The sequence below is a fragment of the Spermophilus citellus genome (assembly GCF_964194105.1).
Source record: "Spermophilus citellus genome assembly, chromosome: 14".
Lineage (NCBI taxonomy): Eukaryota > Metazoa > Chordata > Mammalia > Rodentia > Sciuridae > Spermophilus > Spermophilus citellus.
The window spans coordinates 18126734-18198822 of record NC_138194.1 but is presented as its reverse complement, the minus strand read 5'-3'; positions in this window follow the sequence as shown (position 1 = coordinate 18198822).

Genomic DNA, 72089 nt, shown 5'->3' with positions numbered 1-72089 from the left:
AGAGCTAGTACAAACCCTGTTTGATTTAGAGTTCCAACTACATGTATCCATATAGGAGAAAACAGAGTGAAACCTAAAAATTAAAACTGTTACTGCCAACGAACGGTTTAAACTAGAAGAACGAAATTTGGTGAGCCAAGTGGGATTGGGGTACTGATCATTACTTGAAAGTGTCATCCAGATTGGGTGAAAAAGTGTGTGCTGAGATTTCAGGAAACTCGTAGTTTTTTGGAAGCTTGGCAACCCCTTTCCATGAAAGTGATTTGCGCCATTCTTTGCTTAGGGCTACATCAATAGGAAACAAACCATAGAGATAGAACTTGGAACTACTTTATTGTGTCAAGTTTCAAAGAGCTAGCACAAACCGTCTTTGATTTAGAGTTCCAACTACATGTATCCATATAGGAGAAAACAGAGTGAAACCTAAAAATTAAAACTGTTACTGCCAACGAACGGTTTAACCTAGAAGAACGAAATTTGGTGACCAAGTGGGATTGGGGTACTGATCATTACCTGAAAGTATCATCAAGTTTGGGTGAAAAAAATGTGTGCTGATATTTCAGGAAACTGGTAGTTTTTTGGAAGCTTGGCAACCCCTTTCCATGAAAGTGATTTGCACCAGTCTCTGCTTAGGGCTACATCAATAGAAAGCAAACCATAGAGATAGAACTTGGAACTACTTTATTGTGTCAAGTTTCAAAGAGCTAGCACAAACCGTCTTTGATTTAGAGTTCCAACTACATGTATCCATATAGGAGAAAACAGAGTGAAACCTAAATATTAAAACCGTTACTGTCAATGAACGGTTTAACCTAGAAGAAAGAAATTTGGTGAGCCAAGTGGGATTGGGGTACTGATCATAACCTGAAAGTGTCATCAAGATTGGGTTGAAAAATGTGTGCTGAGATTTCAGGAAACTCCTAGTTTTTTGGAAGATTGGCAACCCCCTTCCATGAAAGTGATTTGCGCCAGTCTCTGCCTAGGGTACATCAATAGGAAACAAACCATAGAGACATAACTTGGAACTACTTTATTCTCTCAAGTTTCAAAGATCTAGCACAAACCGTGTTTGATTAAGAGTTCCAACTACATGTATCCTTATAGGAGAAAACAGAGTGAAACCTAAAAATTAAAAGTGTTACTGCCAACGAACGGTTTAACCTAGAAGAACAAAATTTGGTGAGCCAAGTGGGATTGGGGTAATGATCAATTCCTGAAAGCGTCATCAAGATTGGGTGAAAAAATGTGTGCTGAGATTTCAGGAAACTCGTAGTTTTTTGGAAGTTTGGTAACCCCATTCCATGAAAGCGATTTGCGCCAGTCTCTGCTTAGGGCTACATCAATCGGAAAGAAAACATACAGATAGAACTAGGAACTATTTTATTGTGTCAAGTTTCAAGGAGCTAGCACAAATCGTGTTTGATTTAGAGTTCCAACTACATGTATCCATATAGGAGAAAACAGAGTGAAACCAAAAAATGAAAAGTGGTACTGCCAACGAATGGTTTAACCTAGAACGAAATTTGGTTAGACAAGTGGGATTGTGGTACTGATCATTACCTGAAAGTGTCATCAAGATTGGGTGAAAAAATGTGTGCTGGGATTTCAGGAAACTCGTAGTTTTTTGGAAGCTTGGCAACCCCTTTCCATGAAAGTGATTTGCGCCAGTCTCTGCCTAGGGTACATCAATAGGAAACAAAACATAGAGACAGAACTTGGAACTACCTTATTCTGTCAAGTTTCAAAGATCTAGCACAAACCGTGTTTGATTAAGAGTTCCAACTACATGTATCCATATAGGAGAAAACAGAGTGAAACCTAAAATTTAAAAGTGTTACTGCCAACGAACGGTTTAACCTAGAAGAACGAAAATTGGTGAGCCAAGTGGGATTGGAGTACTGATCATTACCTGAAAGTGTCATCAAGATTGGGTTGAAAAATGTGTGCTGAGATTTCAGAAAACTCGTCGTTTTTTGGAAGCTTGGCAACCCCTTACCATGAAAGTGATTTGCGCCCGTCTCTGCTTAGGGCTACATCAATAGGAAACAAACCATAGTGATAGAACTTAGAATTACTTTATTGCGTCAAGTTTCAAAGAGCGAGCACAAACCGTGTTTGATTTAGAGTGCCAACTACATGTATCCAGATAGGAGAAACAGAGTGAAACCTAAAAATTAAAACTCTTACTGTCAATGAACGGTTTAACCTAGAAGAATGAAAATTGGTGAGCCAAGTGGGATTGGGGTACTTATCATTACCTGAAAGTGTCATCAAGATTGGGTGAAAAAAAGTGTGCTGATTTCAGGAAAATCGTAGTTTTTTGGAAGCTTGGCAACCCCTTTCCACGAAAGTGATTTGCGCCAGTCTCTGCTTATGACTACATCAATAGGAAACAACCCATAGAGATAGAACTTGGAACTACTTCATTGTGTCAAGTTTCAAAGAGCTAGCACAAACCGTGTTTGATTTAGAGTTCCAACTACATGTATCCACATAGGAGAAAACAGAGTGAAACATAAAATCTAAAACCGTTACTGCCAACGAACGGTTTAACCTAGAAGAATGAAATTTGGTGAGCCAAGTGGGATTGGGGTTACTGATCATTACCTGAAGGTGTCATCGAGATTGGGTGATAAAATGTGTGCTGAGATTTCAGGAAACTCGTCGTTTTTTGGAAGCTTGGCAACCCCTTTCCATGAAAGTGATTTGCGCCAGTCTCTGCTTAGGGCTACATCAATAGGAAGCAAACCATAGAGATAGAACTTGGATTTACTTTATTGTGTCAAGTTTCAAAGAGCTAGCACAAACCGTGTTTGATTAAGAGTTCCAACTACATGTATCCATATAGGAGAAAACAGAGTGAAACCTAAAATTTAAAAGTGTTACTGCCAACGAACGGTTTAACCTAGAAGAATGAAATTTGGTAAGCCAAGTGGGATTGTGGTACTGATCATTACCTGAAAGTGTCACCAAGATTGGGTGAAAAAATGTGTGCTGATATTTCAGGAAACTCGTAGTTTTTTGAAGTTTGGCAACCCATTTCCATGAAAGTGATTTGCGCCAGTCTCTGCCTAGGGTACATCAATAGGAAACAAACCATAGAGACATAACTTGGAACTACTTTATTCTCTCAAGTTTCAAAGATCTAGCACAAACCATGTATGATTAAGAGTTCCAACTACATGTATCCATATAGGAGAAAACAGAGTGAAACCTAAAAATTAAAAGTGTTACTGCCAACGAACGGTTTAACCTAGAAGAACAAAATTTGGTGAGCCAAGTGGGATTGGGGTAATGATCAATTCCTGAAAGCGTCATCAAGATTGGGTGAAAAAATGTGTGCTGAGATTTCAGGAAACTCGTAGTTTTTTGGAAGTTTGGTAACCCCATTCCATGAAAGCGATTTGCGCCAGTCTCTGCTTAGGGCTACATCAATCGGAAAGAAAACATAGAGATAGAACTAGGAACTATTTTATTGTGTCAAGTTTCAAGGAGCTAGCACAAATCGTGTTTGATTTAGAGTTCCAACTACATGTATCCATATAGGAGAAAACAGAGTGAAACCAAAAAATGAAAAGTGGTACTGCCAACGAATGGTTTAACCTAGAACGAAATTGGGTTAGACAAGTGGGATTGTGGTACTGATCATTACCTGAAAGTGTCATCAAGATTGGGTGAAAAAATGTGTGCTGGGATTTCAGGAAATTCGTAGTTTTTTGGAAGCTTGGCAACCCCTTTCCATGAAAGTGATTTGCGCCAGTCTCTGCCTAGGGTACATCAATAGGAAACAAAACATAGAGACAGAACTTGGAACTACCTTATTCTGTCAAGTTTCAAAGATCTAGCACAAACCGTGTTTGATTAAGAGTTCCAACTACATGTATCCATATAGGAGAAAACAGAGTGAAACCTAAAAATTAAAAGTGTTACTGCCAACGAACGGTTTAACCTAGAAGAACGAAAATTCTTGAGCCAAGTGGGATTGGAGTACTGATCATTACCTGAAAGTGTCATCAAGATTGGGTTGAAAAATGTGTGCTGAGATTTCAGAAAACTCGTCGTTTTTTGGAAGCTTGGCAACCCCTTACCATGAAAGTGATTTGCGCCCGTCTCTGCTTAGGGCTACATCAATAGGAAACAAACCATAGTGATAGAACTTAGAATTACTTTATTGCGTCAAGTTTCAAAGAGCGAGCACAAACCGTGTTTGATTTAGAGTGCCAACTACATGTATCCAGATAGGAGAAACAGAGTGAAACCTAAAAATTAAAACTCTTACTGTCAATGAACGGTTTAACCTAGAAGAATGAAAATTGGTGAGCCAAGTGGGATTGGGGCACTTATCATTACCTGAAAGTGTCATCAAGATTGGGTGAAAAAAAGTGTGCTGATTTCAGGAAAATCGTAGTTTTTTGGAAGCTTGGCAACCCCTTTCCACGAAAGTGATTTGCGCCAGTCTCTGCTTATGACTACATCAATAGGAAACAACCCATAGAGATAGAACTTGGAACTACTTCATTGTGTCAAGTTTCAAAGAGCTAGCACAAACCGTGTTTGATTTAGAGTTCCAACTACATGTATCCACATAGGAGAAAACAGAGTGAAACATAAAATCTAAAACCGTTACTGCCAACGAACGGTTTAACCTACAAGAATGAAATTTGGTAAGCCAAGTGGGATTGTGGTACTGATCATTACCTGAAAGTGTCACCAAGATTGGGTGAAAAAATGTGTGCTGATATTTCAGGAAACTCGTAGTTTTTTGAAGTTTGGCAACCCATTTCCATGAAAGTGATTTGCGCCAATCTCTGCCTAGGGTACATCAATAGGAAACAATCCATAGAGACAGAACTTGGAACTACTTTATTCTGTCAAGTTTCAAAAATCTAGCACAAACCGTGTTTGATTAAGAGTTCAAACTACATGTATCCATATAGGAGAAAACAGAGTGAAACCTAAAAATTAAAACTGTTACTGCCAACGAACGGTTTAACCTAGAAGAACGAAAATTGGTGAGCCAAGTGGGATTTGGGTACTGATCATTACCTGAAAGTGTCATCAAGATTGGGTGAAAAAATGTGTGCTGATTTCCGGAAACTCGTCGTTTTTTGGAAGCATGGAAACCCCTTTCAATTGAAGTGATTTGCGCCAGTATCTGCTTAGGGCTACATCAATAGGAAACAAACCATAGAGATAGAACTTGGAACTACTTCATTCTGTCAAGTTTCAAAGAGCTAGCACAAACCGTGTTTGATTTAGAGTTCCAACTTCATGTATCCATATAGGAGAAAACAGAGTTTAACCTAAAAATTAAAACTGTTACTGCCAACGAACGGTTTAACTTAGAAGAACGAAATTTGGTGAGCCAAGTGGGATTGGGGTAATAATAATTACCTGAAAGTGTCATCAAGATTGGGTGAAAAAATGTGTGCTGATTTCAGGAAAATCGTCCTTTTTTGGAAGCTTGGCAACCCCTTTCAATGGAAGTGATTTGCGCCAGTCTCTGCTTAGGGATACATCAATAGGAAACAAACCATAGAGATAGAACTTTGAACTACTTCATTGTGTCAAGTTTCAAAGAGCTAGCAAACCTGTTTGATTTAGAGTTCCAACTACATGTATCCTTATAGGAGAAAACAGAGTGAAACCTAAAAATTAAAACTGTTACTGCCAACGAACGGTTTAACCTAGAAGAACGAAAATTGGTGAGCCAAGTGGGATTGGAGTACTGATCATTACCTGAAAGTGTCATCAAGATTGGGCTGAAAAATGTGTGCTGAGATTTCAGAAAACTCGTCGTTTTTTGGAAGCTTGGCAACCCCTTACCATGAAAGTGATTTGCGCCAGTCTCTGCTTAGGGCTACATCAATAGGAAACAAACCATTGTGATAGAACTTGATTTACTTTATTGTGTCAAGTTTCAAAGAGCTAGCACAAACCGTGTTTGATTTAGAGTTCCAAATATATGTATCCATATAGGAGAAAACAGAGTGAAACCTAAAAATTAAAACTGTTACTGCCAACGAACGGTTTAACCTAGAAGAACGAAAATTGGTGAGCCAAGTGGTATTGGAGTACTGATCATTACCTGAAAGTGTCATCAAGATTGGGTTGAAAAATGTGTGCTGAGATTTCAGGAAACTCCTAGTTTTTTGGAAGATTGGCAACCCTCTTCCATGAAAGTGATTTGCGCCAGTCTCTGCCTAGGGTACATCAATAGGAAACAAACCATAGAGACAGAACTTGGAACTACTTTATTCTCTCAAGTTTCAAAGATCTAGCACAAACCGTGTTTGATTAAGAGTTCCAACTACATGTATCCATATAGGAGAAAACAGAGTGAAACCTAAAATTTAAAAGTGTTACTGCCAACGAACGGTTTAACCTAGAAGAATGAAATTTGGTAAGCCAAGTGGGATTGTGGTACTGATCATTACCTGAAAGTGTCACCAAGATTGGGTGAAAAAATGTGTGCTGATATTTCAGGAAACTCGTAGTTTTTTGAAGTTTGGCAACCCATTTCCATGAAAGTGATTTGCGCCAGTCTCTGCTTAGGGCTACATATATCGGAAAGAAAACATAGAGATAGAACTAGGAACTATTTTATTGTGTCAAGTTTCAAGGAGCTAGCACAAATCGTGTTTGATTTACAGTTCCAACTACATGTATCCATATAGGAGAAAACAGAGTGAAACCAAAAAATTAGAAGTGTTACTGCCAACGAATGGTTTAACCTAGAACGAAATTTGGTTAGCCAAGTGGGATTGTGGTACTGATCATTAGCTGAAAGTGTCATCAAGATTGGGTGAAAAAATGTGTGCTGGGATTTCAGGAAACTCGTAGTTTTTTGGAAGTTGGCAACCACTTTCCATGAAAGTGATTTGCACCAGTCTCTGCTTAGGGCTACATCAATAGGAAACAAACCATAGAGACAGAACTTGGAAGCACTTTATTGTGTCAAGTTTCAAAGAGCTAGCACAAACCGTGTTTGATTTAGAGTTCCAACTACATGTATCCATATAGGAGAAAACACAGTGAAACATAAAATCTAAAACCCTTACTGCCAACGAACGGTTTAACTTAGAAGAACGAAATTTGGTGAGCCAAGTGGGATTGGGGTGCTGATCATTACCTGAAAGTGTCATCAAGATTGGGTGAAAAAATGTGTGCTGATATTTCAGGAAACTCGTAGTTTTTTGGAAGCTTGGCAACAACTTTCAATGGAATTGATTTGCGCCAGTCTCTGCTTAGGGCTACATCAATAGGAAACAAACCATAGAGATAGAACTTGGAACTACTTCATTGTGTCAAGTTTCAAAGAGCTAGCACAAACCGTGTTTGATTTAGAGTTCCAACTACATTATTCCATATAGGAGAAAACAGAGTGAAACCTAAAAATTAAACTGTTACTACCAACGAACGATTTTACCTAGAAGAACAAAATTTGGTGAGCCAAGTGGGATTGGGGTACTGATCAATTCCTGAAAGTGTCATCAAGATTGGGTGAAAAAATGTGTGCTGAGATTTCAGGAAACTCGTAGTTTTTTGGAAGTTTGGTAACCCCTTTCCAGGAAAGTGATTTGCGCCAGTCTCTGCTGAAGGCTACATCAATAAGAAACAAACCATAGAGATAGAACATGGAACTACTTTATTGTTTCAAGTTTCAAAGAGCTAGAACAAACCGTGTTGATTTAGTGTTCCAACTACATGTATCCATATAGGAGAAAACAGAGTGATACCTAAAAATTAAAACTGTTACTGACAAAGAACGGTATAACCTAGAAGAATGAAATTTGGTGAGCCAAGTGGGATTGGGGTACTGATCATTACCTGAAAGTGTCATCAAGATTGAGTTGAAAAATATGTGCTGTGATTTCAGGAAACTCCTACTTTTTTGGAAGCTTGGCAACCCCTTTCCTTGAAACTATTTGCGCCAGTCTTTGCTTAGGGCTACATCAATAGGAAACAAACCATGGAGATAGAACTTGGAACTACTTTATTGTGTCAAGTTTCAAAGAGCTAGCACAAACCTTGTTTGATTTAGAGTTCCAACTACATTTATCCATATAGGAGAAAACAGAGTGAAACCTAAAAATTAAAACTGTTACTGCCAACGAACGGTTTAACCTAGAAGAACGAAATTTGGTGTGCCAAGTGGGATTAGGCTACTGATCATCACCTGAAAGTGTCATCAAGATTGGGTTGAAAAATATGTGCTGAGATTTCAGGAAACTCGTAGTTTTTTGGAAGTTTGTTATCCCCTTTCCATGAAAGTGATTTCGACAGTCTCTGCTTAGGGCTACATCAATAGGAATCAAACCATAGAGATAGAACTAGGAACTATTTTATTGTGTCAAGTTTCAAGGAGCTAGCACAAATCGTGTTTGATTTAGAGTTCCAACTAAATGTATCCATATAGGAGAAAACAGAGTGAAACCTAAATATTAAAACCATTACTGCCAACGAACGGTTGAACCTAGAAGAAGGAAATTTGGTGATCCAAGTAGGATTGGGGTACTGATCATTACCTGAAAGTGTCATCAAGATTGGGTGAAAAAATGTGTGCTGATTTCAGGAAACTCGTCGTTTTTTGGAAGCTTGGCAACCCCTTACCATGAAAGTGATTTGCGCCAGTCTCTGCTTAGGGCTACATCAATAGGAAACAAACTATAGTGATAGAACTTGGAATTACTTTATTGTGTCAAGTTTCAAAGAGCTAGCACAACCGTCTTTGATTTAGAGTTCCATCTACATGTATCCATATAGGAGAAAACAGAGTGAAACCTAAAAATTTAAACTGTTACTGCCAACGATCGGTTTAACCTAGAAGAACGAAATTTGTTGAGCCTAGTGGGATTGGGGTACTGATCATTACCTGAAGGTGTCATCAAGATTGGGTGATAAAATGTGTGCTGATATTTCAGGAAACTCGTAGTTTTTTGGAAGCTTGGCAACCCCTTTCCATGAAAGTGATTTGCGCCAGTCTCTGCTTAGGGCTACATCAATAGAAAACAAACCATAGAGATAGAACTTGGAACTACTTTATTGTGTCAAGTTTCAAAGAGCTAGCTCAAACCGTGTTTGATTTAGAGTTCCAACTACATGTATCCATATAGGAGAAAACAGAGTGAAACCTAAAAATTAAAACTGTTACTGCCAACGAACGGTTTAACTTAGAAGAACAAAATTTGGTGAGCCAAGTGGGATTGGGGTAATGATCATTACCTGGAAGTGTCATCAAGATTGGGTGAGAAAATGTGTGCTGATTTCAGGAAACTCCTCGTTTTTTGGAATCTTGGCAACCCCTTTCAATGGAAGTGATTTGTGCCAGTCTCTGCTTAGGGCTACATCAATAGGAAACAAACCATAGAGATAGAACTTGGAACTACTTCATTGTGTCAAGTTTCAAAGAGCTAGCACAAACAGTCTTATATTTAGAGTTCCATCTACATGTATCCATATAGGAGAAAACAGAGTGAAACCTAAAAATTAAAACTGTTACTGCCAACGAACGGTTTAACGTAGAAGAACGAAATTTGGTGAGCCAAGTGGGATTGGTGTACTGATCATTACCTGAAAGTGTCATGAAGATTGGGTGAAAAAATGTGTGCTGAGTTTTCAGGAAACTCGTAGTTTTTTGGAAGCTTGGCAACCAATTTTCATGAAAGTGATTTGCGCCAGTCTCTGCTTAGGGCTTCATCAATAGGAAGCAAACCATAGTGATAGAACTTGGAACTACTTTATTGTGTCAAGTTTCAAAGAGCTAGCACAAACCGTGTTTGATTTCGAGTTCCAACTACATGTATCCATAGGAGAAAACAGAGTGAAACCTCAAAATTAAAACTGTTACTCCCAACGAATGGTTTAATCTAGAAGAATGAAATTTGGTGAGCCAAGTGGGATTGGGGTACTGATCATTACCTGAAAGTGTCATCCAGATTGGGTGAAAACATGTGTGCTGAGATTTCAGGAAACTCGTAGTTTTTTGGAAGCTTGGCAACCCATTTCCATGGAAGTGATTTGCTACGGTCTCTGCTTAGGGCTACATCAATAAGAAACAAACCATAGTGATAAAACTTGGAACTATTATATTGTGTCAAGTTTCAAAGAGCTAGCACAAACCGTGTTTGGTTTAGAGTTCCAACTACATGTATCCATATAGGAGAAAGCAGAGTGAAACCTAAAATTTAAAACTGTTACTGCCAACGAACGTTTTAACCTAGAAGAACGAAATTTGGTGAGCCAAGTGGGATTGGGGTACTGATCATTACCTGAAAGTGTCATGAAGATTGGGTGAAAAAATGTGTGCTGAGATTTCAGGAAACTCGTAGTTTTTTGGAAGCTTGGCAACCCCTTTCCATGAAAGTGATTTGCACCAGTCTGTGCTTAGGGCCACATCAATAGGAAACAAACCATAGAGATAGAACTTGGAACTAATTTATTGTGTCAATTTTCAAATAGCTAGCACAAACCGTGCTTGATTTGGAGTTCCAACTACATTTATCCATATAGGAGAAAACAGAGTGAAACCTAAAAATTAAAACTGTTACTGCCAACGAACGGTTTAACCTAGAAGAACGAAATTTGGTGAGCCAAGTGGGATCGGGGTACTGATCATTACCTGAAAGTGTCATCCAGATTGGGTGAAAAAATGTGTGCTGAGATTTCAGGAAACTCGTTGTTTTTTGGAAGCTTGGCAACCCATTTCCTTGAAAGTGATTTGCGTAAGTCTCTGCTTAGCGCTACATCAATAGGAAACAAACCATAGAGATGAAACATGGAACTAATTTATTGTGTCAAGTTTCAAAGAGCTAGCACAAACCGTGTTTGATTTAGAGTTCCATCTACATTTATCCTTATTGGAGAAAACAGAGTGAAACCTAAAAATTAAAACTCTTACTGCCAACAAACGGTTTTACCTAGAAGAACGAAACTTGGTGAGCCAAGTGGGATTCGGGTACTGATCCTTACCTGAAAGTGTCATCCAGATTGGGTGAAAAAATGTGTGCTGAGATTTCAGGAAACTCGTAGTTTTTTGGAAGCTTGGCAACCCCTTTCCATGTACGTGATTTGCGTCTGTCTCTGCGTAGGGCTACATCAATAGGAAACAACCATAGTGATAAAACTTGGAACTATTATATTGTGTCCAGTTTCAAAGAGCTAGCACAAACCGTGTTTGGTTTAGAGTTCCAACTACATGTATCCATATAGGAGAAAGCAGAGTGAAACCTAAAATTTAAAACTGTTACTGCCAACGAACGGTTTAACCTAGAAGAACGAAATTTGGTGAGCCAAGTGGGATTGGGGTACTGATCATTACCTGTAAGTGTCATGAAGATTGGGTGAAAAAATGTGTGCTGAGATTTCAGGAAACTCGTAGTTTTTTGGAAGCTTGTCAACCCCTTTCCATGAAAGTGATTTGCGCCAGTCTCTGCCTAGGGCCACAACAATAGGAAACAAACCATAGAGATAGAACTTGGAACTAATTTATTGTGTCACGTTTCAAAGAGCTAGCACAAACCATGTTTGATTTAGAGTTCCAACTACATGTATCCGTATAGGCAAAAACAGAGTGAAACTAAAAATTAAAACTGTTACTGCCAACGAACGGTTTAACCTAAAAGAACGAAATTTGGTGAGCCAAGTGGGATTGGGGTACTGATCATTACATGAAAGTGTTATCAATACTGGATGAAAAAATGTGTGCTGAGATTTCAGGAAACTCGTAGTTTTTTGGAAGCTTGGCAACCCCTTTCCATGAAAGTGATTTGCGCCCGTCTCTGCTTAGGGCTACATCAATAGGAAACAAACCGTAGTGATAGAACTTGGAACTACTTTATTATGTCAAGTTTCAAAGAGCTATCACAAACCGTGTTTGATTTAGAGTTCCAACTACATGTATCCATATAGGAGAAACCAGAGTGAAACCTAAAAATTAAAACTCTTACTGCCAACGAACGGTTTAGCCTAGAAGAATGAAATTTGGTGAGCCAAGTGGGATTGCGGTTCTGATCATTACCTGAAAGTGTCATCAAGATTCGGTGAAAAAATGTGTGCTGAGTTTCAGGAAACTCGTTTTTTGATAGCTTGGCAACCCCTTTCCATGAAAGTGATTTGCCCCAGTCTCTGCTTAGGGCTACATCAATAGGAAACAAACCATAGTGATAGAACTTGGAACTACTATATTGTGTCAAGTTTCAAAGAGCTAGCACAAACCGTTTTTGATTTAGAGTTCCAACTACATGTATCCATATAGTAGAAAACAGAGTGAAAACTAAAAATTAATACTGTTACTGCCAATGAACGGTTTAACCTAGAAGAACGAAATTCGGTGAGCCAAGTTGGATTGTGGTACTGATCATTACCAGAACGTGTCATCAAGATTGGGTGAAAAAAATGTGTGATGAGATTTCAGGAAACTCGTAGTTTTTTGGAAGTTTGGGAACCCCTTTCCATGAAAGTGATTTGCGCCGGTCTCTGCTTAGGGCTACATCAATAGGAAACAAACCATAGTGATAGAACTTGGAACTACTTTATTGTGTAAAGTTTCAAAGAGCTAGCACAAACCGTGTTTGATTTAGAGTTCCAACTACATGTATCCATATAGGAGAAAACAGAGTGAAACCGAAAAATTAAAACTGTTACTGCCAATGAACAGTTTAACCTAAGAGAACGAAATTTGGTGAGCCAAGTGGGATTGGGGTACTGATCATTACCTGAAAGTGTCATCAAGATTGGGTGAAAAAATGTGTGCTGAGGTTTCAGGAAACTCGTAGTTTTTTAGAAGTCTGGCAACCCATTTCCATGAAAGTGATTTGAGCCATTCTCTGCTTAGGGCTACATCAATAGAAAACAAACCATAGAGATACTACTTGGAACTACTTTATTGTGTAAAGTTTCAAAGAGCTAGCACAAACCGTGTTTGATTTAGAGTTCCAACTACATGTATCCATATAGGCGAAAACAGAGTGAAACCTAAAAATTAACACAGTTACTGCCAACGAACGGTTTAATGTAGAAGAACGAAATTTGGTGAGCCAAGTAAGATTGAGGTACTGATCATTACCTGAAAGTATCATCAAGATTGGGTGAAAAAATGTGTGCTGAGATTTCAGGAAATTCGTAGTTTTTTGGAAGCTTGGCAACCCCTATACATGCAAGTGATTTTCGCTAGTCTCTGCTTAGGGCTACATAAATAGGAAGCAAACCATAGAGATGGAACTTGGAACTACTTTATTGTGTCAAGTTTCAAAGAGATAGCACAAACCGTGTTTGATTTAGAATTCCAACTACATGTATCCATATAGGAGAAAAAAGAGTGAAACCTAAAAATTAAAACTCTTACTGCCAACGAACGGTTTAAACTAGAAGAATAAAATATGGTGAGCCAAGTGGGATTGGGGTACTGATCATTCCCTGAAAGTGTCATCAAGATTGGTTGAAAAAATGTGTGCTGAGATTTCAGGAAACTCGTAGTTTTTTGGAAGCTTGGCAACCCTTTTCATGAAAGTGATTTGCGCCAGTCTCTGCTTAGGGATACATCAATAGGAAACAAACCATAGAGATGGAACTTGGAACTACTTTATTGTTTCAAGTTTCAAAGAGCTAGCACAAACTGTGTTTGATTTAGAGTTCCAACTACATATATCCATATCGGAGAAAACAGAGTGAAACCTAAAAATTAAAACTGTTACTGCCAATGAACAGTTTAACCTAAGGGAAGGAAATTTGGTGAGCCAAGTGGGATTGGGGTAATGATCATTACCTGAATGTGTCATCAAGATTGGGTGAAAAAATTTGTGCTGAGATTTCAGGAGACTCGTAGTTTTTTGGAAGCTTGGCAACCCCTTTCTATGAAACTGATTTGCGCCAGTCTCTGCTTAGGGATACATCAATAGGAAACAAACCTTAGATATAGGACTTGGAACTACATTATTGTGTCAAGTTTCAAAGAGCTAGCACAAACCGTGTTTGATTTAGAGTTCCAACTACATGTATCCATATAGGAGAAACCAGAGTGAAACCTAAAAATTAACACTCTTACTGCCAATGAATGGTTTAACCTAGAAGAATGAAATATGGTGAGCCAAGTGGGATTGCGGTTCTGATCATTACCTGAAAGTGTTATCAAGATTGGCTGATAAAATGTGTGCTGAGATTCAGTAAACTCGTAGTTTTTTGATAGCTTGGCAACCCCTTTCCATGAAAGTGATTTGCGCACGTCTCTGCTTAGGGCTACATCAATAGGAAACAAACCATAGAGAGGGAACTTGGAACTACTTTATTATGTCAAGTTTCAAAGAGCTAGCACAAACCGTGTTTGATTTAGAGTTCCAAATACATGTATCCATAATGGAGAAAACGGATTGAAACCTAAAAATTAAAACTGTTACTGCGAAAAATGCTTTAACCTAGAAGAACGAAATATGGTGAGCCAAGTGGGATTGGGGTTCTGATCATTACCTGAAAGTGTCATCAAGATTGGGTGAAAAAATGTGTGCTGAGATTTCAGGAAACTCATAGTTTTATGGAAGCTTGGCAACCCCTTTCTTGAAAGTGATTTGCGCCAGTCTCTGCTTAGGGATACATCAATAGGAAACAAACCATAGAGATAGAACTTAGAACTACTTTATTGTGGCAAGTTTCAAAGAGCTAGCTAAAACAGTGTTTGACTTAGAGTTCCAATGTCATGTATCCATATAGGAGAAAACAGATTGTAACCTAAAAATTAAAACTGTTACTGCCAACGAACGGTTTAACCTAGAAGAACGAAATTTGGTGAGCCAAGTGGGATTGGGGTACTGATTATTACCTGAAAGTGTCATCTAGATTGGGTAAAAAATGTGTGCTGAGATTTCAGGAAACTCGTAGTTTTTTGGAAGCTTTGCAAACCCTTTCTATGAAAGTGATTTTCGCCGGTCTCTGCTTAGGGCTACATCAATAGGAAACAAACCATAGAGACAGAACTTGGAACTACTTTATTGTGTCAAGTTTCAAAGAGCTAGCATAAACCGTCTTTGATTTAGGTTCTAACTACATGTATCCATATAGGAGAAAACAGAGTGAAACTTAAAAATTAAAAGTGTTACTGCCAACGAACAGTGTAACCTAAGAGAACGAAATTTGGTGAGCCAAGTGGATTTCGGGTACTGATCATTACCTGAAAGTGTCATCAATACTGGGTTGAAAAACGTGTGCTGAGATTTGAGAAAACTCGTAGTTTTTTGGAAGCTTGGCAACCCCTTTCCATGAAAGTGATTTGCGCACGTCTCTGCTTAGGGCTACATCAATAGGAAAGAAACCATAGAGAGGGAACTTGGAACTACTTTATTGTGTCAAGTTTCAAAGAGCTAGCACAAACCGTGTTTGATTTAGAGTTCCAAATACATGTATCCATATAGGAGAAAACAGAGTGAAACCTAAAAATTAAAACTGTTACTGCCAACGAACGGTTTAACCAAGAAGAACGAAATTTGGTCAGCCTAGTGGGATTGAGGTACTGATCATTGCCTGAACGTGTCATCAAGATTAGGTGAAAAAAATGTGTGCTGAGATTTCAGGAAACTCGTAGTTTTTTGGAAGCTTGGCAACCCCTTTCCATGAAAGTGATTTGCGCCCGTCTCTGCTTAGGGCTACATCAATAGGAAACAAACCATAGTGATAGAACTTGGAACTACTTTATTGTGTCAAGTTTCAAAGAGCTAGCATAAACCGTCTTTGATTTAGAGTTCCAATTACATGTATCCATATAGGAAAAAACATAGTGAAACCTAAAAATTTAAACTGTTACGGCCAACGAACGGTTTAACCTAGAAGAACGAAATTTGGTGAGCCAAGTGGGATTGGGGTACTGATCATTACCTGAAAGTGTCATCAAGATTGGGCTGAAAAATGTGTGCTGAGATTTCAGAAAACTCGTCGTTTTTTGGAAGCTTGGCAACCCCTTACCATGAAAGTGATTTGCGCCAGTCTCTGCTTAGGGCTACATCAATAGGAAACAAACCATTGTGATAGAACTTGATTTACTTTATTGTGTCAAGTTTCAAAGAGCTAGCACAAACCGTGTTTGATTTAGAGTTCCAAATATATGTATCCATATAGGAGAAAACAGAGTGAAACCTAAAAATTAAAACTGTTACTGCCAACGAACGGTTTAACCTAGAAGAACGAAAATTGGTGAGCCAAGTGGTATTGGAGTACTGATCATTACCTGAAAGTGTCATCAAGATTGGGTTGAAAAATGTGTGCTGAGATTTCAGGAAACTCCTAGTTTTTTGGAAGATTGGCAACCCCCTTCCATGAAAGTGATTTGCGCCAGTCTCTGCCTAGGGTACATCAATAGGAAACAAACCATAGAGACAGAACTTGGAACTACTTTATTCTCTCAAGTTTCAAAGATCTAGCACAAACCGTGTTTGATTAAGAGTTCCAACTACATGTATCCATATAGGAGAAAACAGAGTGAAACCTAAAATTTAAAAGTGTTACTGCCAACGAACGGTTTAACCTAGAAGAATGAAATTTGGTAAGCCAAGTGGGATTGTGGTACTGATCATTACCTGAAAGTGTCACCAAGATTGGGTGAAAAAATGTGTGCTGATATTTCAGGAAACTCGTAGTTTTTTGAAGTTTGGCAACCCATTTCCATGAAAGTGATTTGCGCCAGTCTCTGCTTAGGGCTACATATATCGGAAAGAAAACATAGAGATAGAACTAGGAACTATTTTATTGTGTCAAGTTTCAAGGAGCTAGCACAAATCGTGTTTGATTTACAGTTCCAACTACATGTATCCATATAGGAGAAAACAGAGTGAAACCAAAAAATTAGAAGTGTTACTGCCAACGAATGGTTTAACCTAGAACGAAATTTGGTTAGCCAAGTGGGATTGTGGTACTGATCATTAGCTGAAAGTGTCATCAAGATTGGGTGAAAAAATGTGTGCTGGGATTTCAGGAAACTCGTAGTTTTTTGGAAGTTGGCAACCACTTTCCATGAAAGTGATTTGCACCAGTCTCTGCTTAGGGCTACATCAATAGGAAACAAACCATAGAGACAGAACTTGGAAGCACTTTATTGTGTCAAGTTTCAAAGAGCTAGCACAAACCGTGTTTGATTTAGAGTTCCAACTACATGTATCCATATAGGAGAAAACACAGTGAAACATAAAATCTAAAACCCTTACTGCCAACGAACGGTTTAACTTAGAAGAACGAAATTTGGTGAGCCAAGTGGGATTGGGGTGCTGATCATTACCTGAAAGTGTCATCAAGATTGGGTGAAAAAATGTGTGCTGATATTTCAGGAAACTCGTAGTTTTTTGGAAGCTTGGCAACAACTTTCAATGGAATTGATTTGCGCCAGTCTCTGCTTAGGGCTACATCAATAGGAAACAAACCATAGAGATAGAACTTGAAACTACTTCATTGTGTCAAGTTTCAAAGAGCTAGCACAAACCGTGTTTGATTTAGAGTTCCAACTACATTATTCCATATAGGAGAAAACAGAGTGAAACCTAAAAATTAAACTGTTACTACCAACGAACGATTTTACCTAGAAGAACAAAATTTGGTGAGCCAAGTGGGATTGGGGTACTGATCAATTCCTGAAAGTGTCATCAAGATTGGGTGAAAAAATGTGTGCTGAGATTTCAGGAAACTCGTAGTTTTTTGGAAGTTTGGTAACCCCTTTCCAGGAAAGTGATTTGCGCCAGTCTCTGCTGAAGGCTACATCAATAGGAAACAAACCATAGAGATAGAACATGGAACTACTTTATTGTTTCAAGTTTCAAAGAGCTAGAACAAACCGTGTTGGTTTAGTGTTCCAACTACATGTATCCATATAGGAGAAAACAGAGTGATACCTAAAAATTAAAACTGTTACTGACAAAGAACGGTTTAACCTAGAAGAATGAAATTTGGTGAGCCAAGTGGGATTGGGGTACTGATCATTACCTGAAAGTGTCATCAAGATTGAGTTGAAAAATATGTGCTGTGATTTCAGGAAACTCCTACTTTTTTGGAAGCTTGGCAACCCCTTTCCTTGAAACTATTTGCGCCAGTCTTTGCTTAGGGCTACATCAATAGGAAACAAACCATGGAGATAGAACTTGGAACTACTTTATTGTGTCAAGTTTCAAAGAGCTAGCACAAACCTTGTTTGATTTAGAGTTCCAACTACATTTATCCATATAGGAGAAAACAGAGTGAAACCTAAAAATTAAAACTGTTACTGCCAACGAACGGTTTAACCTAGAAGAACGAAATTTGGTGTGCCAAGTGGGATTAGGCTACTGATCATCACCTGAAAGTGTCATCAAGATTGGGTTGAAAAATATGTGCTGAGATTTCAGGAAACTCGTAGTTTTTTGGAAGTTTGTTATCCCCTTTCCATGAAAGTGATTTCGACAGTCTCTGCTTAGGGCTACATCAATAGGAATCAAACCATAGAGATAGAACTAGGAACTATTTTATTGTGTCAAGTTTCAAGGAGCTAGCACAAATCGTGTTTGATTTAGAGTTCCAACAAAATGTATCCATATAGGAGAAAACAGAGTGAAACCTAAATATTAAAACCATTACTGCCAACGAACGGTTGAACCTAGAAGAAGGAAATTTGGTGATCCAAGTAGGATTGGGGTACTGATCATTACCTGAAAGTGTCATCAAGATTGGGTGAAAAAATGTGTGCTGATTTCAGGAAACTCGTCGTTTTTTGGAAGCTTGGCAACCCCTTACCATGAAAGTGATTTGCGCCAGTCTCTGCTTAGGGCTACATCAATAGGAAACAAACTATAGTGATAGAACTTGGAATTACTTTATTGTGTCAAGTTTCAAAGAGCTAGCACAACCGTCTTTGATTTAGAGTTCCATCTACATGTATCCATATAGGAGAAAACAGAGTGAAACCTAAAAATTTAAACTGTTACTGCCAACGATCGGTTTAACCTAGAAGAACGAAATTTGTTGAGCCTAGTGGGATTGGGGTACTGATCATTACCTGAAGGTGTCATCAAGATTGGGTGATAAAATGTGTGCTGAGATTTCAGGAAACTCGTAGTTTTTTGGAAGCTTGGCAACCCCTTTCCATGAAAGTGATTTGCGCCAGTCTCTGCTTAGGGCTACATCAATAGAAAACAAACCATAGAGATAGAACTTGGAACTACATTATTGTGTCAAGTTTCAAAGAGCTAGCTCAAACCGTGTTTGATTTAGAGTTCCAACTACATGTATCCATATAGGAGAAAACAGAGTGAAACCTAAAAATTAAAACTGTTACTGCCAACGAACGGTTTAACTTAGAAGAACAAAATTTGGTGAGCCAAGTGGGATTGGGGTAATGATCATTACCTGGAAGTGTCATCAAGATTGGGTGAGAAAATGTGTGCTGATTTCAGGAAACTCCTCGTTTTTTGGAATCTTGGCAACCCCTTTCAATGGAAGTGATTTGTGCCAGTCTCTGCTTAGGGCTACATCAATAGGAAACAAACCATAGAGATAGAACTTGGAACTACTTCATTGTGTCAAGTTTCAAAGAGCTAGCACAAACAGTCTTATATTTAGAGTTCCATCTACATGTATCCATATAGGAGAAAACAGAGTGAAACCTAAAAATTAAAACTGTTACTGCCAACGAACGGTTTAACGTAGAAGAACGAAATTTGGTGAGCCAAGTGGGATTGGTGTACTGATCATTACCTGAAAGTGTCATGAAGATTGGGTGAAAAAATGTGTGCTGAGTTTTCAGGAAACTCGTAGTTTTTTGGAAGCTTGGCAACCAATTTTCATGAAAGTGATTTGCGCCAGTCTCTGCTTAGGGCTTCATCAATAGGAAGCAAACCATAGTGATAGAACTTGGAACTACTTTATTGTGTCAAGTTTCAAAGAGCTAGCACAAACCGTGTTTGATTTCGAGTTCCAACTACATGTATCCATAGGAGAAAACAGAGTGAAACCTCAAAATTAAAACTGTTACTCCCAACGAATGGTTTAATCTAGAAGAATGAAATTTGGTGAGCCAAGTGGGATTGGGGTACTGATCATTACCTGAAAGTGTCATCCAGATTGGGTGAAAACATGTGTGCTGAGATTTCAGGAAACTCGTAGTTTTCTGGAGCTTGGCAACCCATTTCCATGGAAGTGATTTGCTACGGTCTCTGCTTAGGGCTACATCAATAAGAAACAAACCATAGTGATAAAACTTGGAACTATTATATTGTGTCAAGTTTCAAAGAGCTAGCACAAACCGTGTTTGGTTTAGAGTTCCAACTACATGTATCCATATAGGAGAAAGCAGAGTGAAACCTAAAATTTAAAACTGTTACTGCCAACGAACGGTTTAACCTAGAAGAACGAAATTTGGTGAGCCAAGTGGGATTGGGGTACTGATCATTACCTGAAAGTGTCATGAAGATTGGGTGAAAAAATGTGTGCTGAGATTTCAGGAAACTCGTAGTTTTTTGGAAGCTTGGCAACCCCTTTCCATGAAAGTGATTTGCACCAGTCTGTGCTTAGGGCCACATCAATAGGAAACAAACCATAGAGATAGAACTTGGAACTAATTTATTGTGTCAATTTTCAAATAGCTAGCACAAACCGTGCTTGATTTGGAGTTCCAACTACATTTATCCATATAGGAGAAAACAGAGTGAAACCTAAAAATTAAAACTGTTACTGCCAACGAACGGTTTAACCTAGAAGAACGAAATTTGGTGAGCCAAGTGGGATCGGGGTACTGATCATTACCTGAAAGTGTCATCCAGATTGGGTGAAAAAATGTGTGCTGAGATTTCAGGAAACTCGTTGTTTTTTGGAAGCTTGGCAACCCATTTCCTTGAAAGTGATTTGCGTAAGTCTCTGCTTAGCGCTACATCAATAGGAAACAAACCATAGAGATGAAACATGGAACTAATTTATTGTGTCAAGTTTCAAAGAGCTAGCACAAACCGTGTTTGATTTAGAGTTCCATCTACATTTATCCTTATTGGAGAAAACAGAGTGAAACCTAAAAATTAAAACTCTTACTGCCAACAAACGGTTTTACCTAGAAGAACGAAACTTGGTGAGCCAAGTGGGATTCGGGTACTGATCCTTACCTGAAAGTGTCATCCAGATTGGGTGAAAAAATGTGTGCTGAGATTTCAGGAAACTCGTAGTTTTTTGGAAGCTTGGCAACCCCTTTCCATGTACGTGATTTGCGTCTGTCTCTGCGTAGGGCTACATCAATAGGAAACAACCATAGTGATAAAACTTGGAACTATTATATTGTGTCCAGTTTCAAAGAGCTAGCACAAACCGTGTTTGGTTTAGAGTTCCAACTACATGTATCCATATAGGAGAAAGCAGAGTGAAACCTAAAATTTAAAACTGTTACTGCCAACGAACGGTTTAACCTAGAAGAACGAAATTTGGTGAGCCAAGTGGGATTGGGGTACTGATCATTACCTGTAAGTGTCATGAAGATTGGGTGAAAAAATGTGTGCTGAGATTTCAGGAAACTCGTAGTTTTTTGGAAGCTTGTCAACCCCTTTCCATGAAAGTGATTTGCGCCAGTCTCTGCCTAGGGCCACAACAATAGGAAACAAACCATAGAGATAGAACTTGGAACTAATTTATTGTGTCACGTTTCAAAGAGCTAGCACAAACCATGTTTGATTTAGAGTTCCAACTACATGTATCCGTATAGGCAAAAACAGAGTGAAACTAAAAATTAAAACTGTTACTGCCAACGAACGGTTTAACCTAGAAGAACGAAATTTGGTGAGCCAAGTGGGATTGGGGTACTGATCATTACATGAAAGTGTTATCAATACTGGATGAAAAAATGTGTGCTGAGATTTCAGGAAACTCGTAGTTTTTTGGAAGCTTGGCAACCCCTTTCCATGAAAGTGATTTGCGCCCGTCTCTGCTTAGGGCTACATCAATAGGAAACAAACCGTAGTGATAGAACTTGGAACTACTTTATTATGTCAAGTTTCAAAGAGCTATCACAAACCGTGTTTGATTTAGAGTTCCAACTACATGTATCCATATAGGAGAAACCAGAGTGAAACCTAAAAATTAAAACTCTTACTGCCAACGAACGGTTTAGCCTAGAAGAATGAAATTTGGTGAGCCAAGTGGGATTGCGGTTCTGATCATTACCTGAAAGTGTCATCAAGATTCGGTGAAAAAATGTGTGCTGAGTTTCAGGAAACTCGTTTTTTGATAGCTTGGCAACCCCTTTCCATGAAAGTGATTTGCCCCAGTCTCTGCTTAGGGCTACATCAATAGGAAACAAACCATAGTGATAGAACTTGGAACTACTATATTGTGTCAAGTTTCAAAGAGCTAGCACAAACCGTTTTTGATTTAGAGTTCCAACTACATGTATCCATATAGTAGAAAACAGAGTGAAAACTAAAAATTAATACTGTTACTGCCAACGAACGGTTTAACCTAGAAGAACGAAATTCGGTGAGCCAAGTTGGATTGTGGTACTGATCATTACCAGAACGTGTCATCAAGATTGGGTGAAAAAAATGTGTGATGAGATTTCAGGAAACTCGTAGTTTTTTGGAAGTTTGGGAACCCCTTTCCATGAAAGTGATTTGCGCCGGTCTCTGCTTAGGGCTACATCAATAGGAAACAAACCATAGTGATAGAACTTGGAACTACTTTATTGTGTAAAGTTTCAAAGAGCTAGCACAAACCGTGTTTGATTTAGAGTTCCAACTACATGTATCCATATAGGAGAAAACAGAGTGAAACCGAAAAATTAAAACTGTTACTGCCAATGAACAGTTTAACCTAAGAGAACGAAATTTGGTGAGCCAAGTGGGATTGGGGTACTGATCATTACCTGAAAGTGTCATCAAGATTGGGTGAAAAAATGTGTGCTGAGGTTTCAGGAAACTCGTAGTTTTTTAGAAGTCTGGCAACCCATTTCCATGAAAGTGATTTGAGCCATTCTCTGCTTAGGGCTACATCAATAGAAAACAAACCATAGAGATACTACTTGGAACTACTTTATTGTGTAAAGTTTCAAAGAGCTAGCACAAACCGTGTTTGATTTAGAGTTCCAACTACATGTATCCATATAGGCGAAAACAGAGTGAAACCTAAAAATTAACACAGTTACTGCCAACGAACGGTTTAATGTAGAAGAACGAAATTTGGTGAGCCAAGTAAGATTGAGGTACTGATCATTACCTGAAAGTATCATCAAGATTGGGTGAAAAAATGTGTGCTGAGATTTCAGGAAATTCGTAGTTTTTTGGAAGCTTGGCAACCCCTATACATGCAAGTGATTTTCGCTAGTCTCTGCTTAGGGCTACATAAATAGGAAGCAAACCATAGAGATGGAACTTGGAACTACTTTATTGTGTCAAGTTTCAAAGAGATAGCACAAACCGTGTTTGATTTAGAATTCCAACTACATGTATCCATATAGGAGAAAAAAGAGTGAAACCTAAAAATTAAAACTCTTACTGCCAACGAACGGTTTAAACTAGAAGAATAAAATATGGTGAGCCAAGTGGGATTGGGGTACTGATCATTCCCTGAAAGTGTCATCAAGATTGGTTGAAAAAATGTGTGCTGAGATTTCAGGAAACTCGTAGTTTTTTGGAAGCTTGGCAACCCTTTTCATGAAAGTGATTTGCGCCAGTCTCTGCTTAGGGATACATCAATAGGAAACAAACCATAGAGATGGAACTTGGAACTACTTTATTGTTTCAAGTTTCAAAGAGCTAGCACAAACTGTGTTTGATTTAGAGTTCCAACTACATATATCCATATCGGAGAAAACAGAGTGAAACCTAAAAATTAAAACTGTTACTGCCAATGAACAGTTTAACCTAAGGGAAGGAAATTTGGTGAGCCAAGTGGGATTGGGGTAATGATCATTACCTGAATGTGTCATCAAGATTGGGTGAAAAAATTTGTGCTGAGATTTCAGGAGACTCGTAGTTTTTTGGAAGCTTGGCAACCCCTTTCTATGAAACTGATTTGCGCCAGTCTCTGCTTAGGGATACATCAATAGGAAACAAACCTTAGATATAGGACTTGGAACTACATTATTGTGTCAAGTTTCAAAGAGCTAGCACAAACCGTGTTTGATTTAGAGTTCCAACTACATGTATCCATATAGGAGAAACCAGAGTGAAACCTAAAAATTAACACTCTTACTGCCAATGAATGGTTTAACCTAGAAGAATGAAATATGGTGAGCCAAGTGGGATTGCGGTTCTGATCATTACCTGAAAGTGTTATCAAGATTGGCTGATAAAATGTGTGCTGAGATTCAGTAAACTCGTAGTTTTTTGATAGCTTGGCAACCCCTTTCCATGAAAGTGATTTGCGCATGTCTCTGCTTAGGGCTACATCAATAGGAAACAAACCATAGAGAGGGAACTTGGAACTACTTTATTATGTCAAGTTTCAAAGAGCTAGCACAAACCGTGTTTGATTTAGAGTTCCAAATACATGTATCCATAATGGAGAAAACGGATTGAAACCTAAAAATTAAAACTGTTACTGCGAAAAATGCTTTAACCTAGAAGAACGAAATATGGTGAGCCAAGTGGGATTGGGGTTCTGATCATTACCTGAAAGTGTCATCAAGATTGGGTGAAAAAATGTGTGCTGAGATTTCAGGAAACTCGTAGTTTTATGGAAGCTTGGCAACCCCTTTCCTGAAAGTGATTTGCGCCAGTCTCTGCTTAGGGATACATCAATAGGAAACAAACCATAGAGATAGAACTTAGAACTACTTTATTGTGGCAAGTTTCAAAGAGCTAGCTAAAACAGTGTTTGACTTAGAGTTCCAATGTCATGTATCCATATAGGAGAAAACAGATTGTAACCTAAAAATTAAAACTGTTACTGCCAACGAACGGTTTAACCTAGAAGAACGAAATTTGGTGAGCCAAGTGGGATTGGGGTACTGATTATTACCTGAAAGTGTCATCTAGATTGGGTAAAAAATGTGTGCTGAGATTTCAGGAAACTCGTAGTTTTTTGGAAGCTTTACAAACCCTTTCTATGAAAGTGATTTTCGCCGGTCTCTGCTTAGGGCTACATCAATAGGAAACAAACCATAGAGACAGAACTTGGAACTACTTTATTGTGTCAAGTTTCAAAGAGCTAGCATAAACCGTCTTTGATTTAGGTTCCAACTACATGTATCCATATAGGAGAAAACAGAGTGAAACTTAAAAATTAAAAGTGTTACTGCCAACGAACAGTGTAACCTAAGAGAACGAAATTTGGTGAGCCAAGTGGATTTCGGGTACTGATCATTACCTGAAAGTGTCATCAATACTGGGTGAAAAAACGTGTGCTGAGATTTGAGAAAACTCGTAGTTTTTTGGAAGCTTGGCAACCCCTTTCCATGAAAGTGATTTGCGCACGTCTCTGCTTAGGGCTACATCAATAGGAAAGAAACCATTGAGAGGGAACTTGGAACTACTTTATTGTGTCAAGTTTCAAAGAGCTAGCACAAACCGTGTTTGATTTAGAGTTCCAAATACATGTATCCATATAGGAGAAAACAGAGTGAAACCTAAAAATTAAAACTGTTACTGCCAACGAACGGTTTAACCTAGAAGAACGAAATTTGGTGAGCCAAGTGGGATTGGGGTACTGATTATTACCTGAAAGTGTCATCTAGATTGGGTAAAAAATGTGTGCTGAGATTTCAGGAAACTCGTAGTTTTTTGGAAGCTTTACAAACCCTTTCTATGAAAGTGATTTTCGCCGGTCTCTGCTTAGGGCTACATCAATAGGAAACAAACCATAGAGACAGAACTTGGAACTACTTTATTGTGTCAAGTTTCAAAGAGCTAGCATAAACCGTCTTTGATTTAGGTTCCAACTACATGTATCCATATAGGAGAAAACAGAGTGAAACTTAAAAATTAAAAGTGTTACTGCCAACGAACAGTGTAACCTAAGAGAACGAAATTTGGTGAGCCAAGTGGATTTCGGGTACTGATCATTACCTGAAAGTGTCATCAATACTGGGTGAAAAAACGTGTGCTGAGATTTGAGAAAACTCGTAGTTTTTTGGAAGCTTGGCAACCCCTTTCCATGAAAGTGATTTGCGCACGTCTCTGCTTAGGGCTACATCAATAGGAAAGAAACCATTGAGAGGGAACTTGGAACTACTTTATTGTGTCAAGTTTCAAAGAGCTAGCACAAACCGTGTTTGATTTAGAGTTCCAAATACATGTATCCATATAGGAGAAAACAGAGTGAAACCTAAAAATTAAAACTGTTACTGCCAACGAACGGTTTAACCAAGAAGAACGAAATTTGGTCAGCCTAGTGGGATTGAGGTACTGATCATTGCCTGAACGTGTCATCAAGATTAGGTGAAAAAAATGTGTGCTGAGATTTCAGGAAACTCGTAGTTTTTTGGAAGCTTGGCAACCCCTTTCCATGAAAGTGATTTGCGCCCGTCTCTGCTTAGGGCTACATCAATAGGAAACAAACCATAGTGATAGAACTTGGAACTACTTTATTGTGTCAAGTTTCAAAGAGCTAGCATAAACCGTCTTTGATTTAGAGTTCCAATTACATGTATCCATATAGGAAAAAACATAGTGAAACCTAAAAATTTAAACTGTTACGGCCAACGAACGGTTTAACCTAGAAGAACGAAATTTGGTGAGCCAAGTGGGATTGGGGTACTGATCATTACCTGAAAGTGTCATCAAGATTGGGTAAAAAATGTGTGCTGAGATTTCAGGAAACTCGTAGTTTTCTAGAAGCTTGGCAACCCTTTTCCATGAGAGTGATCTGCACCAGTCTCTCCTTAGGGCTACATCAATAGGAAACAAACCATTAAGATAGGACTTGGAACTACTTTATTTTGTGAAGTTTCAAAGAGCTAGCATAAACCGTCTTTGATTCAGAGTTCCAACTACATGTATCCATATAGGAGAAAACAGAGTGAAACCTAAAAATTAAAACTGTTACTGCCAATGAACGGTTTAACCTAGAAGAACGAAATTTGGTGAGCCAAGTGGGAATGGGGTTCTGATCATTACCTAAAAGTGTCATCAAGATTGGGTGAAAAAATGTGTGCTGAGATTTCAGGAAACTCGTAGTTTTTTGGAAGCTTGGCAACCCCTTTCCATGAAAGTGATTTGCGCCGGTCTCTGCTTAGGGCTACATCAATAGGAAACAAAGCATAGAGATATAACTTGGAACTACTTTATTGTGTCAAGTATCAATGAGCTAGCAAAACCGTGTTTGATTTAGAGTTCTAAATACATGTATCCATATAGGAGAAACCAGAGTGAAACCTAAAAATTAAAACTCTTACTGCCAAAGAACCGTTTAACATTGAAGAACGAAATTTGGTGAGCCAAGTGGGATTGGGGTACTGATCATTACCTGAAAGTGTCATCAAGATTGGGTGAAAAAATGTGTGCTGAGATTTCAGGATACTCGTAGTTTTTTAGAAGCTTTGCAACCCCTTTAAATGAAAGTGATTTGCGCCGGTCTCTGCTTAGGGCTACATCAATAGGAAACAAAGCATAGAGATATAACTTGGAACCACTTTATTGTGTCAAGTATCAATGAGCTAGCAAAAACCGTGTTTGATTAGAGTTCTAAATACATGTATCCATATAGGAGAAACCAGAGTGAAACCTAAAAATTAAAACTCTTACTGCCAAAGAACCGTTTAACATTGAAGAACGAAATTTAGTGAGCCAAGTGGGATTGGGGTACTGATCATTACCTGAAAGTGTCATCAAGATTGGGTGAAAAAATGTGTGCTGAGATTTCAGGAAACTCATAGTTTTTTGGAAGCCAAGCAACCCCTTTCCATGAAAGTGATTTGCGCCAGTCTCTGCTTAGGGCTAGATCAATAGGAAACAAAGCATAGAGAGAGAACTTGGAACTATTTTATTGTGTCAAGTTTCAAAGAGCTAGCATAAACCGTCTTTGATTTAGAGTTCCAAATACATGTATCCATATAGGAGAAACCAGAGTGAAACCTAAAAATTAAAACTCTTACTGCCAACGAATGGTTTAACCTAGAAGAACGAAATATGGTGAGCCAAGTGTGATTGCGGTTCTGATCATTACCTGAAAGTGTCATCAAGATTGGGTGAAAAATCGTGTGCTGAGATTCAGGAAACTCGTAGTTTTTTGATAGCTTGGCAACCCCTTTCCATGTAAGTGATTTGCGCCAGTCTCTGCTTAGGGCTACTTCAATAGGAAACAAACCTTAGAAATAGAACTTGGAACTACTTTATTGTGTCAAGTTTCAAAGAGCTAGCACAAACCGTGTTTGATTTAGAGTTCCAACTACATGTATCCATATAGGAGAAAACAGAGTGAAACCGAAAAATTAACACTGTTACTGCCAATGAACGGTTTAACCTAGAAGAACGAAATTTGGTGAGCCAAGTGGGATTGGGGTACTGATCATTACCTGAAAGTGTCATCAAGATTGGGTGAAAAAATGTGTGCTGAGATTTCAGGAAACTCGTAGTTTTTTGGAAGCTTGGCAACCCCTTTCATGAAAGTGATTTGCGCCAGTCTCTGCTTAGGGTTACATTAATAGGAAACAAACCATAGAGATGGAACTTGGAACTACTTTATTGTTTGAAGTTTCAAAGAGCTAGCACAAACCGTGTTTGATTTAGAGTTCCAACTACATGTATCCATATAGGAGAAAACAGAGTGAAACCTAAATATTAAAACTGTTACTGCCAACGAACAGTTTAACCTAAGAGAACGAAATTTGTTGAGCCAAGTGGGATTGGGGTACTGATCATTACCTGAAAGTGTCATCAATACTGGATGAAAAAACGTGTGCTGAGATTTCAGAAAACTCGTAGTTTTTTGGAAGCTTGGCAACCCCTTTCCATGAAAGTGATTTGCGCCCGTCTCTGCTTAGGGCTACATCAATAGGAAACAAACCATAGTGATAGAACGTGGAACTACTTTATTGTGTCAAGTTTCAAAGAGCTAGCACAAACCGTGTTTGATTTAGAGTTCCAACTACATGTATCCATATAGGTGAAAACAGAGTGAGACCTAAAAATTAAAACTGTTACTGCCAACCAACGGTTTAACCAAGAAGAACGAAATTTGGTGAATCAGGTGGGATTGGGGTACTGATCATTACCTGAACGTGTCATCAAGATTGGGTGAAAAAAATGTGTGCTGAGATTTCAGGAAACTCATAGTTTTTTGGAAGCTTGGCAACCCCTTTCCATGAAAGTGATTTGCGCCCGTCTCTGCTTAGGGCTACATCAATAGGAAACAAACCATAGTGATAGAACTTGGAACTACTTTATTGTGTCAAGTTTCAAAGAGCTAGCATAAACCGTCTTTGATTTAGAGTTCCAATTACATGTATCCATATAGGAAAAAACATAGTGAAACCTAAAAATTTAAACTGTTACGGCCAACGAACGGTTTAACCTAGAAGAATGAAATTTGGTGAGCCAAGTGGGATTGGGGTACTGATCATTACCTGAAAGTGTCATCAAGATTGGGTAAAAAATGTGTGCTGAGATTTCAGGTAACTCGTAGTTTTCTAGAAGCTTGGCAACCCTTTTCCATGAGAGTGATCTGCACCAGTCTCTCCTTAGGGCTACATCAATAGGAAACAAACCATTAAGATAGGACTTGGAACTACTTTATTTTGTCAAGTTTCAAAGAGCTAGCATAAACCGTCTTTGATTCAGAGTTCCAACTACATGTATCCATATAGGAGAAAACAGAGTGAAACCTAAAAATTAAAACTGTTACTGCCAATGAACGGTTTAAACTAGAAGAACGAAATTTGGTGAGCCAAGTGGGAATGGGGTTCTGATCATTACCTAAAAGTGTCATCAATATTGGGTGAAAAAATGTGTGCTGAGATTTCAATAAACTCGTAGTTTTTTGGAAGCTTGGCAACCCCTTTCCATGAAAGTGATTTGCGCCGGTCTCTGCTTAGGGCTACATCAATAGGAAACAAAGCATAGAGATATAACTTGGAACTACTTTATTGTGTCAAGTATCAATGAGCTAGCAAAAACCGTGTTTGATTTAGAGTTCTAAATACATGTATCCATATAGGAGAAACCAGAGTGAAACCTAAAAATTAAAACTCTTACTGCCAAAGAACCGTTTAACATTGAAGAACGAAATTTGGTGAGCCAAGTGGGATTGGGGTACTGATCATTACCTGAAAGTGTCATCAAGATTGGGTGAAAAAATGTGTGCTGAGATTTCAGGAAACTCATAGTTTTTTGGAAGCCTAGCAACCCCTTTCCATGAAAGTGATTTGCGCCAGTCTCTGCTTAGGGCTACATCAATAGGAAACAAAGCATAGAGAGAGAACTTGGAACTACTTTATTGTGTCAAGTTTCAAAGAGCTAGCATACACCGTCTTTGATTTAGAGTTCCAAATACATGTATCCATAATGGAGAAAACAGATTGAAACCTAAAAATTAAAACTGTTACTGTGAACGAATGCTTTAACCTAGAGGAACAAAATAGGGTGAGCAAAATTGGATTGGGGTACTGATCATTACCTGAAAGTGTCATCAAGATTGGGTGAAAAAATGTGTGCTGAGATTTCAGGATACTCGTAGTTTTTTAGAAGCTTTGCAACCCCTTTCCATGAAAGTGATTTGCGCCGGTCTCTGCTTAGGGCTACATCAATAGGAAACAAAGCATAGAGATATAACTTGGAACTACTTTATTGTGTCAAGTATCAAAGAGCTATCACAAACCGTGTTTGATTTAGAGTTCCAAATACATGTATCCATATAGGAGAAACCAGAGTGAAACCTAAAAATTAAAACTCTTACTGCCAACGAATGGTTTAACCTAGAAGAACGAAATATGGTGAGCCAAGTGTGATTGCGGTTCTGATCATTACCTGAAAGTGTCATCAAGATTGGGTGAAAAATCGTGTGCTGAGATTCAGGAAACTCGTAGTTTTTTGATAGCTTGGCAACCCCTTTCCATGTAAGTGATTTGCGCCAGTATCTGCTTAGGGCTACTTCAATAGGAAACAAACCTTAGAAATAGAACTTGGAACTACTTTATTGTGTCAAGTTTCAAAGAGCTAGCACAAACCGTGTTTGATTTAGAGTTCCAAATACATGTATCCATATAGAAGAAAACAGAATGAAACCTAAAAATTAAAACTGTTACTGCCAAAGAACGGTTTAACCAAGAAGAACGAAATTTGGTCAGCCTAGTGGGATTGAGGTACTGATCATTGCCTGAACGTGTCATCAAGATTAGGTGAAAAAAATGTGTGCTGAGATTTCAGGAAACTCGTAGTTTTTTGGAAGCTTGGCAACCCCTTTCCATGAAAGTGATTTGCGCCCGTCTCTGCTTAGGGCTACATCAATAGGAAACAAACCATAGTGATAGAACTTGGAACTACTTTATTGTGTCAAGTTTCAAAGAGCTAGCATAAACCGTCTTTGATTTAGAGTTCCAATTACATGTATCCATATAGGAAAAAACATAGTGAAACCTAAAAATTAAAACTGTTACTGCCAATGAACGGTTTAAACTAGAAGAACGAAATTTGGTGAGCCAAGTGGGATTGGGGTACTGATCATTACCTGAAAGTGTCATCAAGATTGGGTAAAAAATGTGTGCTGAGATTTCAGGTAACTCGTAGTTTTCTAGAAGCTTGGCAACCCTTTTCCATGAGAGTGATCTGCACCAGTCTCTCCTTAGGGCTACATCAATAGGAAACAAACCATTAAGATAGGACTTGGAACTACTTTATTTTGTCAAGTTTCAAAGAGCTAGCATAAACCGTCTTTGATTCAGAGTTCCAACTACATGTATCCATATAGGAGAAAACAGAGTGAAACCTAAAAATTAAAACTGTTACTGCCAATGAACGGTTTAAACTAGAAGAACGAAATTTGGTGAGCCAAGTGGGAATGGGGTTCTGATCAATACCTAAAAGTGTCATCAAGATTGGGTGAAGAAATGTGTGCTGAGATTTCAGGAAACTCGTAGTTTTTTGGAAGCTTGGCAACCCCTTTCCATGAAAGTGATTTGCGCCGGTCTCTGCTTAGGGCTACATCAATAGGAAACAAAGCATAGAGATATAACTTGGAACTACTTTATTGTGTCAAGTATCAATGAGCTAGCAAAAACCGTGTTTGATTTAGAGTTCTAAATACATGTATCCATATAGGAGAAACCAGAGTGAAACCTAAAAATTAAAACTCTTACTGCCAAAGAACCGTTTAACATTGAACAACGAAATTTGGTGAGCCAAGTGGGATTGGGGTACTGATCATTACCTGAAAGTGTCATCAAGATTGGGTGAAAAAATGTGTGCTGAGATTTCAAAAAACTCGTAGTTTTTTAGAAACTTGGCAATCCCTTTCCATGAAAGTGATTTGCGCCAGTCTCTGCTTAGGGCTACATCAATAGGAAACAAAGCATAGAGATGTAACTTGGAACTACTTTATTGTGTCAAGTTTCTAAGAGCTAGCACAAACCGTGTTTGATTTCCAGTTCCAACTACATGTATGCATATAGGAGAAAACAGAGTGAAACCTAAAAATTAAAACTGTTACTGCCGACGAACGGTTTAACATAGAAGAACGAAATTTGGTGAGCCAAGTGGGATTGCGGTTCTGATCATTACCTGAAAGTGTCATCAAAATTGGCTGAAAAAATGTGTGCTGAGATTCAGGAAACTCGTAGTTTTTTGATAGCTTGGCAACCCCTTTCCATGTAAGTGATTTGCGCCAGTCTCTGCTTAGGGCTACATCAATAGGAAACAAACCATAGAGAGATAACTTGGAACTACTTTATTGTGTCAAGTTTCAAAGAGCTAGCATAAACCGTCTTTGATTTAGAGTTCCAAATACATGTATCCATAATGGAGAAAACGGATTGAAACCTAAAAATTAAAACTGTTACTGTGAACGAATGCTTTAACCTAGAGGAACGAAATAGGGTGAGCCAAATGGGATTGGGGTACTGATCATTACCTGAAAGTGTCATCAAGGTTGGGTGAAAAAATGTGTGCTGAGATTTCAGGATACTCGTAGTTTTTTAGAAGCTTTGCAACCCCTTTAAATGAAAGTGATTTGCGCCGGTCTCTGCTTAGGGCTACATCAATAGGAAACAAAGCATAGAGATATAACTTGGAACTACTTTATTGTGTCAAGTATAAATGAGCTAGCAAAAACCGTGTTTGATTTAGAGTTCTAAATACATGTATCCATATAGGAGAAACCAGAGTGAAACCTAAAAATTAAAACTCTTACTGCCAAAGAACCGTTTAACATTGAAGAACGAAATTTGGTGAGCCAAGTGGGATTGGGGTACTGATCATTACCTGAAAGTGTCATCAAGATTGGGTGAAAAAATGTGTGCTGAGATTTCAGGAAACTCATAGTTTTTTGGAAGCCTAGCAACCCCTTTCCATGAAAGTGATTTGCGCCAGTCTCTGCTTAGGGCTACATCAATAGGAAACAAAGCATAGAGAGAGAACTTGGAACTACTTTATTGTGTCAAGTTTCAAAGAGCTAGCATAAACCGTCTTTGATTTAGAGTTCCAAATACATGTATCCATATAGGAGAAACCAGAGTGAAACCTAAAAATTAAAACTCTTACTGCCAACGAATGGTTTAACCTAGAAGAACGAAATATGGTGAGCCAAGTGTGATTGCGGTTCTGATCATTACCTGAAAGTGTCATCAAGATTGGGTGAAAAATCGTGTGCTGAGATTCAGGAAACTCGTAGTTTTTTGATAGCTTGGCAACCCCTTTCCATGTAAGTGATTTGCGCCAGTCTCTGCTTAGGGCTACTTCAATAGGAAACAAACCTTAGAAATAGAACTTGGAACTACTTTATTGTGTCAAGTTTCAAAGAGCTAGCACAAACCGTGTTTGATTTAGAGTTCCAACTACATGTATCCATATAGGAGAAAACAGAGTGAAACCGAAAAATTAACACTGTTACTGCCAATGAACGGTTTAACCTAGAAGAACGAAATTTGGTGAGCCAAGTGGGATTGGGGTACTGATCATTACCTGAAAGTGTCATCAAGATTGGGTGAAAAAATGTGTGCTGAGATTTCAGGAAACTCGTAGTTTTTTGGAAGCTTGGCAACCCCTTTCATGAAAGTGATTTGCGCCAGTCTCTGCTTAGGGTTACATCAATAGGAAACAAACCATAGAGATGGAACTTGGAACTACTTTATTGTTTGAAGTTTCAAAGAGCTAGCACAAACCGTGTTTGATTTAGAGTTCCAACTACATGTATCCATATAAAAGAAAACAGAGTGAAACCTAAATATTAAAACTGTTACTGCCAACGAACAGTTTAACCTAAGAGAACGAAATTTGGTGAGCCAAGTGGGATTGGGGTACTGATCATTACCTGAATGTGTCATCAATACTGGATGAAAAAACGTGTGCTGAGATTTCAGAAAACTCGTAGTTTTTTGGAAGCTTGGCAACCCCTTTCCATGAAAGTGATTTGCGCCCGTCTCTGCTTAGGGCTACATCAATAGGAAACAAACCATAGTGATAGAACGTGGAACTACTTTATTGTGTCAAGTTTCAAAGAGCTAGCACAAACCGTGTTTGATTTAGAGTTCCAACTACATGTATCCATATAGGTGAAAACAGAGTGAAACCTAAAAATTAAAACTGTTACTGCCAACCAACGGTTTAACCAAGAAGAACGAAATTTGGTGAATCAGGTGGGATTGGGGTACTGATCATTACCTGAACGTGTCATCAAGATTGGGTGAAAAAAATGTGTGCTGAGATTTCAGGAAACTCATAGTTTTTTGGAAGCTTGGCAACCCCTTTCCATGAAAGTGATTTGCGCCCGTCTCTGCTTAGGGCTACATCAATAGGAAACAAACCATAGTGATAGAACTTGGAACTACTTTATTGTGTCATGTTTCAAAGAGCTAGCATAAACCGTCTTTGATTTAGAGTTCCAATTACATGTATCCATATAGGGAAAAACAGAGTGAAACCTAAAAATTAAAACTGTTACTGCCAACGAACCGTTTAACCTAGAAGAATGAAATTTGGTGAGCCACGTGGGATTGGGGTACTGATCATTACCTGAAAGTGTCATCAAGATTGGGTGAAAAAATGTGTGCTGAGATTTCAAAAAACTCGTAGTTTTTTAGAAACTTGGCAATCCCTTTCCATGAAAGTGATTTGCGCCAGTCTGTGCTTAGGGCTACATCAATAGGAAACAAAGCATAGAGATGTAACTTGGAACTACTTTATTGTGTCAAGTTTCAAAGAGCTAGCACAAACCGTGTTTGATTTCTAGTTCCAACTACATGTATGCATATAGGAGAAAACAGAGTGAAACCTAAAAATTAAAACTGTTACTGCCGACGAACCGTTTAACATAGAAGAACGAAATTTGGTGAGCCAAGTGGGATTGCGGTTCTGATCATTACCTGAAAGTGTCATCAAAATTGGCTGAAAAAATGTGTGCTGAGATTCAGGAAACTCGTAGTTTTTTGATAGCTTGGCAACCCCTTAACAATGAAAGTGATTTGCGCCAGTCTCTGCTTAGGGCTACATCAATAGGAAACAAACCATAGAGAGATAACTTGGAACTACTTTATTGTGTCAAGTTTCAAAGAGCTAGCATAAACCGTCTTTGATTTAGAGTTCCAAATACATGTATCCATAATGGAGAAAACGGATTGAAACCTAAAAATTAAAACTGTTACTGTGAACGAATGCTTTAACCTAGAAGAACGAAATAGGGTGAGCCAAATGGGATTGGGGTACTGATCATTACCTGAAAGTGTCATCAAGATTGGGTGAAAAAATGTGTGCTGAGATTTCAGGATACTCGTAGTTTTTTAGAAGCTTTGCAACCCCTTTAAATGAAAGTGATTTGCGCCGGTCTCTGCTTAGGGCTACATCAATAGGAAACAAAGCATAGAGATATAACTTGGAACTACTTTATTGTGTCAAGTATCAAAGAGCTAGCACAACCGTGTTTGATTTAGAGTTCCAAATACATGTATCCATATAGGAGAAACCAGAGTGAAACGTAAAAATTAAAACTCTTACTGCCAACGAATGGTTTAACCTAGAAGAACGAAATATAGTGAGCCAAGTGTGATTGCGGTTCTGATCATTACCTGAAAGTATCATCAAGATTGGGTGAAAAAACGTGTGCTGAGATTCAGGAAACTCGTAGTTTTTTGATAGCTTCGCAACCCCTTTCCATGTAAGTGATTTGCGCCAGTCTCTGCTTAGGGCTACTTCAAAAGGAAACAAACCATAGTGATAGAACTTGGAACTACTTTATTGTGTCACGTTTCAAAGAGCTAGCACAAACCGTGTTTGATTTAGAGTTCCAACTACATGTATCCATATAGGAGAAAACAGAGTGAAACCGAAAAATTAACACTGTTATTGCCAACGAACGGTTTAACCTAGAAGAACGAAATTTGGTGAGCCAAGTGGGATTGGGGTACTGATCATTACCTGAAAGTGTCATCAAGATTGGGTGAAAAAATGTGTGCTGAGATTTCAGGAAACTCGTAGTTTTTTGGAAGCTTGGCAACCCCTTTCATGAAAGTGATTTGCGCCGGTCTCTGCTTAGGGCTACATCAATAGGAAACAAACCATAGAGATAGAACTTGGAACTACTTCATTGTGTCAAGTTTCAAAGAGCTAGCACAAACCGTCTTTGATTTAGAGTTCCAACTACATGTATCCATATAGGAGAAAACAGAGTGAAACCTAAAAATTAAAACTGTGACTGCCAACGATCGGTTTAACCTAGAAGAACGAAATTTGGTGAGCCAATTGGGATTGGGGTACTGATCATTACCTGAAAGTGTCATCCAGATTGGGTGAAAAAATGTGTGCTGAGATTTCAGGAAACTCGTAGTTTTTTGGAAGCTTGGCAACCCCTTTCCATGAAAGTGATTTGCACCAGTCTCTGCTTAGGGCTACATCAATAGAAAGCAAACCATAGAGATAGAACTTGGAACTACTTTATTGTGTCAAGTTTCAAAGAGCGAGCACAAACCGTCTTTGATTTAGAGTTCCAACTACACGTATCCATATAGGAGAAAACAGAGTGAAACCTAAAAATTAAAACTGTTACTGCCAACGAACGGTTTAACCTAGAAAAACGAAATTTGGTGAGCCAAGTGGGATTGGGGTACTGATCATTACCTGCAAGTGTCATCCAGATTGGGTGAAAAATGTGTGCTGAGATTTCAAAAAATCGTAGTTTTTTGGAAGCTTGGCAACCCCTTTCGATGAAAGTGATTTGCGCAAGTCTCTGCTTAGGGCTACATCAATAGGAAAAAAACCATAGTGATAGAACTTGGAACTACTTTTTTGTGTCAAGTTTCAAAGAGCTAGCACAAACCGTGTTTCATTTAGAGTTCCAACTACATGTACCCATATAGGAGAAAACAGAGTGAAACCTAAAAATTAAAACTGTTACTGCCAACGAACGGTGTAACCTAGAAGAACGAAATTTGTTGAGCCAAGTGGGATTGGGGTACTGATCATTACCTGAAAGTGTCATCAAGATTGGGTGAAAAAGTGTGTGCTGTGATTTCAGGAAACACGTAGTTTTTTGGAAGCTTGCCAACCCCTTTCCATGAAAGTGTTTTGTGCCAGTCTCTGCTTAGGGCTACATAAATAGGAAACAAACCATAGAGACAGAACTTGGAACTACTTTATTGTGTCAAGTTTCAAAGAGCTAGCACAAACCGTGTTTGATTTAGAGTTCCAACTACATGTACCCATATAGGAGAAAACAGAGTGAAACCTAAAAATTAAAACTGTTACTGCCAACGAACGGTGTAACCTAGAAGAACGAAATTTCTTGAGCCAAGTGGGATTGGGATACTGATCATTACCTGAAAGTGTCATCAAGATTGGGTGAAAAAGTGTGTGCTGAGATTTCAGGAAACTCGTAGTTTTTTGGAAGCTTTCCAACCCCTTTCCATGAAAGTGTTTTGTGCCAATCTCTGCTTAGGGCTACATCAATAGGAAACAAACCATAGAGATAGAACTTGGAACTACTTTATTGTGTCAAGTTTCAAAGAGCTAGCACAACCGTCTTTGATTTAGAGTTCCAAATACATGTACCCATATAGGAGAAAACAGAGTGAAACCTAAAAATTAATACTGTTACTGCCAACAAACGGTTTAACCTAGAAGAACGAAATTTGGTGAGCCAAGTGGGAATGGGGTTCTGATCATTACCTGAATGTGTCATCCAGATTGGGTGAAAAAATGTGTGCTGAGAATTCAGGAATCTCGTAGTTTTTTGGAAGCTTCGCAACCCTTTTCCATGAAAGTGATTTGCGCCGGTCTCTGCTTAGGGCTACATCAATAGGAAACAAACCATAGAGATTGAACTTGGAACTACTTTATTGTGTCAAGTTTCAAAGAGCTAGCACAAATCGTGTTTGATTTAGAGTTCCAACTACATGTACCCATATAGGAGAAAACAGAGTGAAAACTAAAAATTAAATCTCTTACTGCAAACCAACGGTTTAACCAAGAATAACGAAATTTGGTGAGCCAAGTGGGATTCGGGTACTGATCATTACCTGAAAGTGTCATCCAGATTGGGTGAAAAAATGTGTGCAGAGATTTCAGGAAACTCGTAGTTTTTTGGAAACTTGGCAACCCCTTTCAATGAAAGTGATTTGTGCCAGTCTCTGCTTAGGGATACATCAATAGGAAACAAACCATAGAGATAGAACTTGGAAGTACTTTATTGTGTCAAGTTTCAAAGAGCTAGCACAAACCGTGTTTGATTTAGATTTCCAACTACATGTATCCGTATAAGAGAAAAAAGAGTGAAACCTAAAAATTAAAACTGTTACTGGCAAAGAACGGTTTAACCTAGAAGAACGAAATTTGGTGAGCCAAGAGGGATTTTGGTTCTGATCATTACCTAAAAGTGTCATCAAGATTGGGTGAAAAAATGTGTGCTGAGATTTCAGGAAACTCGTAGATTTTTGGAAGATTGCCAAACCCTTTCCATGGAAGTGATTTGCGCCAGTCTCTGCTTAGGGCTACATCAATAGGAAACAAACCATAGAGATAGAACTTGGAACTACTTTATTGTGTCAAGTTTCAAAGAGCTAGCACAAACCGTCTTTGATTTAGAGTTGAAACTACATGTATCCATATAGGAAAAAACAGAGTGAAACCTAAAAATTAAAACTGTTACTGCCAACGAACGGTTTAACCTAGAAGAACGAAATTTGGTGAGCCAAGTGGGATTGGGGTATTTATCATTACCTGAAAGTGTCATCCAGATTGGGTGAAAAAATGTGTGCTGAGATTTCAATAAACTCGTAGTTTTTTGGAAGCTTGGCAACCACTTTCCATGAAAGTGATTTGCGCCAGTCTCTGCTTAGGGCTACATCAATAGTAAACAAACCATAATGATAGAACTTGGAACTACTTTATTGTGTCAAGTTTCAAAGAGCTAGCACAAACAGTGTTTGATTTAGAGTTCCAACTACATGTACCCAGATAGGAGAAAACAGAGTGAAACCTAAAAATTATAACTGTTACTGCCAACGAACGGTTTAACCTAGAAGAACGAAATTTGGTGAGCCAATTGGGATTGGGGTACTGATTATTACCTGAAAGTGTCATCCAGATTGGGTGAAAAAATGTGTGCTGAGATTTCAATAAACTCGTAGTTTTTTGGAAGCTTGGCAACCACTTTCCATGAAAGTGATTTGCGCCAGTCTCTGCTTAGGGCTACATCAATAGAAAACAAACCATACTGATAGAACTTGGAACTACTTTATTGTGTCAAGTTTCAAAGAGCTAGCACAAACCGTGTTTGATTTAGAGTTCCAACTACATGTACCCATATAGGAGAAAACAGAGTGAAACCTAAAAATTAAAACTGTTACTGCCAACGAACGGTGTAACCTAGAAGAACGAAATTTCTTGAGCCAAGTGGGATTGGGGTACTGATCATTACCTGAAAGTGTCATCAAGATTGGGTGAAAAAGTGTGTGCTGAGATTTCAGGAAACTCGTAGTTTTTTGCAAGCTTTCCAACCCCTTTCCATGAAAGTGTTTTGCGCCAATCTCTGCTTAGGGCTACATCAATAGGAAACAAACCATAGAGATAGAACTTGGAACTACTTTATTGTGTCAAGTTTCAAAGAGCTAGCACAACCGTCTTTGATTTAGAGTTCCAAATACATGTACCCATATAGGAGAAAACAGAGTGAAACCTAAAAATTAATACTGTTACTGCCAACAAACGGTTTAACCTAGAAGAACGAAATTTGGTGAGCCAAGTGGGAATGGGGTTCTGATCATTACCTGAATGTGTCATCCAGATTGGGTGAAAAAATGTGTGCTGAGAATTCAGGAAACTCGTAGTTTTTTGGAAGCTTCGCAACCCCTTTCCATGAAAGTGATTTGCGCCGGTCTCTGCTTAGGGCTACATCAATAGGAAACAAACCATAGAGATTGAACTTGGAACTACTTTATTGTGTCAAGTTTCAAAGAGCTAGCACAAACCGTGTTTGATTTAGAGTTCCAACTACATGTACCCATATAGGAGAAAACAGAGTGAAAACTAAAAATTAAATCTCTTACTGCAAACCAACGGTTTAACCAAGAATAACGAAATTTGGTGAGCCAAGTGGGATTCGGGTACTGATCATTACCTGAAAGTGTCATTAAGATTGGGTGAAAAAATGTGTGCTGAGATTTCAGGAAACTCGTAGTTTTTTGGAAACTTGGCAACCCCTTTCAATGAAAGTGATTTGCGCCAGTCTCTGCTTAGGGATACATCAATAGGAAACAAACCATAGAGATAGAACTTGGAAGTACTTTATTGTGTCAAGTTTCAAAGAGCTAGCACAAACCGTGTTTGATTTAGATTTCCAACTACATGTATCCATATAAGAGAAAAAAGAGTGAAACCTAAAAATTAAAACTGTTACTGGCAACGAACGGTTTAACCTAGAAGAACGAAATTTGGTGAGCCAAGAGGGATTTTGGTTCTGATCATTACCTAAAAGTGTCATCAAGATTGGGTGAAAAATCGTGTGCTGAGATTCAGGAAACTCGTAGTTTTTTGATAGCTTGGCAACCCCTTTCCATGTAAGTGATTTGCGCCAGTCTCTGCTTAGGGCTACTTCAATAGGAAACAAACCTTAGAAATAGAACTTGGAACTACTTTATTGTGTCAAGTTTCAAAGAGCTAGCACAAACCGTGTTTGATTTAGAGTTCCAACTACATGTATCCATATAGGAGAAAACACAGTGAAACCTAAAAATTAAAACTGTTACTGCCAACGAACGGAGTAACCTAGAAGAACGAAATTTGTTGAGCCAAGTGGGATTGGGGTACTGATCATTACCTGAAAGTGTCATCAAGATTGGGTGAAGAAGTGTGTGCTGAGATTTCAGGAAACTCGTAGTTTTTTGGAAGCTTTCCAACCCCTTTCCATGAAAGTGTTTTGCGCCAGTCTCTGCTTAGGGCTATATCAATAGGAAACAAACCATAGAGATAGAACTTGGAACTACTTTATTGTGTCAAGTTTCAAAGAGCTAGCACAACCGTCTTTGATTTAGAGTTCCAAATACATGTAACCATATAGGAAAAAACAGAGTGAAACCTAAAAATTAAAACTGTTACTGCCAACGAACGGTTTAACCTAGAAGAACGAAATTTGGTGAGCCAAGTGGGATTGGGGTATTGATCATTACCTGAAAGTGTCATCCAGATTGGGTGAAAAAATGTGTGCTGAGATTTCAATAAACTCGTAGTTTTTTGGAAGCTTGGCAACCCCTTTCCATTAAAGTGATTTGCGCCAGTCTCTGCTTAGGGCTACATCAATAGAAAACAAACCATAGTGATAGAACTTGGAACTACTTTATTGTGTCAAGTTTCAAAGAGCTAGCACAAACCGTGTTTGATTTAGAGTTCCAACTACATGTACCCAGATAGGAGAAAACAGAGTGAAACCTAAAAATTAAAACTGTTACTGCCAACGAACGGTTTAACCTAGAAGAACGAAATTTGGTGAGCCAATTGGGATTGGGGTACTGATCATTACCTGAAAGTGTCATCCAGATTGGGTGAAAAAATGTGTGCTGAGATTTCAGGAAACTCGTCGTTTTTTGGAAGCTTGGCAACCCCTTTCCATGAAAGTGATTTGGGCCAGTCTCTGCTTAGGGCTACATCAATAGGAAACAAACCATAGAGATAGAACTTGGAACTACTTTTGTGTCAAGTTTCAAAGAGCTAGCACAAACCGTGTTTGATTTAGAGATCCAACTACATGTACCCATATAGGAGAAAACAGAGTGAAACCTAAAAATTAAAACTGTTACTGCCAACGAACGGTGTAACCTAGAAGAACGAAATTTGTTGAGCCAAGTGGGATTGGGGTACTGATCATTACCTGAAAGTGTCATCAAGATTGGGTGAAAAAGTGTGTGCTGAGATTTCAGGAAACTCGTAGTTTTTTTTTAAGCTTTCCAACCCCTTCCCATGAAAGTGTTTTGCGCCAGTCTCTGCTTAGGGCTACATCAATAGGAAACAAACCATAGAGATAGAACTTGGAACTACTTTATTGTTTCAAGTTTCAAAGAGCTAGCACAAACTGTGTTTGATTTAGGGTTCCAACTACATGTATCCATATAGGAGAAATCAGAGTGAAACCTAAAAATTAAAACTGTTACTGCCAACGTACGGTTTAAACTAGAAGAACGAAATTTGGTGAGCAAAGTGGGATTGGGGTACTGATCATTACCTGAAAGTGTCATCCAGATTGGGTGAAAAAATGTGTGCTGAGATTTCAGGAAACTCGTAGTTTTTTGGAAGCTTGGCAACTCCTTTCCATGAAAGTGTTTTGCGCCAGTCTCTTCTTAGGTCTACATCAATAGGAAACAAACCATAGAGATAGAACTTGGAACTACTTTATTGTGTCAAGTTTCAAAGAGCTAGCACAACCGTCTTTGATTTAGAGTTCCAAATACTTGTACCCATATAGGAGAAAACAGAGTGAAACCTAAAAATTAAAACTGTTACTGCCAACGAACGGTTTAACCTAGAAGAACGATATTTGGTGAGCCAAGTGGGATTGGGGTACTGATCATTACCTGAAAGTGTCATCCAGATTGGGTGAAAAAATGTGTGCTGAGATTTCAGGAAACTCGTAGATTTTTGGAAGCTTGCCAACCCCTTTCCATGGAAGTGATTTGCGCCAGTCTCTGCTTAGGGATACATCAATAGGAAACAAACCATAGAGATAGAACTTGGAACTACTTTATTGTGTCAAGTTTCAAAGAGCTAGCACAAACCGTGTTTGATTTAGAGTTCCAAATACATGTATCCATATAGGAGAAAACAGAGTGAAACCTAAAAATTAAAACTGTTACTGCCAACGAACGGTGTAACCTAGAAGAACGAAATTTGTTGAGCCAAGTGGGATTGGGGTACTGATCATCACCTGAAAGTGTCATCAAATTGGGTGAAAAAATGTGTGCTGAGATTTCAGGAAACTCGTCGTTTTTTGGAAGTTTGGTAACCCCTTACCATGAAAGTGATTTGCGACAGTCTCTGCTTAGGGCTACATCAATATGAAACAAACCATAGAGATAGAACTAGGAACTATTTTATTGTGTCAAGTTTCAAGGAGCTAGCACAAATCGTGTTTGATTTATAGTTCCAAATACATGTATCCATATAGGAGAAAAAAGAGTGAAACCTAAATATTAAAACCGTTACTGCCAACGAACGGATTAATCTTGAAGAACGAAATTTGTTGATCCAAGTGGGATTTGGGTACTGATCATTACCTGAAAGTGTCATCAAGATTGGGTGAAAAAATGTGTGCTGATTTCCGGAAACTCGTCGTTTTTTGGAAGCATGGAAACCCCTTTCAATTGAAGTGATTTGCGCCAGTATCTGCTTAGGGCTACATCAATAGGAAACAAACCATAGAGATAGAACTTGGAACTACTTCATTCTGTCAAGTTTCAAAGAGCTAGCACAAACCGTGTTTGATTTAGAGTTCCAACTACATGTATCCATATAGGAGAAAACAGAGTGAAACCTAAAAATTAAAACTGTTACTGCCAACGAACGGTTTAACCTAGAAGAACGAAAATTGGTGAGCCAAGTGGGATTGGAGTACTGATCATTACCTGAAAGTGTCATCAAGATTGGGTTGAAAAATGTGTGCTGAGATTTCAGAAAACTCGTCGTTTTTTGGAAGCTTGGCAACCCCTTACCATGAAAGTGATTTGCGCCAGTCTCTGCTTAGGGCTACATCAAAAGGAAACAAACCATAGAGATAGAACTTGGAAATACTTCATTGTGTCAAGTTTCAAAGAGCTAGCACAAACCGTGTTTGATTTAGAGTTCCAACTACATGTATCCACATAGGAGAAAACAGAGTGAAACATAAAATCTAAAACAGTTACTGCCAACGAACGGTTTAACCTAGAAGAATGAAATTTGTTGAGCCAAGTGGGATTGGGGTACTGATCATTACCTGAAGGTGTCATTGAGATTGGGTGATAAAATGTGTGCTGAGATTTCAGGAAACTCGTCGTTTTTTGGAAGCTTGGCAACCCCTTTCCATGAAAGTGATTTGCGCCAGTCTCTGCTTAGGGCTACATCAATAGGAAGCAAACCATAGAGATAGAACTTGGATTTACTTTATTGTGTCAAGTTTCAAAGAGCTAGCACAAACCGTGTTTGATTTAGAGTTCCAAATACATGTATCCATATAGGAGAAAACAGAGTGAAACCTAAAAATTAAAACTGTTACTGCCAACGAACGGTTTAACCTAGAAGAACGAAAATTGGTGAGCCAAGTGGTATTGGAGTACTGATCATTACCTGAAAGTGTCATCAAGATTGGGTTGAAAAATGTGTGCTGAGATTTCAGGAAACTCTTAGTTTTTTGGAAGATTGGCAACCCCCTTCCATGAAAGTGATTTGCGCCAGTCTCTGCCTAGGGTACATCAATAGGAAACAAACCATAGAGACAAAACTTGGAACTACTTTATTCTCTCAAGTTTCAAAGATCTAGCACAAACCGTGTTTGATTAAGAGTTCCAACTACATGTATCCATATAGGAGAAAACAGAGTGAAACCTAAAATTTAAAAGTGTTACTGCCAACGAACGGTTTAACCTAGAAGAATGAAATTTGGTAAGCCAAGTGGGATTGTGGTACTGATCATTACCTGAAAGTGTCACCAAGATTGGGTGAAAAAATGTGTGCTGTTATTTCAGGAAACTCGTAGTTTTTTGAAGTTTGGCAACCCATTTCCATGAAAGTGATTTGCGCCAGTCTCTGCTTAGGGCTACATATATCGGAAAGAAAACATAGAGATAGAACTAGGAACTATTTTATTGTGTCAAGTTTCAAGGAGCTAGCACAAATCGTGTTTGATTTAGAGTTCCAACTACATGTATCCATATAGGAGAAAACAGAGTGAAACCAAAAAATTAGAAGTGTTACTGCCAACGAATGGTTTAACCTAGAACGAAATTTGGTTAGCCAAGTGGGATTGTGGTACTGATCATTACCTGAAAGTGTCATCAAGATTGGGTGAAAAAATGTGTGCTGGGATTTCAGGAAACTCGTCGTTTTTTGGAAGTTGGCAACCCCTTTCCATGAAAGTGATTTGCGCCAGTCTCTGCTTAGGGCTACATCAATAGGAAACAAACCATAGAGACAGAACTTGGAAGCACTTTATTGTGTCAAGTTTCAAAGAGCTAGCACAAACCGTGTTTGATTTAGAGTTCCAACTACATGTATCCATATAGGAGAAAACAGAGTGAAACCTAAAAATTAAAACTGTTACTGCCAACGAACGGTTTAACTTAGAAGAACGAAATTTGGTGAGCCAAGTGGGATTGGGGTAATGATCATTACCTGAAAGTGTCATCAAGATTGGGTGAGAAAATGTGTGCTGATTTCAGGAAACTCCTCGTTTTTTGGAATCTTGGCAACCCCTTTCAATGGAAGTGATTTGTGCCAGTCTCTGCTTAGGGCTACATCAATAGGAAACAAACCATAGAGATATAACTTGGAACTACTTCATTGTGTCAAGTTTCAAAGAGCTAGCACAAACCGTGTTTGATTTAGAGTTCCAACTACATGTATCCATATAGGAGAAAACAGAGTGAAACCTAAAAATTTAAACTGTTACTGCCAACGAACGGTTTAACCTAGAAGAATGAAATTTGGTGAGCCAAGTGGGATTGGGGTACTGATCATTACCTGAAAGTTTCATCAAGATTGGGTGAAAAAATGTGTGCTGAGATTTCAGGAAACTCGTAGTTTTTTGGAAGCTTGGCAACCCCTTTCCATGAAAGTGATTTGCGCCAGTCTCTGCTTAGGGCTACATCAATAGGAAACAAAACATAGATAAAGAACTTGGAACTACTTTATTTTGTCAAGTTTCAAAGACTTAGTACAAGCCGTGTTAGATTTAGAGTTCCAACTACATGTATCCATATGGGAGAAAACAGAGTGAAACCTAAAAATTAAACTGTTACTACCAATGAACGATTTTACCTAGAAGAACGAAATTTGGTGAGCCAAGTGGGATTGGGGGACTGATCATTACCTGAAAGTGTCATCAAGATTGGTTGAAAAAATGTGTGCTGAGATTTCAGGAAACTCGTAGTTTTTTGGAAGTTTGGTACCCCCTTTCCATGAAAGTGATATGCGACAGTCTCTGCTTAGGGCTACATCAATATGAAACAATCCATAGAGATAGAACTAGGAACTATTTTATTGTGTCAAGTTTCAAGGAGCTAGCACAAATCGTGTTTGATTTAGAGTTCCAACTACATGTATCCATATAGGAGAAAACAGAGTGAAACCTAAATATTAAAACCGTTACTGCCAATGAACGGTTTAACCTAGAAGAAGGAAATTTGGTGATCCAAGTGGGATTGGGGTACTGATCATTACCTGAAAGTGTCATCAAGATTGGGTGAAAAAATGTGTACTGTGATTTTAGGAATCTCGTAGTTTTTCGGAAGCTTGGCAAACCCTTTTCTTGAAAGTGATTTGCATAAGTCTCTGCTTAGGGCTACATCAATAGGAAACAATCCATAGAGATGGAACTTGGAAGTACTTTATTGTGTCAAGTTTCAAAGAGCTAGCAGAAACAGTCTTATATTTAGAGTTCCATTTACATGTATCCATATAGGAGAAAACAGAGTGAAACCTAAAAATTAAAACTGTTACTGCCAACGAACGGTTTAACGTAGAAGAACGAAATTTGGTGAGCCAAGTGGGATTGGTGTACTGATCATTACCTGAAAGTGTCAAGAAGCTTGGGTGAAAAAATGTGTGCTGAGATTTCAGGAAACTCGTCGTTTTTTGGAAGCTTGGCAACCAATTTCCATGAAAGTGATTTGCGCCAGTCTCTGCTTAGGGCTTCATCAATAGGAAGCAAACCATAGTGATAGAACTTGGAACTACTTTATTGTGTCAAGTTTCAAAGAGCTAGCACAAACCGTGTTTGATTTCGAGTTCCAACTACATGTATCCATAGGAGAAAACAGAGTGAAACCTCAAAATTAAAACTGTTACTCCCAACGAATGGTTTAATCTAGAAGAATGAAATTTGGTGAGCCAAGTGGGATTGGGGTACTGATCATTACCTGAAAGTGTCATCCAGATTGGGTGAAAACATGTGTGCTGAAATTTCAGGAAACTCGTAGTTTTTTGGAAGCTTGGCAACCCATTTCCATGGAAGTGATTTGCTACGGTCTCTGCTTAGGGCTACATCAATAAGAAACAAACCATAGTGATAAAACTTGGAACTATTATATTGTGTCAAGTTTCAAAGAGCTAGCACAAACCGTGTTTGGTTTAGAGTTCCAACTACATGTATCCATATAGGAGAAAGCAGAGTGAAACCTAAAATTTAAAACTGTTACTGCCAACGAACGGTTTAACCTAGAAGAACGAAATTTGGTGAGCCAAGTGGGATTGGGGTACTGATCATTACCTGAAAGTGTCATGAAGATTGGGTGAAAAAATGTGTGCTGAGATTTCAGGAAACTCGTAGTTTTTTGGAAGCTTGGCAACCCCTTTCCATGAAAGTGATTTGCGCCAGTCTGTGCTTAGGGCCACATCAATAGGAAACAAACCATAGAGATAGAACTTGGAACTAATTTATTGTGTCAATTTTCAAAGAGCTAGCACAAACCGTGCGTGATTTGGAGTTCCAACTACATGTATCCATATAGGAGAAAACAGAGTGAAACCTAAAAATTAAAACTGTTACTGCCAACGAACGGTTTAACCTAGAAGAACGATATTTGGTGAGCCAAGTGGGATCGGGGTACTGATCATTACCTGAAAGTGTCATCCAGATTGGTTGAAAAAATGTGTGCTGAGATTTCAGGAAACTCGTTGTTTTTTGGAAGCTTGGCAACCCATTTCCTTGAAAGTGATTTGCGTAAGTCTCTGCTTAGGGCTACATCAATAGGAAACAAACCATAGAGATGAAACATGGAACTAATTTATTGTGTCAAGTTTCAAAGAGCTAGCACAAACCGTGTTTGATTTAGAGTTACAAATATATGTATCCCTATAGGAGAAACCAGAGTGAAACCTAAAAATTAAAACTCTTACTGCCAACGAACAGTTTAACCTAGAAGAACGAAATTTGGTGAGCCAAGTGGGATTGTGGTACTGACCATTACCTGAAAGTGTCATCAAGATTGGGTGAAAAAAATGGGTGCTGAGATTTCAGGAAACTCATAGTTATTTGGAAGCTTTGCAACCCCTTTCCATGAAAGTGATTTGCGCTGGTCTCTGCTTAGGGCTACAACAATAGGTAACAAACCATAGTGATAGAACTTGGAACTACTTTATTGTGGCAAGTTTCAAAGAGCTAGCACAAACCGTGTTTGATTTAGAGTTCCAAGTATATGTATCCATATAGGAGAAAACAGAGTGAAAACTAAAAATTAAAAATTTACTGCCAACGAACCGTTTAACCTAGAAGAATGAAATTTGGTGAACCTCGTGGGATTGAGGTACTGATCATTACCTCAAAGTGTCATCAAGACTGGGTGAAAAAATATGTGCTGGGATTTCAGGAAACTCGTAGTTTTTTGAAAGCTTGGCAACCCCTTTCCATGAAAGTGATTTGCGCGAGACTCTCCTTAGGGCTATATCAATAGGAAACACACCATAGAGATAGAACTTGGAACTATTTTATTGTGTCAAGTTTCAAAGAGCTAGCATAAACCGTGTTTGAATTAGAGTTCCAACTACATGTATATATATAGGAGAAAACAGAGTGAAACCTAAAAATTAAAACTCTTACTGCCAACGAACGGTTTGGCCTAGAAGAACGAAATTTGGTGAGCCAAGTGGGATTGCGGTTCTGATCATTACCTGAAAGTGTAATCAAGATTCGGTGAAAAAATTTGTCCTGAGTTTCAGGAAACTCGTTTTTTGATAGCTTGGCAACCCCTTTCCATGAAAGTGATTTGCGCCAGTCTCTGCTTAGGGCTACATCAATAGGAAACAAAGCATAGAGAGAGAACGTAGAACTACTTTATTGTGTCAAGTTTCAAAGAGCTAGCATAAACCGTCTTTGATTTAGAGTTCCAAATACATGTGTCCATAATGGAGAAAACAGATTGAAACCTAAAAATTAAAACTGTTACTGTGAACGAATGCTTTAACCTAGAAGAACAAAATAGGGTGAGCCAAATTGGATTGGGGTACTGATCATTACCTGAAATTGTCATCAAGATTGGGTGAAAAAATGTGTGCTGAGATTTCAGGAAACTCGTAGTTTTTTAGAAGTTTTGCAACCCCTTTCCATGAAAGTGATTTGCGCCGGTCTCTGCTTAGGGCTACATCAATAGGAAACAAAGCATAGAGATATAACTTGGAACTACTTTATTGTGTCAAGTATCAAAGAGCTAGCACAAACCGTGTTTGATTTAGAGTTCCAAATACATGTATCCATATAAGAGAAACCAGAGTGAAACCTAAAAATTAAAACTCTTACTGCCAACGAATGGTTTAACCTAGAAGAACGAAATATGGTGAGCCAAGTGTGATTGCAGTTCTGATCATTACCTGAAAGTGTCATCAAGATTGGGTGAAAAATCGTGTGCTGAGATTCAGGAAACTCGTAGTTTTTTGATAGCTTGGCAACCCCTTTCCATGTAAGTGATTTGTGCCAGTCTCTGCTTAGGGCTACTTCAATAGGAAACAAACCTTAGAAATAGAACTTGGAACTACTTTATTGTGTCAAGTTTCAAAGAGCTAGCACAAACCGTGTTTGATTTAGAGTTCCAACTACATGTATCCATATAGGAGAAAACAGAGTGAAACCGAAAAATTAACACTGTTACTGCCAACGAACGGTTTAACCTAGAAGAACGAAATTTGGTGAGCCAAGTGGGATTGGGGTACTGATCATTACCTGAAAGTGTCATCAAGATTGGGTGAAAAAATGTGTGCTGAGATTTCAGGAAACTCGTAGTTTTTTGGAAGCTTGGCAACCCCTTTCATGAAAGTGATTTGCGCCAGTCTCTGCTTAGGGTTACATCAATAGGAAACAAACCATAGAGATAGAACTTGGAACTACTTTATTGTTTGAAGTTTCAAAGAGCTAGCACAAACCGTGTTTGATTTAGAGTTCCAACTACATGTATCCATATAGGAGAAAACAGAGTGAAACCTAAATATTAAAACTGTTACTGCCAACGAACAGTTTAACCTAAGAGAACGAAATTTGGTGAGCCAAGTGGGATTGGGGTACTGATCATTACCTGAAAGTGTCATCAATACTGGATGAAAAAACGTGTGCTGAGATTTCAGAAAACTCGTAGTTTTTTGGAAGCTTGGCAACCCCTTTCCATGAAAGTGATTTGCGCCCGTCTCTGCTTAGGGCTACATCAATAGGAAACAAACCATAGTGATAGAACGTGGAACTACTTTATTGTGTCAAGTTTCAAAGAGCTAGCACAAACCGTGTTTGATTTAGAGTTCCAACTACATGTATCCATAGAGGTGAAAACAGAGTGAAACCTAAAAATTAAAACTGTTACTGCCAACCAACCGTTTAACCAAGAAGAACGAAATTTGGTGAATCAGGTGGGAGTGGGGTACTGATCATTACCTGAACGTGTCATCAAGATTGGGTGAAAAAAATGTGTGCTGAGATTTCAGGAAACTCATAGTTTTTTGGAAGCTTGGCAACCCCTTTCCATGAAAGTGATTTGCGCCCGTCTCTGCTTAGGGCTACATCAATAGGAAACAAACCATAGTGATAGAACTTGGAACTACTTTATTGTGTCATGTTTCAAAGAGCTAGCATAAACCGTCTTTGATTTAGAGTTCCAATTACATGTATCCTTAAAGGGAAAAACAGAGTGAAACCTAAAAATTAAAACTGTTACTGCCAACGAACCGTTTAACCTAGAAGAATGAAATTTGGTGAGCCACGTGGGATTGGGGTACTGATCATTACCTGAAAGTGTCATCAAGATTGGGTGAAAAAATGTGTGCTGAGATTTCAAAAAACTCGTAGTTTTTTAGAAACTTGGCAATCCCTTTCCATGAAAGTGATTTGCGCCAGTCTCTGCTTAGGGCTACATCAATAGGAAACAAAGCATAGAGATGTAACTTGGAACTACTTTATTGTGTCAAGTTTCAAAGAGCTAGCACAAACCGTGTTTGATTTCTAGTTCCAACTACATGTATGCATATAGGAGAAAACAGAGTGAAACCTAAAAATTAAAACTCTTACTGCCAACGAATGGTTTAACCTAGAAGAACGAAATATGGTGAGCCAAGTGTGATTGCGGTTCTGATCATTACCTGAAAGTGTCATCAAGATTGGGTGAAAAATCGTGTGCTGAGATTTCAGAAAACTCGTAGTTTTTTGGAAGCTTGGCAACCCCTTTCCATGAAAGTGATTTGCGCCCGTCTCTGCTTAGGGCTACATCAATAGGAAACAAACCATAGTGATAGAACGTGGAACTACTTTATTGTGTCAAGTTTCAAAGAGCTAGCACAAACCGTGTTTGATTTAGAGTTCCAACTACATGTATCCATAGAGGTGAAAACAGAGTGAAACCTAAAAATTAAAACTGTTACTGCCAACCAACCGTTTAACCAAGAAGAACGAAATTTGGTGAATCAGGTGAGATTGGGGTACTGATCATTACCTGAAAGTATCATCAAGATTGGGTGATAAAATGTGTGCTGAGATTTCAGGAAACTCGTAGTTTTTTGGAAGCTTGGCAACCCCTTTCATGAAAGTGATTTGCGCCAGTCTCTGCTTAGGGTTACATCAATAGGAAACAAACCATAGAGATGGAACTTGGAACTACTTTATTGTTTGAAGTTTCAAAGAGCTAGCACAAACCGTGTTTGATTTAGAGTTCCAACTACATGTATCCATATAGGAGAAAACAGAGTGAAACCTAAATATTAAAACTGTTACTGCCAACGAACAGTTTAAGCTAAGAGAACGAAATTTGGTGAGCCAAGTGGGATTGGGGTACTGATCATTACCTGAAAGTGTCATCAATACTGGATGAAAAAACGTGTGCTGAGATTTCAGAAAACACGTAGTTTTTTGGAAGCTTGGCATCCCCTTTCCATGAAAGTGATTTGCGCCCGTCTCTGCTTAGGGCTACATCAATAGGAAACAAACCATAGTGATAGAACGTGGAACTACTTTATTGTGTCAAGTTTCAAAGAGCTAGCACAAACCGTGTTTGATTTAGAGTTCCAACTACATGTATCCATAGAGGTGAAAACAGAGTGAAACCTAAAAATTAAAACTGTTACTGCCAACCAACCGTTTAACCAAGAAGAACGAAATTTGGTGAATCAGGTGGGATTGGGGTACTGATCATTACCTGAACGTGTCATCAAGATTGGGTGAAAAAAATGTGTGCTGAGATTTGAGGAAACTCATAGTTTTTTGGAAGCTTGGCAACCCCTTTCCATGAAAGTGATTTGCGCCCGTCTCTGCTTAGGGCTACATCAATAGGAAACAAACCATAGTGATAGAACTTGGAACTACTTTATTGTGTCATGTTTCAAAGAGCTAGCATAAACCGTCTTTGATTTAGAGTTCCAATTACATGTATCCATATAGGGAAAAACAGAGTGAAACCTAAAAATTAAAACTGTTACTGCCAACGAACGGTTTAACATAGAAGAACGAAATTTGGTGAGCCAAGTGGGATTGGGGTACTGATCATTACCTGAAAGTGTCATCAAGATTGGGTGAAAAAATGTGTGCTGAGATTTCAGGAAACTCATAGTTTTTTGGAAGCCTAGCAACCCCTTTCCATGAAAGTGATTTGCGCCAGTCTCTGCTTAGGGCTACATCAATAGGAAACAAAGCATAGAGAGAGAACTTGGAACTACTTTATTGTGTCAAGTTTCAAAGAGCTAGCATAAACCGTCTTTGATTTAGAGTTCCAAATACATGTGTCCATAATGGAGAAAACAGATTGAAACCTAAAAATTAAAACTGTTACTGTGAACGAATGCTTTAACCTAGAAGAACAAAATAGGGTGAGCCAAATTGGATTGGGGTACTGATCATTACCTGAAATTGTCATCAAGATTGGGTGAAAAAATGTGTGCTGAGATTTCAGGAAACTCGTAGTTTTTTAGAAGTTTTGCAACCCCTTTCCATGAAAGTGATTTGCGCCGGTCTCTGCTTAGGGCTACATCAATAGGAAACAAAGCATAGAGATATAACTTGGAACTACTTTATTGTGTCAAGTATCAAAGAGCTAGCACAAACCGTGTTTGATTTAGAGTTCCAAATACATGTATCCATATAAGAGAAACTAGAGTGAAACCTAAAAATTAAAACTCTTACTGCCAACGAATGGTTTAACCTAGAAGAACGAAATATGGTGAGCCAAGTGTGATTGCGGTTCTGATCATTACCTGAAAGTGTCATCAAGATTGGGTGAAAAAATGTGTGCTGAGATTTCAGGAAACTCATAGTTTTTTGGAAGCCTAGCAACCCCTTTCCATGAAAGTGATTTGCGCCAGTCTCTGCTTAGGGCTACATCAATAGGAAACAAAGCATAGAGAGAGAACTTGGAACTACTTTATTGTGTCAAGTTTCAAAGAGCTAGCATAAACCGTGTTTGATTTAGAGTTCCAACTACATGTATCCATATAGGAGAAAACAGAGTGAAACCTAAAAATTAAAACTGTTACTGCCAACGAACGGTTTAACCTAGAAGAACGAAATTTGGTGACCAAGTGGGATTGGGGTAGATCATTACCTGAAAGTTTCATCACATTTGGGTGAAAAAATGTGTGCTGATATTTCAGGAAACTCGTAGTTTTTTCGAAGCTTGGCAACCCCTTTCCATGAAAGTGATTTGCACCAGTCTCTGCTTAGGTCTACATCAATAGAAAGCAAACCATAGAGATAGAACTTGGAACTACTTTATTGTGTCAAGTTTCAAAGAGCTAGCAAAAACCCTCTTTGATTTAGAGTTCCAACTACATGTATCCATATAGGAGAAAACAGAGTGAATCCTAAAAATTAAAACTGTTACTGCCAACGAACGGTTTAACCTAGAAGAACGAAATTTGGTGAGCCAAGTGGGATTGGGGTACTGATCATTACCTGAACGTGTCATCCAAATTGGGTGAAAAAATGTGTACTGAGATTTCAAAAAATCGTAGTTTTTTGGAAGCTTGGCAACCCCTTTCCATGAAAGTGATTTGTGCCAGTCTCTACTTAGGGCTACATCAATAGGAAAAAAACCATAGTGATAGAACTTGGAACTACTTTATTGTGTCAAGTTTCAAAGAGCTAGCACAAACCGTGTTTGATTTAGAGTTCCAACTACATGTACCCATATAGGAGAAAACAGAGTGAAACCTAATAATTAAAACTGTTACTGCCAACGAACGGTGTAACCTAGAAGAATGAAATTTGTTGAACCAAGTGGGATTGGGGTACTGATCACTACCTGAAAGTGTCATCAAGATTGGGTGAAAAAGTGTGTGCTTTGATTTCAGGAAACTCGTAGTTTTTTGGAAGCTAGCCAACCCCTTGCCATGAAAGTGTTTTGTGCCAGTCTCTGCTTAGGGCTACATCAATAGGAAACAATCCATAGAGATAGAACTTGGAACTACTTTATTGTGTCAAGTTTCAGAGAGCTAGCACAAACCGTATTTGATTTAGAGTTCCAACTACATGTAACCATATAGGAGAAAACAGAGTGAAACCTAAAATTTAAACTGTTACTGCCAACGAACGGTGTAACCTAGAAGAACGAAATTTGTTGAGCCAAGTGGGATTGGGGTACTGATCATTACCTGAAAGTGTCATCAAGATTGGGGGTAAAAGTGTGTGCTGAGATTTCAGGAAACTCGTAGTTTTTTGGAAGCTTCCGAACCCCTTTATATGAATGTTTTGCGTCAGTCTCTGCTTAGGGTTACATCAATAGGAAACAAACCATAGAGATAGATCTTGGAACTACTTTATTGTGTCAAGTTTCAAAGAGCTAGCACAAACCGTGTTTGATTTAGAGTTCCAACTACATGTATCCACATAGGAGAAAACAGAGTGAAACATAAAATCTAAAACAGTTACTGCCAACGAACGGTTTAACCTAGAAGAATGAAATTTGGTGAGCCAAGTGGGATTGGGGTACTGATCATTACCTGAAGGTGTCATCAAGATTGGGTGATAAAATGTGTGCTGAGATTTCAGGAAACTCGTAGTTTTTTGGAAGCTTGGCAACCCCTTTCCATGAAAGTGATTTGCGGCAGTCTCTGCTTAGGGCTACATCAAAAGGACAAACCATAGAGATAGAACTTGGAACTACTTCATTGTGTCAAGTTTCAAAGAGCTAGCACAAACCGTGTTTGATTTAGAGTTCCAACTACATGTATCCACATAGGAGAAAACAGAGTGAAACATGAAATCTAAAACAGTTACTGCCAACGAACGGTTTAACCTAGAAGAATGAAATTTGGTGAGCCAAGTGGGATTGGGGTACTGATCATTACCTGAAGGTGTCATCAAGATTGGGTGATAAAATGTGTGCTGAGATTTCAGGAAACTCGTAGTTTTTTGGAAGATTGGCAACCCCCTTCCATGAAAGTGATTTGCGCCAGTCTCTGCCTAGTGTACATCAATAGGAAACAAACCATAGAGACAGAACTTGGAACTACTTTATTCTCTCAAGTTTCAAAGATCTAGCACAAACCGTGTTTGATTAAGAGTTCCAACTACATGTATCCATATAGGAGAAAACAGAGTGAAACCTAAAATTTAAAAGTGTTACTGCCAACGAACGGTTTAACCTAGAAGAATGAAATTTGGTAAGCCAAGTCTGATTGTGGTACTGATCATTACCTGAAAGTGTCACCAAGATTGGGTGAAAAAATGTGTGCTGATATTTCAGGAAACTCGTAGTTTTTTGAAGTTTGGCAACCCATTTCCATGAAAGTGATTTGCGCCAGTCTCTGCTTAGGGCTACATATATCGGAAAGAAAACATAGAGATAGAACTAGGAACTATTTTATTGTGTCAAGTTTCAAGGAGCTAGCACAAATCGTGTTTGATTTAGAGTTCCAACTACATGTATCCATATAGGAGAAAACAGAGTGAAACCAAAAAATTAGAAGTGTTACTGCCAACGAATGGTTTAACCTAGAACGAAATTTGGTTAGCCAAGTGGGATTGTGGTACTGATCATTACCTGAAAGTGTCATCAAGATTGGGTGAAAAAATGTGTGCTGGGATTTCAGGAAACTCGTAGTTTTTTGGAAGTTGGCAACCCCTTTCCATGAAAGTGATTTGCGCCAGTCTCTGCTTAGGGCTACATCAATAGGAAACAAACCATAGAGACAGAACTTGGAAGCACTTTATTGTGTCAAGTTTCAAAGAGCTAGCACAAACCGTGTTTGATTTAGAGTTCCAACTACATGTATCCATATAGGAGAAAACACAGTGAAACATAAAATCTAAAACCCTTACTGCCAACGAACGGTTTAACTTAGAAGAACGAAACTTGGTGAGCCAAGTGGGATTGGGGTGCTGATCATTACCTGAAAGTGTCATCAAGATTGGGTGAAAAAATGTGTGCTGATATTTCAGGAAACTCGTCGTTTTTTGGAAGCTTGGCAACAATTTTCAATGGAATTGATTTGCGCCAGTCTCTGCTTAGGGCTACATCAATAGGAAACAAACCATAGAGATAGAACATGGAACTACTTTATTGTTTCAAGTTTCAAAGAGCTAGAACAAGCCGTGTTGATTTAGTGTTCCAACTACATGTATCCATATAGGAGAAAACAGAGTGATACCTAAAAATTAAAACTGTTACTGACAAAGAACGGTTTAACCTAGAAGAATGAAATTTGGTGAGCCAAGTGGGATTGGGGTACTGATCATTACCTGAAAGTGTCATCAAGATTGAGTTGAAAAATGTGTGCTGTGATTTCAGGAAACTCCTACTTTTTTGGAAGCTTGGCAACCCCTTTCCTTGAAACTATTTGCGCCAGTCTTTGCTTAGGGCTACATCAATAGGAAACAAACCATGGAGATAGAACTTGGAACTACTTTATTGTGTCAAGTTTCAAAGAGCTAGCACAAACCTTGTTTGATTTAGAGTTCCAACTACATTTATCCATATAGGAGAAAACAGAGTGAAACCTAAAAATTAAAACTGTTACTGCCAACGAACGGTTTAACCTAGAAGAACGAAATTTGGTGTGCCAAGTGGGATTAGGCTACTGATCATCACCTGAAAGTGTCATCAAGTTTGGGTTGAAAAATATGTGCTGAGATTTCAGGAAACTCGTAGTTTTTTGGAAGTTTGTTATCCCCTTTCCATGAAAGTGATTTCGACAGTCTCTGCTTAGGGCTACATCAATATGAAACAAACCATAGAGATAGAACTAGGAACTATTTTATTGTGTCAAGTTTCAAGGAGCTAGCACAAATCGTGTTTGATTTAGAGTTCCAACTAAATGTATCCATATAGGAGAAAACAGAGTGAAACCTAAATATTAAAACCATTACTGCCAACGAACGGTTGAACCTAGAAGAATGAAATTTGGTGAGCCAAGTGGGATTGGGGTACTGATCATTACCTGAAAGTGTCATCAAGATTGGGTGAAAAAATGTGTGCTGATTTCAGGAAACTCGTCGTTTTTTGGAAGCTTGGCAACCCCTTACCATGAAAGTGATTTGCGCCAGTCTCTGCTTAGGGCTACATCAATAGGAAACAAACCATAGTGATAGAACTTGGAATTACTTTATTGTGTCAAGTTTCAAAGAGCTAGCACAAACCGTGTTTGATTTAGAGTTCCAACTACATGTATCCATATAGGAGAAAACAGATTGAAACCTAAAAATTAAAACTGTTACTGCCAACGAACGGTTTAACTTAGAAGACCGAAATTTGGTGAGCCAAGTGGGATTGGGGTAATGATCATTACCTGAAAGTGTCATCAAGATTGGGGGAAAAAATGTGTGCTGATTTTAGGAAAATCGTCCTTTTTTGGAAGCTTGGCATCCCCTTTCAATGGAAGTGATTTGCGCCAGTCTCTGCTTAGGGCTACATCTATAGGAAACAAACCATAGTGATAGAACTTGGAATTACTTTATTGCATCAAGTTTCAAAGAGCTAGCACAAACCGTGTTTGATTTAGAGTGCCAACTACATGTATCCATATAGGAGAAAACAGAGTGAAACCTAAAAATTAAAACTGTTACTGCCAACGAACGGTGTAACCTAGAAGAACGAAATTTGTTGAGCCAAGTGGGATTGGGGTACTGATCATTACCTGAAAGTGTCATCAAGATTGGGTGAAAGAATGTGTGCTGAGATTTCAGGAAATTCGTAGTGTATTGGAAGCTTGGCAACCCCTTTCCAAGAAAGTGATTTGTGCCAGTCTCTGCTTAGGGCTACAACAATAGGAAACAAACAATAGAGACAAAATTTGGAACTACTTTATTGTGTCAAGTTTCAAAGAGCTAGCACAAACCGTATTTGATTTAGAGTTCCAAATACATGTATCCATATAGGAGAAAACAGAGTGAAACCTAAAAATGAAAACTGTTACTGCCAACGAACGGTTTAACCTAGAAGAACGAAATTTGGTGAGCCAAGTGGGATTCGGGTACTGATCATTACCTGAAAGTGTCATCAAGATTGGGTGAAAAAATGTGTGCTGAGATTTCAGGAAACTCGTAGTATATTGGAAGCTTGGCAACCCCTTTCCATGAAAGTGATTTGCGCCAGTCTCTGCTTAGGGTACATCAATAGGAAACAAACCATAGAGATAGAACTTGGAATTACTTTATGGTGTCAAGTTTCAAAGAGCTAGCACAAACCGTTTTTGATTTAGAGTTCCAACTATATTTATCCATATAGAGAAAACAGAGTGAAACCTAAAAATTAAAACTGTTACTGTCAATGAACGGTTTTACCTAGACGAATGAAACTTGTTGAGCCAAGTGGGATTGGGGTACTGATCATTACCTGAAAGTGTCATCAAGATTGGGTGAAAGAATGTGTGCTGAGATTTCAGGAAAATCGTAGTGTATTGGATGCTTGGCAACCCTTTCCAAGAAAGTGATTTGCGCCAGTCTCTGCTTAGGGCTACAACAATAGGAAACAAACCATAGAGACAAAATTTGGAACTACTTTATTGTGTCAAGTTTCAAAGAGCTAGCACAAACCGTGTTTGATTTAGAGTTCCAAATACATGTATCCATATAGGAGAAAACAGAGTGAAACCTAAAAATGAAAATTGTTACTGCCAATGAACGGTTTAACCTAGAAGAAGGAAATTTGGTGAGCCAATTGGGATTGGGGTAATGATCATTACCTGAAAGTGTCATCAAGATTGGGTGAGAAAATGTGTGCTGATTTCAGGAAAATCCTCGTTTTTTGGAATCTTGGCAACCCCTTTCAATGGAAGTGATCTGCGCCAGTCTCTGCTTAGGGCTACATCAATAGGAAACAAACCATAGAGATAGAACTTGGAACTACTGCATTGTGTCAAGTTTCAAAGAGCTAGCACAAACCGTGTTTGATTTAGAGTTCCAACTACATGTATCCATATAGGAGAAAAGAGAGTGAAACCTAAAAATTAAAACTGTTACTGCCAACGAACGGTATAACCTAGAAGAACGAAATTTGGTGAGCCAAGTGAAACTAGGGTACTGATCATTACCTGAAAGTGTCATCAAGATTGGGTTGAAAAATGTGTGCTGAGATTTCAGGAAACTCGTACTGTATTGGAAGCTTGGCAACTTCTTTCCAAGAAAGTGATTTGCGCCATTCTATGCTTAGGGCTACATCAATAGGAAACAAACGATAGAGACAAAATTTGGAACTACTTTATTGTGTCAAGTTTCAAAGAGCTAGCACAAACCGTGTTTGATTTAGAGTTCCAACTACATGTATCCCTATAGGAGATACAGAGTGTAACCTAAAATTTAAAACTGTTACTGCCAACGAACGGTTTAACTTAGAAGAACGAAATTTGGTGAGCCAAGTGGGATTGGAGTACTGATCATTACCTGAATGTGTCATCAAGATTGGATGAAAAAATGTGTGCTGAGATTTCAGGAAACTCGTAGTTTTTTGGAAGCTTGGCAACCCCTTTCCATGAAAGTGATTTGCGCCAGTCTCTGCCTAGGGTACATCAATAGGAAACACACCATAGAGACAGAACTTGGAACTACTTTATTCTGTCAAGTTTCAAAGAGCTAGCACAAACCGTGTTTGATTAAGAGTTCCAACTACATGTATCCATATAGAAGAAAACAGAGTGAAACCTAAAAATTAAAAGACTTACTCCCAACGAACAGTTTAACCTAGAAGAACGTAATTTGGTGAGCCAAGTGGGATTGGGGTACTGATCATTACTTGAAAGTGTCATCAAGATTGGGTTGAAAAATGTGTGCTGAGATTTTAGTAAACTCGTAGTGTATTGGAAGCTTGGCAACCCCTTTCCATTAAAGTGATTTGCGCCAGTCTCTGCTTTTGGCTACATCAATAGGAAACAAACCATAGAGAGAAACTTAGAACCACTTTATTGTGTCAAGTTTCAAAGAGCTAGCACAAACCCTGTTTGATTTAGAGTTCCAACTACATGTATCCATATAGGAGAAAACAGAGTGAAACCTAAAATCTAAAACCGTTACTGCCAACGATCGGTTTAACCTAGAAAAACGAAATTTGGTGAGCCAAGTGGGATTGGGGTACTGATCATTACCTGAAGGTGTCATCAAGATTGGGTGATAAAATGTGTGCTGAGATTTCAGGAAACTCGTAGTTTTTTGGAAGCTTGGCAACCCCTTTCCATGAAAGTGATTTGCGCCAGTCTCTGCTTAGGGCTACATCAATAGGAAACAAACCATAGAGATAGAACTTGGAACTACATTATTGTGTCAAGTTTCAAAGAGCTGGCACAAACCGTGTTTGATTTAGAGTTCCAACTACATGTATCCATATAGGAGAAAACAGAGTGAAACCTAAAAATTAAAACTGTTACTGCCAACGAACGGTTTAACTTAGAAGAACGAAATTTGGTGAGCCAAGTGGGATTGGGGTAATGATCATTACCTGAAAGTGTCATCAAGATTGGGTGAGAAAATGTGTGCTGATTTCAGGAAACTCCTCGTTTTTTGGAATCTTGGCAACCCCTTTCAATGGAAGTGATTTGTGCCAGTCTCTGCTTAGGGCTACATCAATAGGAAACAAACCATAGAGATAGAACTTGGAACTACATCATTGTGTCAAGTTTCAAAGAGCTAGCACAAACCGTGTTTGATTTAGAGTTCCAACTACATGTATCCATATAGGAGAAAACAGAGTGAAACCTAAAAATTTAAACTGTTACTGCCAACGAACGGTTTAACCTAGAAGAACGAAATTTGGTGAGCCAAGTGGGATTGGGGTACTGATCATTACCTGAAAGTTTCATCAAGATTGGGTGAAAAAATGTGTGCTGAGATTTCAGGAAACTCGTAGTTTTTTGGAAGCTTGGCAACCCCTTTCCATGAAAGTGATTTGCGCCAGTCTTTGCTTAGGGCTACATCAATAGGAAACAAAACATAGATATAGAACTTGGAACTACTTTATTTTGTCAAGTTTCCAAGACTTAGTACAAGCCGTGTTAGATTTAGAGTTCCAACTACATGTATCCATATGGGAGAAAACAGAGTGAAACCTAAAAAATAAACTGTTACTACCAATGAACGATTTTACCTAGAAGAACGAAATTTGGTGAGCCAAGTGGGATTGGGGGACTGATCATTACCTGAAAGTGTCATCAAGATTGGTTGAAAAAATGTGTGCTGAGATTTCAGGAAACTCGTAGTTTTTTGGAAGTTTGGTAACCCCTTTCCATGAAAGTGATTTGCGACAGTCTCTGCTTAGGGCTACATCAATATGAATCAAACCATAGAGATAGAACTAGGAACTATTTTATTGTGTCAAGTTTCAAGGAGCTAGAACAAATCGTTTTTGATTTAGAGTTCCAACTACATGTATCCATATAGGAGAAAACAGAGTGAAACCTAAATATTAAAACCGTTACTGCCAATGAACGGTTTAACCTAGAAGAAGGAAATTTGGTGATCCAAGTGGGATTGGGGTACTGATCACTACTTGAAAGTGTCATCAAGATTGGGTGAAAAAATGTGTACTGTGATTTTAGGAATCTCGTAGTTTTTCGGAAGCTTGGCAAACCCTTTTCATGAAAGTGATTTGCATAAGTCTCTGCTTAGGGCTACATCAATAGGAAACAATCCATAGAGATGGAACTTGGAAGTACTTTATTGTGTCAAGTTTCAAAGAGCTAGCACAAACAGTCTTATATTTAGAGTTCCATCTACATGTATCCATATAGGAGAAAACAGAGTGAAACCTAAAAATTAAAACTGTTACTGCCAACGAACGGTTTAACGTAGAAGAACGAAATTTGGAGAGCCAAGTGGGATTGGTGTACTGATCATTACCTGAAAGTGTCATGAAGATTGGGTGAAAAAATGTGTGCTGAGATTTCAGGAAACTCGTAGTTTTTTGGAAGCTTGGCAACCAATTTCCATGAAAGTGATTTGCGCCAGTCTCTGCTTAGGGCTTCATCAATAGGAAGCAAACCATAGTGATAGAACTTGGAACTACTTTATTGTGTCAAGTTTCAAAGAGCTAGCACAAACCGTGTTTGATTTCGAGTTCCAACTACATGTATCCATAGGAGAAAACAGAGTGAAACCTCAAAATTAAAACTGTTACTCCCAACGAATGGTTTAATCTAGAAGAATGAAATTTGGTGAGCCAAGTGGGATTGGGGTACTGATCATTACCTGAAAGTGTCATCCAGATTGGGTGAAAACATGTGTGCTGAGATTTCAGGAAACTTGTAGTTTTTTGGAAGCTTGGCAACCCATTTCCATGGAAGTGATTTGCTACGGTCTCTGCTTAGTGCTACAACAATAGGAAACAAACCATAGAGAGAGAAGTTGGACGTACTTTATTGTGTCATGTTTCAAAGAGCTAGCACAAACCGTGTTTGATTTAGAGTTCCAACTACATGTACCCAAATAGGAGAAAACAGAGTGAAACCTAAAAATTAAAACTGTTACTGCCAACGAACGGTTTAACCTAGAAGAACGAAATTTGTTGAGACAAGTGGGATCGGGGTACTGATCATTACCTGAAAGTGTCATCCAGATTGGGTGAAAAAATGTGTGCTGAGATTTCAGGAAACTCGTTGTTTTTTGGAAGCTTGGCAACCCATTTCCTTGAAAGTGATTTGCGTAAGTCTCTGCTTAGGGCTACATCAATAGGAAACAAACCATAGAGATGAAACATGGAACTAATTTATTGCGTCAAGTTTCAAAGAGCTAACACAAACCGTGTTTGATTTAGAGTTCCATCTACATTTATCCTTATTGGAGAAAACAGAGTGAAACCTAAAAATTAAAACTCTTACTGCCAACGAACGGTTTTACCTAGAAGAACGAAACTTGGTGAGCCAAGTGGGATTCGGGTACTGATCCTTACCTGAAAGTGTCATCCAGATTGGGTGAAAAAATGTGTGCTGAGATTTCAGGAAACTCGTAGTTTTTTGGAAGCTTGGCAACCCCTCTCCATGAAAGTGATTTGCGCCAGTCTCTGCTTAGGGCTACATCAATAGGAAACAAACCATAGAGATAGAACTTGGAACTACTTTATTGTGTCAAGTTTCAAAGAGCTAGCACAAACCGTGTTTGATTTAGAGTTCCAACTACATGTATCCATATAGGAGAAAACACAGTGAAACCTAAAAATTAAAACTGTTACTGCCAACGAACGGTTTAAACTAGAAGAACGAAATTTGGTGAGCCAAGTGGGATTTTGGTACTGATCATTACCTGAAAGTGTCTTCCAGATTTTGTGAAAAAATGTGTGCTGAGATTTCAGGAAACTCGTAGTTTTTTTGGAAGCTTGGCAACCCCTTTCCATGAAAGTGATTTGTGCCTGTCTCTGCTTAGGGATACATCAATAGGAAACAAAACCATAGAGATAGAACTTGGAACTACTTTATTGTGTCAAGTTTCAAAGAGCTAGAACAAATCGTGTTTGATTTAGAGTTCCAACTACATGTATCCATATAGGAGAAAACAGAGTGAAACCTAAATATTAAAACCGTTACTGCCAATGAACGGTTTAACCTAGAAGAAGGAAATTTGGTGATCCAAGTGGGATTGGGGTACTGATCACTACTTGAAAGTGTCATCAAGATTGGGTGAAAAAATGTGTACTGTGATTTTAGGAATCTCGTAGTTTTTCGGAAGCTTGGCAAACCCTTTTCATGAAAGTGATTTGCATAAGTCTCTGCTTAGGGCTACATCAATAGGAAACAATCCATAGAGATGGAACTTGGAAGTACTTTATTGTGTCAAGTTTCAAAGAGCTAGCACAAACAGTCTTATATTTAGAGTTCCATCTACATGTATCCATATAGGAGAAAACAGAGTGAAACCTAAAAATTAAAACTGTTACTGCCAACGAACGGTTTAACGTAGAAGAACGAAATTTGGAGAGCCAAGTGGGATTGGTGTAATGATCATTACCTGAAAGTGTCATGAAGATTGGGTGAAAAAATGTGTGCTGAGATTTCAGGAAACTCGTAGTTTTTTGGAAGCTTGGCAACCAATTTCCATGAAAGTGATTTGCGCCAGTCTCTGCTTAGGGCTTCATCAATAGGAAGCAAACCATAGTGATAGAACTTGGAACTACTTTATTGTGTCAAGTTTCAAAGAGCTAGCACAAACCGTGTTTGATTTCGAGTTCCAACTACATGTATCCATAGGAGAAAACAGAGTGAAACCTCAAAATTAAAACTGTTACTCCCAACGAATGGTTTAATCTAGAAGAATGAAATTTGGTGAGCCAAGTGGGATTGGGGTACTGATCATTACCTGAAAGTGTCATCCAGATTGGGTGAAAACATGTGTGCTGAGATTTCAGGAAACTTGTAGTTTTTTGGAAGCTTGGCAACCCATTTCCATGGAAGTGATTTGCTACGGTCTCTGCTTAGTGCTACAACAATAGGAAACAAACCATAGAGAGAGAAGTTGGACGTACTTTATTGTGTCATGTTTCAAAGAGCTAGCACAAACCGTGTTTGATTTAGAGTTCCAACTACATGTACCCAGATAGGAGAAAACAGAGTGAAACCTAAAAATTAAAACTGTTACTGCCAACGAACGGTTTAACCTAGAAGAACGAAATTTGTTGAGCCAAGTGGGATCGGGGTACTGATCATTACCTGAAAGTGTCATCCAGATTGGGTGAAAAAATGTGTGCTGAGATTTCAGGAAACTCGTTGTTTTTTGGAAGCTTGGCAACCCATTTCCTTGAAAGTGATTTGCGTAAGTCTCTGCTTAGGGCTACATCAATAGGAAACAAACCATAGAGATGAAACATGGAACTAATTTATTGCGTCAAGTTTCAAAGAGCTAACACAAACCGTGTTTGATTTAGAGTTCCATCTACATTTATCCTTATTGGAGAAAACAGAGTGAAACCTAAAAATTAAAACTCTTACTGCCAACGAACGGTTTTACCTAGAAGAACGAAACTTGGTGAGCCAAGTGGGATTCGGGTACTGATCCTTACCTGAAAGTGTCATCCAGATTGGGTGAAAAAATGTGTGCTGAGATTTCAGGAAACTCGTAGTTTTTTGGAAGCTTGGCAACCCCTCTCCATGAAAGTGATTTGCGCCAGTCTCTGCTTAGGGCTACATCAATAGGAAACAAACCATAGAGATAGAACTTGGAACTACTTTATTGTGTCAAGTTTCAAAGAGCTAGCACAAACCGTGTTTGATTTAGAGTTCCAACTACATGTATCCATATAGGAGAAAACACAGTGAAACCTAAAAATTAAAACTGTTACTGCCAACGAACGGTTTAAACTAGAAGAACGAAATTTGGTGAGCCAAGTGGGATTTCGGTACTGATCATTACCTGAAAGTGTCTTCCAGATTTTGTGAAAAAATGTGTGCTGAGATTTCAGGAAACTCGTAGTTTTTTTGGAAGCTTGGCAACCCCTTTCCATGAAAGTGATTTGTGCCTGTCTCTGCTTAGGGATACATCAATAGGAAACAAAACCATAGAGATAGAACTTGGAACTACTTTATTGTGTCAAGTTTCAAAGAGCTAGCACAAACCGTGTTTGATTTAGAGTTCCAACTACATGTATCCATATAGGAGAAAACAGAGTGAAACCTAAAAATTAAAACTGTTACTGCCAAAAAATGGTTTAAACTAGAAGAACGAAATTTGGTGAGCCAAGTGGGATTGGGGTCCTGATCATTACCTGAAAGTGTCATCAAGTTTGGGTGAAAAAATGTGTGCTGATATTTCAGGAAACTCGTAGTTTTTTGGAAGCTTGGCAACCCCTTTCCATGAAAGTGATTTGCACCAGTCTCTACTTAGGGCTACATCAATAGAAAGCACACCATAGAGATAGAACTTGGAACTACTTTATTGTGTCAAGTTTCAAAGAGCGAGCACAAACCGTCTTTGATTTAGAGTTCCAACTACATGTATCCATATAGGAGAAAACAGAGTGAAACCTAAAAATTAAAACTGTTACTGCCAACGAACGGTTTAACCTAGAAGAACGAAATTTGGTGAGCCAAGTGGGATTGGGGTACTGATCATTACCTGCAAGTGTCATCCAGATTGGGTGAAAAATGTGTGCTGAGATTTCAAAAAATCGTAGTTTTTTGGAAGCTTGGCAACCCCTTTCGATGATTTGATTTGCGCCAGTCTCTGCTTAGGGCTACATCAATAGGAAAAAAACCATAGTGATAGAACTTGGAACTACTTTTTTGTGTCAAGTTTCAAAGAGCTAGCACAAACCGTGTTTTATTTAGAGTTCCAACTACATGTACCCATATAGGAGAAAACAGAGTGAAACCTAAAAATTAAAACTGTTACAGCAAACGAACGGTGTAACCTAGAAGAACGAAATTTGTTGAGCCAAGTGGGATTGGGGTACTGATCATTACCTGAAAGTGTCATCAAGATTGGGTGAAGAAGTGTGTGCTGAGATTTCAGGAAACTCGTAGTTTTTTGGAAGCTTTCCAACCCCTTTCCATGAAAGTGTTTTGCGCCAGTCTCTGCTTAGGGCTATATCAATAGGAAACAAACCATAGAGATAGAACTTGGAACTACTTTATTGTGTCAAGTTTCAAAGAGCTAGCACAACCGTCTTTGATTTAGAGTTCCAAATACATGTACCCATATAGGAGAAAACAGAGTGAAACCTAAAAATTAAAACTGTTACTGCCAACGAACGGTTTAACCTAGAAGAACGAAATTTGGTGAGCCAAGTGGGAATGGTGTTCTGATCATTACCTGAATGTGTCATCCAGATTGGGTGAAAAAATGTGTGCTGAGAATTCAGGAAACTCGTAGTTTTTTGGAAGCTTCGCAACCCCTTTCCTTGAAAGTGATTTGCGCCAGTCTCTGCTTAGGGCTACATCAATAGGAAACAAACCATAGAGATTGAACTTGGAACTACTTTATTGTGTCAAGTTTCAAAGAGCTAGCACAAACCGTGTTTGATTTAGAGTTCCAACTACATGTATCCATATAGGAGAAAACAGAGTGAAACCTAAAAATTAAAACTGTTACTGCCAACGAACGGTGTAACCTAGAAGAACGAAATTTGTTGAGCCAAGTGGGATTGGGGTACTGATCATTACCTGAAAGTGTCATCAAGATTGGGTGAAGAAGTGTGTGCTGAGATTTCAGGAAACTCGTAGTTTTTTGGAAGCTTTCCAACCCCTTTCCATGAAAGTGATTTGCGCCAGTCTCTGCTTAGGGCTACATCAATAGGAAACAAACCATAGAGATTGAACTTGGAACTACTTTATTGTGTCAAGTTTCAAAGAGCTAGCACAAACCGTGTTTGATTTAGAGTTCCAACTACATGTATTCATATAGGAGAAAACAGAGTGAAACCTAAAAATTAAATCTCTTACTGCAAACCAACGGTTTAACCAAGAATAACGAAATTTGGTGAGCCAAGTGGGATTCGGGTACTGATCATTACCTGAAAGTGTCATCCAGATTGGGTGAAAAAATTTGTGCTGAGATTTCAGGAAACTCGTAGTTTTTTGGAAACTTGGCAACCCCTTTCAATGAAAGTGATTTGCGCCAGTCTCTGCTTAGAGATACATCAATAGGAAACAAACCATAGAGATAGAACTTGGAATTACTTTATTGTGTCAAGTTTCAAAGAGCTAGCACAAATCGTGTTTGATTTAGATTTCCAACTACATGTATCCATATAGGAGAAAAAAGAGTGAAACCTAAAAATTAAAACTGTTATTGGCAACGAACGGTTTAACCTAGAAGAACGAAATTTGGTTAGCCAAGAGGGATTTTGGTTCTGATCATTACCTAAAAGTGTCATCAAGTTTGGTTGAAAAAATGTGTGCTGAGATTTCAGGAAACTCGTAGATTTTTGGAAGCTTGCCAACCCCTTTCCATGGAAGTGATTTGCGCCAGTCTCTGCATAGGGCTACATCAATAGGAAACAAACCATAGAGATAGAACTTGGAACTTCTTTATTGTGTCAAGTTTCAAAGAGCTAGCACAAACCGTCTTTGATTTAGAGTTGAAACTACATGTATCCATATAGGAAAAAACAGAGTGAAACCTAAAAATTAAAACTGTTACTGCCAACGAACGGTTTAACCTAGAAGAACGAAATTTGGTGAGCCAAGTGGGATTGGGGTATTGATCATTACCTGAAAGTGTCATCCAGATTGGGTGAAAAAATGTGTGCTGAGATTTCAATAAACTCGTAGTTTTTTGGAAGCTTGGCAACCCCTTTCCATGAAAGTGATTTGCGCCAGTCTCTGCTTAGGGCTACATCAATAGAAAACAAACCATAGTGATAGAACTTGGAACTACTTTATTGTGTCAAGTTTCAAAGAGCTAGCACAAACCGTGTTTGATTTAGAGTTCCAACTACATGTACCCAGATAGGAGAAAACAGAGTGAAACCTAAAAATTAAAACTGTTACTGCCAACGAACGGTTTAACCTAGAAGAACGAAATTTGGTGAGCCAATTGGGATTGGGGTACTGATCATTACCTGAAAGTGTCATCCAGATTGGGTGAAAAATTGTGTGCTGAGTTTTCAGGAAACTCGTCGTTTTTTGGAAGCTTGGCAACCCCTTTCCATGAAAGTGATTTGGGCCAGACTCTGCTTAGGGCTACATCAATAGGAAACAAACCATAGAGATAGAACTTGGAACTACTTTTGTGTCAAGTTTCAAAGAGCTAGCACAAACCGTGTTTGATTTAGAGATCCAACTACATGTACCCATATAGGAGAAAACAGAGTGAAACCTAAAAATTAAAACTGTTACTGCCAACGAACGGTGTAACCTAGAAGAACGAAATTTGTTGAGCCAAGTGGGATTGGGGTACTGATCATTACCTGAAAGTGTCATCAAGATTGGGTGAAAAAGTGTGTGCTGAGATTTCAGGAAACTCGTAGTTTTTTGGAAGCTTTCCAACCCCTTTCCATGAAAGTGTTTTGCGCCAGTCTCTGCTTAGGGCTACATCAATAGGAAACAAACCATAGAGATCGAACTTGGAACTACTTTATTGTGTCAAGTTTCAAAGAGCTAGCACAACCGTCTTTGATTTAGAGTTCCAAATACATGTACCCATATAGGAGAAAACAGAGTGAAACCTAAAAATTAAAACTGTTACTTCCAACGAACGGTTTAACCTAGAAGAACGAAATTTGGTGAGCCAAGTGGGAATGGGGTTCTGATCATTACCTGAATGTGTCATCCAGATTGGGTGAAAAAATGTGTGCTGAGAATTCAGGAAACTCGTAGTTTTTTGGAAGCTTCGCAACCCCTTTCCATGAAAGTGATTTGCGCCAGTCTCTGCTCAGGGATACATCAATAGGAAACAAACCATAGAGATAGAACTTGGAACTACTTTATTGTGTCAAGTTTCAAAGAGCTAGCACAAACCGTGTTTGATTTAGAGTTCCAACTACATGTATCCATATAGGAGAAAACAGAGTGAAACCTAAAAATTAAAACTGTTACTGCCAACGAACGGTGTAACCTAGAAGAACGAAATTTGTTGAGCCAAGTGGGATTGGGGTACTGATCATCACCTGAAAGTGTCATCAAATTGGGTGAAAAAATGTGTGCTGAGATTTCAGGAAACTCGTCGTTTTTTGGAAGTTTGGTAACCCCTTACCATGAAAGTGATTTGCAACAGTCTCTGCTTAGGGCTACATCAATATGAAACAAACCATAGAGATAGAACTAGGAACTATTTTATTGTGTCAAGTTTCAAGGAGCTAGCACAAACCGTGTTTGATTTAGAGTTCCAAATACATGTATCCATATAGGAGAAAACAGAGTGAAACCTAAAAATTAAAACTGTTACTGCCAACGAACGGTTTAACCTAGAAGAACGAAAATTGGTGAGCCAAGTGGTATTGGAGTACTGATCATTACCTGAAAGTGTCATCAAGATTGGGTTGAAAAATGTGTGCTGAGATTTCAGGAAACTCTTAGTTTTTTGGAAGATTGGCAACCCCCTTCCATGAAAGTGATTTGTGCCAGTCTCTGCCTAGGGTACATCAATAGGAAACAAACCATAGAGACAGAACTTGGAACTACTTTATTCTCTCAAGTTTCAAAAATCTAGCACAAACCGTGTTTGATTAAGAGTTCCAACTACATGTATCCATATAGGAGAAAACAGAGTGAAACCTAAAATTTAAAAGTGTTACTGCCAACGAACGGTTTAACCTAGAAGAATGAAATTTGGTAAGCCAAGTGGGATTGTGGTACTGATCATTACCTGAAAGTGTCACCAAGATTGGGTGAAAAAATGTGTGCTGATATTTCAGGAAACTCGTAGTTTTTTGAAGTTTGGCAACCCATTTCCATGAAAGTGATTTGCGCCAGTCTCTGCTTAGGGCTACATATATCGGAAAGAAAACATAGAGATAGAACTAGGAACTATTTTATTGTGTCAAGTTTCAAGGAGCTAGCACAAATCGTGTTTGATTTAGAGTTCCAACTACATGTATCCATATAGGAGAAAACAGAGTGAAACCAAAAAATTAGAAGTGTTACTGCCAACGAATGGTTTAACCTAGAACGAAATTTGGTTAGCCAAGTGGGATTGTGGTACTGATCATTACCTGAAAGTGTCATCAAGATTGGGTGAAAAAATGTGTGCTGGGATTTCAGGAAACTCGTAGTTTTTTGGAAGTTGGCAACCCCTTTCCATGAAAGTGATTTGCGCCAGTCTCTGCTTAGGGCTACATCAATAGGAAACAAACCATAGAGACAGAACTTGGAAGCACTTTATTGTGTCAAGTTTCAAAGAGCTAGCACAAACCGTGTTTGATTTAGAGTTCCAACTACATGTATCCATATAGGAGAAAACACAGTGAAACATAAAATCTAAAACCCTTACTGCCAACGAATGGTTTAACTTAGAAGAACGAAACTTGGTGAGCCAAGTGGGATTGGGGTGCTGAT